Here is a 72,089-nt window from a genome sequence, read left to right as displayed (position 1 = left end):
ATTCGAAGGTGGGTCTGTGATGTTGAGAAGATTTAAGAACTTGGGTTTGTCTTTGATTCCAAGATGGCAGCAGATGGTCTCGAAATTGTGATGTGAGTTCAACACAGGAAGATGCAGAAATTGGTTGGTCGATTCAGAAGTTTGACATTGGTTTCGTCGTCGTATGTGAAGTTATCAATAGAAGGTTTAAGAGATGGAAGTTTTGGACGATGGAGATAAGGAAGAAAACGAGTTGCTGCCATCGATTTGGGTGAGTAATGGAGGAGGTTAAGACAAGGAATGTGAAGCGAAGAAGAAAATGAAGATGTGTTTTTATCGAATTTGGCTTCACAACACGGATTGATAGTGAACAGTTTCAGAAGTTATATCAGCCAGGGAAGAGAGGCAAGTTGTTGTTGTTATTAACTTCAGTGAATAAAGTGCATTTTGATGAATGTCTGAGGTTTATGTGAATGTTTAGGACAGTGGGTTTGTCTCTAATCCACATTTTTTCGTAAGAAATTGGTTCTGGTAGTTTCCAAGATGCATCCATTACACAATCCGTCACCAACTCAAAACTGCACACAAGTTGCTTGGATAAATGCCTGAATGACCGGACAGTTCTTGTTGCCACCTTTTAACTATAGAGTGGTGAGTCTTTGCACAGGTTTTGGAGAGGATTTAAAGTGGTGTCTGAGTCCGTTTAGAAGATTACCAGTTGAGATGGATTCAAGAACAAGTTGCTTATGAATACATGAGTATTTGGCTCTGGTATTTGACGAGAAAACAAGTAAGAAAGGTGGGTCAGTTTGCCATATTTTCTTGACCCTGTAACAAAGGTTTGCTGCCGGTTTCAATGGGTTCATTGGTTAAGGGGCAGTGGAAAATAGTTGTTGTGGATGCTTTTGTTTTGTTGCTTTTTTCAGAATTGTTATGGTACTTTATAGTTTTAGTCGTTTTTGAGAGGTGTTGGTGTTGTTGGTTGGGAAGCCACATATGTATTTGGTCATATTGGTGTTGATGTTTGGTCATAATGGTTGAATAATTTGTTATGCAACTATGAAAATGGTTGCATAACCTGTTATGCATCTACAAAAGTTGTTGCATAACTTGTTATGCAGTCCAGAAAACGGTTGCATAACACGTTATGCAGCTACTTTTTTCTTAGTATTGAAACCAACAAAAAATAAGGTTGCATAACTTGTCATGCACCTACAATAATATCTACATAACATGTTATGCAGTCGTGAAAATAGATGCATAACCTGTTATGCATCCGAAAATATGACTGCATAATGCATTATGCATCGATAAAATTGTTGCACAATCTTTTATGCATCAAGAAAATAAATGCATAATCTTATATGCATCCGTAAATATGGATGCACACTGCATTATGCATCAATTTTTTTTTATGTACGCACTAAAATCAACCAAAACAATGCATAACTTTGTTATCCAAATGCATAATTTGTTATGCAGTGGAGAAAATGGTTGCATAATACGTTATGCACATGCAGAATGTGTTATGCATCTTTTTTGGTGGCTGCATAATGGTTATGTATCAAGTTTTCGAAAATGTTGCCTAAAATGATGATCACCTCTGATTTTTTTCGTGATTTTTTTTTTGATATTCTTGTTTGTACTCGTTGTGTAGCTCTCTTAAAAAGATTTCCAACGATATAAAATTTGTAAAATTCCAAGGCGCGGATTTTTAGATATGTTGTATCCAAGTTGCATTGCCAATTATACCCCTGATGCATAACCTGTCATGCGGATGCATAATCCCTGATGCGTACATTTTTAACAATTTCTTATAATTATGGGTGTCACGGAAATAATTATGGGTGTCACATACCTAAAATTAATTGTGGGCTTGACAATGAGAATATTATTTTTTTGGGTCTCCCACTAATTTTCCCTTAACAGAAAGCACGATGGCTTGGTTAGTAAATAATTTGAAGTCTAAAATAAGTTTGGTCATTTCCATATTTAACTAACTTTCATAACTGTCAAGACGATCAATGACGGTCATGTGACCCAAACTCTTTAAAATTTCGAGGTGACCCAAACGCAACTCTGGTCACTTTTTTGTGACCTAAAATCAAAATATTCCATTTTTTTCCCTAAGAAAATGGGTCAAATGCTGAGAAATTCTTATAATCTGGTTCAAGAGGGAGTAAATTAGTGGGCTGGTGAAATGGATGAGTCTCACGTGATTTTAAATTAGACAATTATTCCCCCGTTACAAAAACAATTTCTCTAAAAATTTTTATCTTCCAAAAACTGATTCACTTAGTGTAAACATTGATTTTCTCCTTCCTTTACCATCTCCATTACCACAAACACCAAACGCCAGCATCGACAATAACGTCTTCCTCTACTACCATTATCAACACCACCAAGATCATCTCCACCACCACCGCCATCAACAATATCATCTTCCTCTACCACCACCAGCTACACCACCACCACCACCATATCAACTAAAACAAACACCACCACCACCATCAAAAACATCATCTTTCTACAGCATCATCAAGGGCACCAGCACCACCGCCATGAACAGTGAACTTTCTAATGCCCTAATTTAATTGAATTTCTCAAATTCATACGTTAAAAATTAGGATTTTGTGCTAAATCAATTTCACGTGATGAGAAATGAAGAACATGCACAAACTGGTTAGTTTCTAAACCATAATTTCACTTTTGATTAAATTGAGTTCAAATTGGTTGTATTTTAGTTAAAAATTAATGTGTATGTACATATTTTTTAGATTTGATTATGAATATGAATTTGCAATTGTTTTAAAAGATATTTTTATGTTTATTTTGATCGGTAGGTTGGACATGATTTCATTCAGTTTTATATCAGGATGAAATTGATTTCATCTTGTTTAAAATGTGTATATTGATTTATATTTGTTTTGGAAATGATATAGGTTGTTTCTTCTTACATAAGAGTTTTTGTTCAGTCTAAAACATGAGGAAACTGGTTCACCTATGTTTAAACTAAAATGAAACTGGTTCATCATGTTTTTGATTGGATTGAAACTGGTTTCACCATATTTAAACCGGGATGAAATTGGTTTCATCTTGTTTTAGATCGAGTCGAAAATGGTTTCACCATATTTAAACTGGGATGAAAATGGTTTCATCCTGTTTTAGATTGGGTTGAAACAGGTTTCATTCTATTTAAACTAGTTTATGTTTGATATTCATTGTCTTATATAGCTGAAGTTATTTCATACTCCCTTAAACTATTAATTTTAATATCAAAATGTATGTGTTGGTTAGTTCATGGTTTATTCGTAATAATGTTAGTGTACTTTACATTTTATCAATGTCATGGACATTGGGACCGACATATTCACACAATGTAATTTCTCAGTCCAGCTGCACTTTTGTATCGTTATCCATCAAAATTGTTATTTATTTTGACCAATGCTTGGATAATAATTAACTATATTGCAACCGGTATGTAATGTAAACTTTTCCAAAATGTTGTACTAGTAGGCCTACATACACACATGTACCAAACTATGAAACAAAAATGACTACCAAATTTTCCAGCTGCTAAATCAAGCCAAGTTTTCTTTCTTCTTTCCGTCTTTTTATGGTCATCCTATGTTTAAATTAGGATGAAACCAGTTTCTTATTGTTTTAAACTGAGTTGAATTTGGTTGCTATCGTATTTAAACTTGGATGAAACTGGTTTCATTCTGTTTTAGATGGGGTTAAAGCTGGTCGCATCCTTCTTATCCTAGTTTATTAGTACAATCGATTAGGTTCGCCATAAACTAAACTAATATCCAGAGCCAAATAGCATGTACCATACTGTTAGAGCATAGCTCGGTTGAACCCACCAAGCGTTGGTATGTCAAATTTGGTTGTCATATTTTAGTGAATCGCAACTTATCTAAGAGTCGCTTGATTATGTACTAGAGACAACTTCGTATAGGTTAGACTAGAAAGTCTAGGATTATGAGACATACAAGTATTACTCGAAGACCTGAAGAATGTGAAGAAGTAACGAGCTACAACGACGACATCATGCTTCCTATTGAGATTAGTAATATTTGACTTGAATTGTTTCATTCATAACGTATCTTTCAAGTCGTGCTATATTGAAAACATAACTGCGAAGCTGTGAATGATTATACTCTAGTAGTAAGACATGATCACATTATCATAGTGTTAAGGAATTAGGATACGAAGTATAACGCTTATCTTTTGAACTTCGTATATATGACACGACATAATCGTATGAATCCTATTGTGATTATGTGTATGGGTAAAGGTGAAGATTTCGTCCTAGGAAACAATGTTTGCATTTGTTTAAAGGAAGTACATTCATGAACTTGTTTTATGAATCGAAAGGGAAATCTCTGGGCTTATTGGTATTGTTATTCATTGCATATCTTTGGATTACCAATATGTGTGAGTTAGTAGAACCGATCATAATTTGTTATGTATCTTGGTATAACTAATCACAGTGCCTGACTTATGATTTGGTATGACTTTTATTGGTGTAACCGATTGTAAGTAATCACCTGATGGTATGATCGATATTTGTAATTGGTGTGACCGATCCTAGTAATTGGTGTGACCGATCACAAAAGAGTTGTGTAATCGATTCTTGTAATTGGTGTAACCGGTCCTAGTAATTGGTGTAACCGATCCTAGTGACTTGTGTAACCGATCACAAGTAATACCATGAGAATATGGTAACCGGTCCTGGTAATTGATGTAACCGATCCTGGTAACTGATGTAACCGGTACCAGTAACCATATTGAGGTAGAACCAATCCTTGTGTTTGGTAAAACCGTAAACCCATGATTAGGGAATCGATATTTGATCAATCACATAGTTGTCTTGGAATACAGATGAACCAATTCTAAATTCATTTGGAAGTATGGTATAATCGATTCCAATATTGTAAATATGAAAGAGGATTTACAAAGAAAAGATATCGACATACTTGAACATGATCAGTAACTCTTATTTTTTATTGTTCAAAGATATTCCTTAATAGCTCAAGGAGATCCCGCTCCGAAATAAATTAAGAATCTTTTAATTAAGGTTGTTAGTTTTATATGCTTTAATTACCAGCAGTTAAATGCGTATCTCTAGAAAATAAAATTAGTAATGTGCATTTACTAATTAGAGATTTTCTATTGAGAGATTTCAGAAATATTGGACAATGCATTTCCAGGAATTATGAAAACCGATTTTGGGCATTTATTGCATATCTTGAGAATATTCGGTTTTGGAAATTCCTTGGTGTCCAAACATCCTTGGTCTATAAATACCTAAGTTCGCATCTCTTGCAAACTATCCTAAGAGCCATGCAAACTTCATCTTTTTGTTGTTTCTGGTGGAGTCGTCTATCCGGAAAGGAAAATACCCTAATTAGTCGAAATCTCTTACACCGCTCGTTTAAAGACTTCTATGGGATCAAGAAGCTCTACGAGTACTGTTGATGGGAAACTAGATAACTGCAGTTTATTTTAGTTTTCGATTGATTTGATTGACCAACGGTTGTTGAACTTTGATTGCACCTAGTTTGTTTATTCTTGAGACTTCTCTTCTGATATAAGATTCACTCAAACTGGATCGAAGTATCGACGGGATCTTTAAAACTGTTTGTAGATCTAAAGACGTCTTGTGGTAATCCATCGTTAACAGACGTTGTTCTGTGCGTGATTGATCAGAAGAGATTCAAGTGGTGTTGTGCAGGTGTTTATTGAAGATTAAAGAAGATTTGAAGACGAAGAAGATTTCTTATTTGGTTTCTATATCTTTGGGTGTGCACAAACCTTGATCGGTTGAGATCCAATTAGAATCGTATTTATTCGATTGATTAGTTGCGTAAGATCAACATCACCTTATAGTTTCTTGTTTGAATCTATATTGATTGATTGCAAATCTAAACTCTGCTACTTCGGTAGTTGTTGGATAGATTGATCTAACCAAGCAAAAGAGTTTATTGGTTAAACGTAAGAGCCTTTGCATATGACTTGAGATATCTTCATCTGAAAGAATCAAGAGAGTTGTTACCAAACAGATTTGTTGCTCCTTTACTGTTTGACATACGATCCAAAGGAATTGTTCAAGTGCGTGGACTTATTGAATGTCGGAAGCGCATGGATACTGAAGAAACTAAGTGAACTAGGTTTAGATTTTGTATAACGGCTTAATTCTGATAGTATTCAATTCTGGACTTGCGGGGAGACCGTTCACAAAATCTTGCTATGTCTTTTACTTTTCTGTTTCCAAAATTATAATTGTTTATTATAATTAAAAGTAAAATACACAAACGTTAACTTCGTATTACTTGATAGTGATCCTATAGAGTTTGGTTAAGTCCGGACTTATTATCAAGTAATCACACTTTGATTGTTGTATTGTCTCGATCTCGTATCCATAGACGATCACACAAATGTGAATACCGATTTGTAATATTATCTCGACTTTGTCCGTAAACAATCACTTTCGATAAAAGGACTTATAGGTGGATAATTTAAAGATTGTGGTGCTATTTGGGTATCTCATCTTTTCACGTACCCCTGGTTTAGTCATTGTATACAAATCAACCAGGTTTATGGAAGAGATGGAGTGATCACGTAAACCAACTGTTAAGGTAGTTATTATTGTTGATGCTCCTAATGTGATTAAGCTGGTCATGGATTGCCTAATTAAGTCATAGTTTATTCACAAAGGACAACAACTAACATCAACGTGGCATAAATGGATGATCGCTGGTGTTCCTTTGTATTGCAATTACCACTACTTTGTACGTCAAATCAACACTTGTCTATTATATTCACTCCAAGTTGGGTTGTGAAATTTTTTTTTGTTTCAACTTATGGAATTTTTTCTTTTTGCCGTTAACAACTTCATACTGATGGAAACTTTCTTTATATATGTCTAAATGCAGGTTACATACCAATTTATCCACCACCAGCAATCCAGCATCATACTCCACAACACATGGATATCAAGAATACTTCAACTAGGTATCGTCCCGGCCTACGACAGAGACTCAACCTTTTATTAAATAGAGTTCCATTACCTTTTCTTTTTCCATCACATAATTTCCTTTCTTCATTTTGAAGCATTTTCAAAATGTTTAAACTTTTATTATAATGATCAGTAGTGGATATTACTGTTGCATTGCAATCACTCCAAATCAACGTACCCAATGGTAGTGGCAAAAGATGCTACATTGTTGCTACATGTTTTTAAGTTATAAGCAGTCCTGTAAACATGGCCTCACAGTTTAACAATCAATGAACGAATGAATATATATGTTGCAGAATGTCGACAATTTTTTCTGACTTCAAATTATCTAGACGTATTTGTATTTTTATTCCCAAAGTTGGATTTCGAACGTACTTGCAGGATTTGCTGCAAGTGACGTAACACAAAATTCACCTACTTAAGTTGGGTCCAATGCAATGATTTTTGAAACTTAAGGGTCATAACTTGATTTTCAGGTACTTAGATTTATTCAGTTGCAATTAAAACGTCCAAGGATGTATCATGTATCTCCTACTTCTTTCTAAAGGGCAGTCTCCAACTTAGACATACAGATCACCAGATCACTCAAAATAGTACTTGGCTAATTTTATTTTATTTTACCGATCAAAAAAAAAATCTTCGTACCCACATCTATAATAAATTATGTAATTTTACTATTTTAGGACACCTTTGTAGTCTAAAATAATTAAGGTTCTATTGAAAGTAAAAAAAAGGAGACCTTGAATGCTCGAATGTTTTTTATCCTGGCGTTTTTAGGGGCCACTCAAAAGGATTTAGGGGCCAACAATAAAACAAAAAAGGTCACCCAAAGGGAAAATGTAGCCAGCCCTTATCTCGCGTAATTCGTAATGGCGAAATTACCCTTATATATTCGGAGGATATGATAACATTGTTACCCTCCGAATGCAATCGGAGGCCAAAATATTTGCCAGACGTCCGATTATACGAGGTGCAGTATTTCTTAGTTCGTGTTTTGGATTCAGCGTTAATCGGGAGTTAAATATATTACAAAACCTATCGATTATAAGTTGCCGCAAATTCAAATTTTGAAAGCTACCATAATCGGTAGATATGCTAAATCCAATACCTACCGATTATTGGTTTCTCCACATTCAACTTTCGTCAAATTAGCCGTTGGAGTTTTTGGGAAAAACAAAAAGAGCCGTTGGACCCTAAACCTATATAAAGAAACTCATATCTATCACCCCAATTGCACCAAACTCTTTCCTCTCTTCAGTTTTAATTTTCATAACAAAAAACATGGATATTGCTTTTGCCGAAGAAGAAGATTGTGCTATTTATAGAGCGTGGGTTGTGGTAACTACTCATGATCGTGTTCACAAGCTCCACAAATCGGAATCCGAAGAGCAGATATGGAACCGTATCTTAATGGTATTTGAGGCCTTAGATGGTAATCGAATTCGAAGATCATCCAATGACATTAAGATGAGAAAGAATGCGCTAGATAAGGAGATTGACAAACTTGAAGATGAGGAACGGTTTGTTAGGAACGCTTTTCCTTGGTGGACGTATGAAAAACGAGTAAGTATCTCTGTAATTCCAATTCACATTAACAAAAGTTAGTACTAACTTGTTACTCATTCGTAATTTCAGAGAATCTTGCGGATCGCCGGTATGTGGACCTCTACGGGAAACGATTTGAACATGAAGGATGCTACAAAATCAAGAAGGACAATTTCTATGGTCACTGGAAGTTATGATCTGTTTTAGTACTTTTATGGTCAATTAGGAGTATGGATTTAGGTGCTTTTGACGAAATTGTAAGGTTAAGGCCGTTTGAACTTTATGTAATGGATGTAGAGTATTATTAATATAAAAACTAGCCGATTATACGAAATCGATAGATTATTTTGTTAAACAACCTACCGATTGTAATATTTGGTTATTTTATGAGTCAACTTTCTTTCCGATTATGGTGTTGTTTGGTTCCAGGAAACAGTTTTTTTTTAACTTGTAATATTCGGAGGATAATGTTTTTGTAAAGTTCCGAATGTACGATGGCCCAAAAATCAGAATTTGGAAAAACTTATACTTTTCAAATTTTGTCTTTGAAATAATCGGACGTTAAATTAGTTACCAAAACTTCCGAATATGGGATGTCTAACCTTCAATATGGGCCCTTGGAACCACCTGGAGCCATGGCGTGGTTTGTTTTGAACTTGTGATATTCGGAGGATAGGTTTTTTATAAAGTTCTGAATGTACGATGGCCCAAAAATCAGAATTTGGAAAAACTTATACTTTTCAAATTTTGTCTTTGAAATAATCGGAAGTTAAATTAGTTACCAAAACTTCCGAATTTGGGCTGTCTAACCTTCAATATGGGCCCTTGGAACCACCTGGAGCCATGGCGTGGTTTGTTTTGAACTTGTGAAATTCGGAGGATAGGTTTTTTATAAAGTTCTGAATGTACGATGGCCCAAAAATCAGAATTTGGAAAAACTTATACTTTTCAAATTTTGTCTTTGAAATAATCGGACGTTAAATTATTTACCAAAACTTCCGAATATGGGATGTCTAACCTTCAATATTGGCCCTTGGAACCACCTGGAGCCATGGCGTGGTTTGTTTTGAACTTGTGATATTCGGAGGATAGGTTTTTTATAAAGTTCCGAATGTACGATGGCCCAAAAATCAGAATTTGGAAAAACTTATACTTTTCAAATTTTGTCTTTGAAATAATCGGAAGTTAAATTAGTTACCAAAACTTCTGAATATGGGATGTCTAACCTTCAATATTGGCCCTTGGAACCACCTGGAGCCATGGCGTGGTTTGTTTTGAACTTGTGATATTCGGAGGATAGGTTTTTTATAAAGTTCCGAATGTACGATGGCCCAAAAATCAGAATTTGGAAAAACTTATACTTTTCAAATTTTGTCTTTGAAATAATCGGAAGTTAAATTAGTTACCAAAACTTCCGAATTTGGGCTGTCTAACCTTCAATATGGGCCCTTGGAACCACCTGGAGCCATGGCGTGGTTTGTTTTGAACTTGTGATATTCGGAGGATAGATTTTTTATAAAGTTCCGAATGTACGATGGCCCAAAAATCAGAATTTGGAAAAACTTATACTTTTCAAATTTTGTCTTTGAAATAATCGGAAGTTAAATTAGTTACCAAAACTTCCGAATTTGGGCTGTCTAACCTTCAATATGGGCCCTTGGAACCACCTGGAGCCATGGCGTGGTTTGTTTTGAACTTGTGATATTCGGAGGATAGATTTTTTATAAAGTTCTGAATGTACGATGGCCCAAAAATCAGAATTTGGAAAAACTTATACTTTTCAAATTTTGTCTTTGAAATAATCGGAAGTTAAATTAGTTACCAAAACTTCCGAATATACCACACAAATCATTGTCATTTGAACTTGTCTAACTTAGTTACCCAAACAAATTTCCGAATGTACAACAAAAATCATTGTCATTTATCTGCTCTTCTTTACTTTACGACCGTGACTACCTCCCAGTCCTGCACGACCACGGGTTTGAGCACCTTCAGTTTGAGCACCTTCAGTTGGAGCAGCTTCAGTTGGAGCAGCTTCAGCGCTCGATGAAGCTCGAGTTCTTTTACCCGTCTTTGATACTGCCACCTTGGGCTGATGCCTCTTCGTGACTTTCTCCCCAAACTGGGCAGCATAATCTTCGTTATCCATATTATCAACTAGATCTCTAGCCTCTTTGATCTTCTCAGCTGGCATGGGATCTCCGCTCTTCAAGCATGCAGTTAACATTTTGGAAACACGCTTGAATCTATTCACCTGTTTTTTATACGTAATGACATAACATCAAACGGTAATTACCTAAGATTTATAGGAATAATATAAAATGAACAAAAATATAAGAACACGCACCAGTCTATCATAACCAGCTGGTTTGTCTAAACAACAAAGAAAGGAACAATATTTACAAACTATACAATCGGAAGACAAAGTATGGAAATATAACCCGAATGTACACATTCGGATGTAAGAAGACACATATTGTTCCCGAATACAAAACAATCGGAAGCTAACTAAACATATTTGCAACCGAATATACATCAATTGGAGTTCAGAAGCTGTAAATTTTTCATCCTACACAATCGGAAGAAAAAGTGCACCTCTATAACCCGAATGTACAAATTCGGAAGTAAGAAGACACATATTTTTTCCGAATGAAAAACAATCGGAATATAACTAAACACGTTTACAACCGAATATTCATCAACTGGAGTTCAGAAACTCTAAAATTTTATCCTACACAATCGGAGGTATAAAACATTATATTGTCTTCCGAATAAATACTGGCCCCAAAATGGGATTTTTCCTATATCATAAATTTTGAGATTTTTTCAATATATACATTCGGTAGTGAGTGTTCTTCCGAATACTTTGTGTCTACTTAAATATATTCGGTAGCCAAAAAATTCATTAAACTACCGATTATTAGCAGTTTGTATCCAGGAAGATATGGCCACCAATATTCGGCAGATAATCATCAAATCTTTCTCCTGAATACTGTCGATGTTCTTGAAAAATGAAGAACACGACTACATTCGGAAGTAAATGAGCATGCATATCGTCCGAATCTGGATAAATAACCGAAAACCCTATAAATTTTTTTTCTCGATTCGACGAATTAAAGCGAAATAAACCCCAAAAATGATAGATTCTTACCTAATTGGGGCCATTTGAAGTTGACGAAGTGTTTGAGTCTCGGAATCGCCACCACCGACTACATTGCCGGGTACTTGTTCTTCGCGTTCTTCTTCATTTGCAGCAAGAATTTCTTTATTTCTTGCTAAAATTCCAATGTTTGGATCGATACCCCGAGCAACATTTTTGGTTCTAGGTCTGTGGGTTTCATTTCTCTTATCCATTGTTTTATAATCGAATCGACGATGTTTTGATTTTACGATTCACGGTGATGTTTCGGTTGAACGAGGAATTTTTTTTTTTTCTTCCACAATCGGAAGATAATATGAAACTGGAAGAAGAAGAGTTGAAATGAGTAGAATTGTTTTTGATTTGGTTTTTATACAGTTTTACCAGAAGGGCATTTATGTAACTTCAATATCATATAGGATACCCCTTAACTAGAGTCTTTGGCTGGGTATAAATTGATGGCCCCTAAATCCTTTTGAGTGTCCCCTAAAAACGCCAGGTTTTTATACTTAGATCTTCATAAACATCTTGTTGTTATCAGTCACCAAGAGGAGACGAAGTACAAAATCACACAAAATTGAACTAAATACCATTTGTGCAGTTAGCTGAAATGGTACAGGGTTCCCGCCTTCCCGTTTATGTCCATTCATTACTTTGTGGAACATGTGAAATGGTACAGGGTTGCTACCAATGAAAATCTTTAGATTCTTGCTTTTCAAAGCTTCGAAGTGTACCTCTTTCTTTCTGCACTCGCATCCAAACCTAGAATGAACGACAGGTTCAAAATATTCTGGCTGAAATACCACAAAACCATCTTATCTTATATCTTTGTCTATATATATAAGCAAATTCTGTTATCGAAATTCTTGTTGTTCCCAACACCCTAATCATACGAACTTGCCAGGGTTCTTGGGTGTGCTTCTTCTTACCTGCATATTTGTGTACTCCCTCCACCTCTTTTGCTTCCAGTGATACTATGATCACTATCCTCTAATTCCATCTAGTCTTTGATTTCTTTGTTGTTGCTCTAAAATATCCCCATCGGTGCATCCACAGAAGCTATATTCGATTTATTTCAATTTTTATCTTCATCCCATGGGCACAGAGAATTAATTTATAAAGAGATGCAGATACGAAATCGGATGTTTCTCGATTCGGAATGAGGTTCAGATAAAGAATCTGTTTAAATTAGGATAGTGTTGTTGTTGATCGACTCGGTGTGAGATTTTTATTCGGGCACGACAATGGTTGGTTGTTTTGAATAAGTCGCTTGGGCCGCTACATAATCCTCTCCGGTCCAAAATATTGACATAACAGGCTATCCCGACCGCATGATGCTTTAAATCAATGGCCATCTTTGACTTAAAATCAAACCTTCAACAATCAATCGACACCGTAGGATGATCGAAATCAATGGTCTTAATTGACCCATAGACATACACCCTTCTTCGTAGGTATCAGGCCGGCCTGCGGCCGACGCTCAACCTCTTGTCAATTTTTGTTGGTTGTTTGGTGGAACGATCAGTATTTACTTAGTCTGTCGATGGTAGTCGGGAGCATATTTAGTTAGTTGGGTCGTAGCAGAACGGTCTCAATATCTAGTTAGTCGTGTCATTTTATAGTATGTTAGTTAGTCGGGTCACAGTAGGATGTTTACTTAGTTGGACCATATTAGCCGGATAGCCGGGACCTACGGTCCAGGCGGTGGACAAAATTTACAGGCAGATGTAGAGCCCACATTAAAATTAATGTGTTAGTTGGTCCTGTCTGTAATAGTCGGGAACATAATTTGTTAGTCGGGTCATAGCAGACCGGTCCCAATATTTAATTGGTCGTGTCATATTATAGTGTGATAGTTAGTCGGATCACAGTATTGTGTTTAATTAGTTGGATTATATTAGCCGGATAGCCGGGACCTACGGTCCCGGCGGTGGAGAAAATTTAGAGGCAGATGTAGTGCCCACATTAAAATTAGTGTGTTAGTTGGTCCTGTCTATAATAGTCCAGAACATATTTAGTTAGTCGGGTCATAGCAAAACGGTCCCAATATTTAATTGGTCGTGTCATATTATAGTGTGCTAGTCAGGTCACAGTAGCGTGTTTAATTAGTTGGACCATAGAAGCTGGATAAGGCCGGGGCCTACGGCCCTGGCGGTGGAGAAAATTTAAAGGCAGGTGTAGTGCCCATACTAAAATTAGTGTGTTAGTTGGTCTTGTCTATAATAGTCGGGGCATATTTAGTTAGTCGGGTCATAGCAAAACGGTCCCAATATTTAGTTGGTCGTATCATACTATAGTATGTTAGTTAGTCGGGTCACAATAGCGTGTTTCATTAGTTGGATCAAAACAGCCGGATAGGGTCTGGGCCTACAGCCCCGGCAGTGGAGAAAATTTAAAGGCAGATGTAGTGTCCATATCAAAATAAGTGTGTTAATTGGTCCTGTTTATTATAGTCGGGAGCATATTTAGTTAGTTGGGTTATAGCAGAACGGTTTCAATATTTAGTTGATCGTGTCATGTTATAACGTGTTAGTTGTTCGGGTCACAATAATGTGTTTAATTTGTTGGATCATAATAGCGGGATAGGACCAAATTTGAAAGCAAAGAGATAGGAAACCAAATTCGTACCTGGTTAGATTCTCGTTTTTGTAACTGTTAACAAATCTTGTACCTGTTAACAAATCAATAAAATACGATGAGAGAGAAAGAAATTGAGAACACAGGGAAAGAGAAAGCTATAAGATGTTAACGAAAGATAAACAAATACCAACGATTGGTCGTATGATTATAAGGAAACCCATAATATTTTCCCCTTTTTTTTTTATTTGAAATTCTAAGTTACGGAAGCCTAGCCAAATTTGGAAAACAGAAGACCGACCTTTTTTATTTTTTATTTCGTTTGGAAATTCGAAGTTTTTGGAAGCCTAGCCAGATCCGAAAACCCAAATCCGACGGACGGCCATATAAATCTTTTTTTTTTGGTAATGGTAGCATGCCTAGGTTATGAAATGTCACATATGATACTAACTTTAACGTTCATCCAAGTAACTATCATCTTTATGCATTGCAAAAGCATCGCCAGTGAAAAGAATTGAACTATCATCTTTATGTGTTTATTATTGATCATGTGCCCAGTACTAAAGACATATAAATATCAGCAAATGTAGTACATCCAAATCAATATACTTGAAAGAAGATATCAAAATAACTCTCAACCTTACTTTCGGCCTTGACCTGAGACGTTGGGACCTTCAATCCAAGATGTTGTCGATGCATATATGGATTATGTAAAAAGATGTATATTTTTCCAACGCATACCTTGCGACATCCATATGACTGGCAACGCTGCATTGTTGGATCGTATCCATGATCCACATCTAGAATTACACCTTTGGTAAAGCCAGCCTGCTAAATAAAGACTAAACGACTGGAAATGGATAAAGAACAACATAACACGACTTTCAAGCAAAGAAAGCGAAATATGCCAAACATTGATCGTCTTTCCAACATATTTTATAAGTTCACTTGGCATCCTAGGCTGAGGATGGCTCAAATGATGAAGACCTAATGGTGATCTTTTGATAACAGAGTAATCATCGGTTTTGCCAGTGCTATTTGTTCTTCCTTATGTAAAATTTCCCAAACAATTGGAAATACCAAAACCCATAAGAGGTAAGCAACATTTGCATCTATATGAGAAGGAACAGTGAGATCAGCAACCTGAAGATAAAACATGTTCACACTTTAAGTTAATTTGCCGCATTAAATACATTGAGAGGTATCCCAGTAGGTCGATCACTAATAAGAGCCGGGGAACATCAACTGCAAAGGCTCTTCCATATTCAGACTAAACATGTATCTTGTACAACAATTAATTTACTCATTCAGATGATACCTAAAAATACCTAACCTATTCTTATTGCAGTTCTGATAGTTGGAGCCATGTCTATGGATTAAAGGGAGGAATCAAAAAGAAGTATATACAAAGGCACACTCTAAATAGTTTTATACATGTTCTTTTATTCACTGGCCGCTCTTGGAGTTTCTGGTACCACGTCTGCAAACAGTCAACACTCCATCCAATGAATAGCGGCATAAGTCCCATGATGAGACCGTCCTTCCTTTCTCCATCCTCTGCCAAGAACTGCTGCCAGTCCAGAGAAGAAGACCCACATCTAACTCATGAATACCACTGGGACGGACACCACTACCAACCGTACAATTAGAAGAAGCAACTTCTGAATTGCGATATTTCAGGTGATCGTAAATTTCCAGTAAGCCTAATTGACAACGATAGCAAGTGCGAGTAAATTCACGAAGAAGGATGAGATTTTTCCAAGCTTTTGTGTGTACCCCAAGACATATAAAGGAAATACCAAACAAATGTACTTGTTTTTTGTGCACCCCAAGACAAAAATCCTGAATCTAACCCTTACCGTAGCAAGAGAATCGCAACGCCAATGGTAGAAACCACCTGCAAAAAACAACTTTAGCTGCTTTTCGAAGGAGTTAACAACATGATTATCTATGAATCCAACCTTATTAACTTAAAGCAACAAAGACTAACGAAACATCCATACCTTCTTTCAGAACATTATTCTTTAGAAACACAAATATATCAGCTGAGGAATGAATGGATGAATATAATATCCCTTCCTGCTTGTCCCTAAAAGAACACACCAGTACTGTGTTCTTTTTTCAATCGATAGCTGCTTGTAAGAGGAAGAAGAAGACATGCTTGAAATTAATTAATCAAATTACAAACGGAAAAACTAACAAATCCCCTAGACACCTGAATGGAGGCATCATGAAGGAACTGCAGATTCCCAGTTCATAGTTAATCAAACCTCAAAATTAATCTGTTCATAGTTCATAGAATCTGACCATATAAAGAAATCTGTGCTGGCAGTTCAATTGGTTCTACCCAAACTGCTCTACTTGCAGACCGGGATGTGCTGAATTACAATACCCACCTTTCATGTTTCTATTCGTCTTTTCTAACTGGTACGTCTGCTTTTAAAAAAATTGTTAATAGATGCAATAGAGAAATTAGTGTGATCGTATATACCGTATCATTGCTCTACTTCCAGCCTTTTTGTTAGTTGTGATTAATCTTCTGCATTCAATATCAATGACAGGTTGATTTCTCGGCAAGCCATTTATAATTTGAACCCATGTGTCTAATCCTATGTTAATCCATTAGCACCGTGAATTGATATCATATAATCATCCCATCAACCCAAATCAGCAAATACTACTCGATTTTCAGTCCTTCTCCACTTCAAATTCTTTAACCCATGGCAGCCACACGGTGGAACTAAGCTGGTGATCGTTCATGCGTTATTTTGAACACTTTTGTGCCTCTTTCAACTGGTGGTCTTGTTGTTCTCTTTCAACAAAGAATTCTGAATGCTCGATATCTCATTCATCAATCACGTAAAAAGACAGCAGCGAGATCACATTTCTTCCCTATTCTCTCGGTCAAAGAATAACCCAGAATTCTTCAAACTCGTGTTACCTATTCCATGCTTGTCCTAACCTCTGAAATTTTCTCCTAATTATTGTCACATACCACCAAAACCGATGGTAGCCAACAACTACAACAAACCATGAGTTTTGCATGAAAGAGGAGTACCATTGGGAACCCAAGAGGAAGGAAAATTATATCTCTCGAATCATATCTTTTGTTTTTAATGGTAGATGCCATTATTTGAAAAGAATGTTTAAACGAAAAGAAGAGAAATCAATCAAAAAAATATCAATACGTACCTCATATTGGTAAACCGATAAGCCAATCTTCCTCGAAAAAATCTATAATACGTGAATCAATAAAAAAATCGAACGCAGAAGAGATGTCGCAAAGTTAAGAGTTAGGACACACTGTATTTACAAAAACAGAGTTAGAAGAAGAAATCGTTTCATACACAATTAGTGTCAGCGTTAGGAAACCAATTATTAACGGGACGGTAACTATATCCCAAGTAGCTTTGAACAAATCATGGAATACAGTGAAAATAAAATAACGAACACAGTGAAATGAAAATCTACTACCTTACTTAAGATACACATCAAGGAACATAGGTGTTATGGATGCACTCAACATGAGCTTCTATACTTGTTTAGCTTCCAAATCCTATAACCCGTTTCTTACACCATGTTATCACTTATATTCACTCCACTCAACAGGAGCTCGCAGATGGTCTCTCGAGTAACACTTTCTACAGTTTCAAAATATGATTTTCTGATTTTCCTTTCTCGGCAGGGATCATTATCCTAACTTTGTAGTTAAGGTTAACAGGTACGGATAGGCTTTCGTACCATTAGTGGAAGACAGGGAGTACTTCCTCGCCATTTTTTTTATCAAGATTAGTATCTGCTTGATATCAACCTAGCACGGATAAGAAAAAATTTAACCCACGACAATCCATTAGTTACCTTGGTATTTCTTTACGAAGTTAGAGCACATTGTGACTACGTACAACTGTTGAATGTTCTGCAACATTACTACCGACTTGCAAAAAACAGTCACCAGACGGATATTATCAGTTTGTCTCCACTGCAAATAATTATAAACATGGATTAGCATTTGCCAATATTAGTGAGCATATGGTGCGACAGAGTTGAGGCTCTGTGCATTAGTTACGCTAGGTATTAGTTCATTGGTATCACATGATATCTATTGATACGAAGAGAGAAAATATGTTTAATCAATTATCATTTCAAAGGCCAAATCAGTGTATTGAGGTGTCCTGAATTTTCCCCAGTTGTTTAGGTTATGAATATCAAGGCCAAGTGAGTTCTTCATCGCTGAAATCACAAAAACAATACCAACTCAGAAAGAAAAATATATTAAGTATCATCATAGCAATACAAAGCAGAACACGCAAAAACAAACAAAAGACCTTACTAAGAAAGGAGTACAAATAGTTTGATAAGAATATGCAGCAAAAATTCGTTTGGATACATAAAATACACAAATTATAAGACAGGCAAACGATATAAGGCAGACAAACGATAAGAGATTTTTTTCCAGTATTTATGAAATAACAATGCACATAGATTCCATGCAAATTCAAAGCTCAACAAAATAACAATTGAGCGTAGATTCCTTATAAATTTAAGGCTTCAGATAGCACATCCAGAAATATAAACATAATAAATTTGAGGAAGTTGTTACCTTCTAAATATAAACATACTAAATTTGAGGAAGCTGTTACCTTGTAAAAGTTGGGAGAAAAAAAAATTCAAAGTTGAATAGTTACTCATCGAACTCGAAATGGACTGAAATTTTAAATATATTTATATATACCTTGATCATGAGGGAATTCGGTACACAATGAGTGATCACCAGAGAGCAGAAAAACTCAATCCAGTGGGCCAATTGACGGTACCTATGAAAGCAAATCAATATTAATATACATCTTACAATTTCACAATTAGCATATTTCCATTGCAAAAACATGTCGCATGTATTTTAATATGCACCAATTAAATCCTAAGAACAATCACTAATCAAGAGTTGAGAAGATTTTAATCACATATAAAAGTTACCAGGTTGATTCAAGTCTCCTTCATTAATGTGTTATGTTAGATCAATCCATTAAGCCAGTTCATGGATTCGAAGTTGCAACAGGTGTCCTCGACTGTAATGCTCAGCAACACTTCATCCAGGGACTTATGAGGCTCGAAGGTCCCAAACTTATAAGGACAGATATGTAAGCTCTGCCAAGAGAGCAGCATCAGTTTGAGCTAATGAGATAATTAAAAAAACTGGAGATAAATCAGTTGAAACCATAAATCTATACGCATCCAAAATCTTAATATGAAATTTAGAAAGTACAGAACACTATTAGCACTTCTGAATTATAGATTTACAATATAATAAGATATGAACTTCGAATCCGAAAACTTGACATAACAAAGTACGGGACCCAAATTCAATGGCCTAGTCAAAATTTGGAAACCTTATAAGTAACAAAAAAAGCAAAATAGCTAGAATTCCAATGCAAACAAAGAATGGTTGCATGATCAAGCCCAGCTAAAACCATACTAAGACGCGAGCTGAAGCTGTTCTGTTTATGTGAGCAACTCATCAAGTATATGTCCTTAACTTCTTTTGTTTTCCATCAAATCGACACATAACCATGTGATAATACAGTTGTAGAATACGGTATTGATTTGAGATACCTCTATTTAACTATATCAGAAAGAAGAATCAAAACCAAAAAAAAAAAAAACTATAAAATACAGTTGTAGTTAGGGTTTTTATTTATGTGTATACCTTCTTTTATTCCTCTTCATCATCTTCTTCTTCCCGATTCTGCTTTGCCTCCAAAAGCACAAACTAAAACACTACAAAAAATCAATAAACTTTCGTTAGAAATTACAATCTACAACAGATAAGCAAAGAAGAACCGCAAAAAAAAAAAAAAAAAAACCAAATCAAAATAATTCAAATCCTCAAATTAAAGCCAGACCTAATTATCAAAATCAATTGAACTTTCGACCTCATAAATATATATCTTGTAAATCAAACCTACAAAACAACACCAAATCAATTGAAGCCCAAGTAACTAATAAAAGAGGAATCATTCCGAATCAGAGAATTCAGATAATAGAACCACGAAAATTAGAACCATGAAAATTAGAAAAACAAAGAATTTTGATTTCGTTTAAGGATTAGGGTTTCAGGGTAAACATTGTTTTTACCTGAGACCCTTTTCTTTCTCATGGCAAACTAAATAAGAGAAAATACCTCTAGTAGATGAAACCCTTGGTTTCAAATTCCGAATTCATTACAAAATCAATCACCAAAATCTCTCCTTGCCAATGATAGGTATCTGAACACGGATTGCACAAACGAAATCGTGATTGATCCAATATAAACAATTAAAACAAAATGAACAAAAGAAACCATGATTGAACAATGAAAACAAAATCAAATAACGATTTCAGATTCGTTGTTGTTAACCATCTCAAAACATTAACCCATTCTATCCAATTGATTGGTACTGATGATCGCTACAAATTCAAGTAAAACCCCTCCCAAATCTCTAATCGAACTCAATTTCAGTTCCAAGGAAGAACACCAAAATCTGTTGCCTTCACTGATTTCCTCCATCTTCTACTACGTCTTCTTAATACTGCACCACCAACCCTGAATTCAAAAATACTATCTTTCTTCTCCCTGTGTTCACATCCAAGACCAACAGCTCTTCTTCAATCGTATAGCTCATGGGGATATTCGAGCTCAACCCAATTTCAGCAGCTTCAATAAACCCCAATTACATCTTTCAATTACAGAGAATCGGCACAATCGGCACTAATTTCTTCCTTAATTTTAGTCAACAGTTCACTACCATCTCTAATAGAATCCAAGGACCCGAATCACTCTAACCAAGGCCCAGAACAACTCCCGATAGAAAATAAAAAATAAAAAAATCCGACGGTCACGAATTACTCTCCAAATCCAACGGTGGTCTTTATCCATCTCCGAATTACTCATCGAGCTCGAAATGGACTGAAATTTTAAATATATTTATATATACCTCGATCATGAGGGAATTCGGTACACAATGAGTGATCACAAGAGAGCAGAAAAACTCAATCCAATGGGCCAATTGACGGTACCTATGAAAGCAAATCAATATTAATATACATCTTACAATTTCACAATTAGCATATTTCCATTGCAAAAACATGTCGCATGTATTTCAATATGCATCAATTAAATCCTAAGAACAATCACTAATCAAGAGTTGAGAAGATTTTAATCACATATAAAAGTTACCAGGTTGATTCAAGTCTCCTTCTTTAATGTGTTATGTGAGATCAATCCATTAAGCCAGTTCATGGATTCGAAGTTGCAACAGGTGTCCCCGACTGTAATGCTCAGCAACACTTCATCCAGGGACTTATGAGGCTCGAAGGTCCCAAACTCATAAGGACAGATATGTAAGCTCTGCCAAGATAACAGCATCAGTTTGAGTTAATGAGATAATTAAAAAACTGGAGATAAATCAGTGAAACCATAAATCTATACGCATCCAAAATCTTAATATGAAATTTAGAAAGTACAGAACACTATTAGCACTTCTGAATTATAGATTTACAATCTAAGAAGATATGAATTTCGAATCCGAAACCTTGACATAACAAAGTACGGTACCCAAATCCAATGGCCTAGTCAAAATTTGGAAATCTTATAAGTAACAAAAAAAGCAAAATAGCTAGAATTCCAATGCAAACAAAGAATGGTTGCATGATCAAGCCCAGCTAAAACCATACTAAGACGCGAGCTGAAGCTGTTCTGTTTATGTGAGCAACTCATCAAGTATATGTCCTTAACTTCTTTTGTTTTCCATCAAATCGATACATAACCATGTGATAATACAGTTGTAGAACACGGTATTGATTTGAGATACCTCTATTTAACTATATCAGAAAGAAGAATCAAAACCAAAAAAAAAAAAACTATAGAATACAGTTGTAGTTAGGGTTTTTATTTATGTGTATACCTTCTTTTATTCCTCTTCATCATCTTCTTCTTCCCGATTCTGCTTTGCCTCCAAAAGCACAAACTAAAACACTACAAAAAATCAACAAACTTTCGTTAGAAATTACAATCTACAACAGATAAGCAAATAAGAACCGCAAAAAAAAAAAAAAAAAACGACCAAATCAAAATAATTCAAATCCTCAAATTAAAGCCTGACCTAATTATCAAAATCAATTGAACTTTCGACCTCATAAATATATATCCTGTAAATCAAACCTACAAAACAACACCAAATCAATTGAAGCACAAATAACTAATAAAAGAGGAATCATTCCGAATCAGAGAATTCAGATAATAGAACCATGAAAATTAGAAAACAAAGAATTTTGATTTCGTTTAAGGATTAGGGTTTCAGGGTAAACATCGTTTTTACCTGAGACCCTTTTCTTTCTCATGGCAAACTACATAAGAGAAAATACCTCTATTAGATGAAACCCTTGGTTTCAAATTCCGAATTCATTACAAAATCAATCACCAAAATTTCTCCTTGCCAATGATAGGTATCTGAACACGGATTGAACAAACGAAATCGTGATTGATCCAGTATAAACAATGAAAACAAAATTAACAAAAGAAATCATGATTGAACAATGAAAGCAAAATCAAATAACGATTTCAGATTCGTTGTTGTTAATTTTACCATCTCAAAACATTAGCCCATTCTATCCAATTGATTGGTACTGATGATCGTTACAAATTCAAGTAAAACCCCTCCCAAATGTCTAATCGAACTCAATTTCAGTTCCAAGGAAGTCTCCCTGTGTTCACATCCAAGACCAACAACTTTAATTCAATCGTATAGCTCATGGGGATATTCGAGCTCAACCCAATTTCAGCAGCTTCAATAAACCCCAATTACATCGTTCAATTACAGAGAATCGGCACAATCGGCACTAATTTCTTCCTTAATTTTAGTCAACAGTTCACTACCATCTCTAATAGAATCCACGGACCCGAATCACGCTAACCAAGCCCCAGAACAACTCCCGATAGAAAAAAATAAGAATAAAATCCGACGGTCACGAATTACTCTCCAAATCCAACGGTGATCTTTATCCACGACATAACCACCATATTTCTTAATGGAGAGGCTAGGTATCACGCCGGCGTGCGGCCGGCGCTCAACAAGTGGTCGATTTTTTTCAAATCGAATATGAAGATTTACTTAAATTTTGTTTATTGTTCATTTATTTGGTCGGCCGATCAATATCTTTTCATGCAATTTTAGTCTGTGGTCATCATTGAACGGTTCCAATATTTAACTGGTTAGTGTCATATTATAGTGTGTTAGTTAGTCGGCTCACAGTAGAGTGTTTAATTAGTTGGATTAGAGTAGCCGTAAGCCGAGACCTACGGCCCCGACGGTGGAGAAAATTATAGTGCCAAAATATTTAGTTGGTTGTGTCATACTACCTCCGTCTCACTATTAAGTGACCTACCTTATAACTAAATTTAATTATAAGGTAGGTCACTTAATAGTGGGACGGATGGAGTATTATATTGTGTTAGTTAGTCGACTCACGATAGAGTGTTCAATTAGTTGGATCATAGAAAATTTAAAAGCAGATACAGTCCTAAATATTTAGCTGGTCGTGTCATATTATAGTGTGTTAGTTAGTCGGCTCACAGTAGTGTTTAATTAGTTGGATCATAGTAGCTGGAAAGCCGGGGACCTACGGTTCCGGCGGTGGAGAATATTTAAAAGAATATATAGTGCCAAATATTTAGCTGGTCGTGTCATGTTATATTGTGTTCATTAGTCAGCTCACAATAGAGTGTTTAATTAGTTGGATCATAGTAGCCAGAGAGCCGGGACTGTGGAGAAAATTTAAAAGCAGATATAGTGTCCAAATATTTAGTTTGACGTGTCATATTATATTGTGTTAGTTAGTCGGCTCATAATATAGTATTTAATTAGTTGGATCATAGTAGCCGGAGAACCGGGACCTACGGCCCCCACGGTGGAGAAAATTTAAAAGCTGATATAGTGCCCAAATATTTAGTTGGTCGTATCATATTGTAGTGTGTTAGTTAGTCGGTTCACAATAGATTGTTTAATTAGTTGGATAATAATAGCCAGAAAGCCGGGACCCACGGCCCCGCGATGGAGAATATTTAAAAACAGATAGTCTTAAATATTTAGTTGGTCGTGTCATCTTATAGTGTGTTAGTCAGTCGGCTCACAGTAGAATGTTTAATTAGTTGGATCATAGTAGCCGGAAAGTCGGAACCTACGGCCCCGGCGGTGGAGAAAAGTTAAAAACAGATAGTCTTAAATATTTAGTTGGTCGTGTCATATTATATCGTGTTCAATAGTCGGCTCCCAATAGAGTGTTTAATTAGTTGGATCATAGTAGCCGGAAAGCCGATATCTACAGCCCTGGCGGTGGAGAAAATTTATAGGCATATATAGTGCCAAAATATTTAGTTGATCGTGTCATATAATATTGTGTTAGTTAGTCGGCTCCCAATGGAGTGTTTAATTAGTTGGATCATAGTAACCGGAAAGCCGACACCTACGACCCCGGCGATGGAGAAAATTAAGAAGCAGATATAATGCCCAAATATTTAGTTGGTCGAATCATATTATAGTGTGTTAGTTAGTCGGTTCCCAATAGAGTGTTTAATTATTTGGATCATAGTAGCCGGAATACCGGGACATACGGCCCCGGCGGTCGAGAAAATATAGCAGCAGATACAGTGCCCAAATATTTAGTTGGTCGAGTCATATTATAGTGTGTTAGTTAGTCGGCTCACAGTAGAGTGTTTAATTAGTTGGATCATAGTAGCCGGGACCTATGACCCCGGCGGTCGAGAAAATTTAAAAGCAGATACAATCATAAATATTTAGTTGGTCGTGTCATATTATAGTGTGTTAGTTAGTCGGCTCACAATAGAGTTTTTAATTAGTTGGATCATAGTAGCCGGAATGCCGGGACCTACGGCCCCGACGGTGGAGAAAATTTAAAAGAAGATATAGTGCCCAAATATTTAGTTGGTTGGTCATATTATATTGTATTCATTAGTCGGCTCACAATAGAGTATTTAATTAGTTGGATCAAAGTAGCCGGAACGCCGGGACCTATGGTCCCGACGGTGGAAAAAATTTAAAAGCAGATATAGTGACCAAATATTTAGTTGTTCGTGTCATATTATATTGTGTTAGTTAGTCGGCTCACAATAGAGTGTTTAATTATTTGGATCATAGTAGCCGGAAATCCAGGACCTACGGCCCCAGCAGTGGTGAAAATTTAAAAGCAGTGCCCAAATATTTAGTTGGTCATATCATATTATAGTTTGTTAGTTAGTCGGCTCACAGTAGAGTGTTTAATTAGTTGGATCATAGTAGCCGGAAAGCCGTGACCTACGGCCCCGGTGGTCGAGAAAATTTAAAAGCAGATATGGTCCTAAATATTTAGTTGGTCGCGTCATATTATAGTGTGTTATTAGTCGCCTCACAGTACAATGTTGAATTAGTTGGATCATAGTAGCAGGAAAGCCGGGACCTACGGCTCCGGCGGTCGAGAAAATTTAAAAGCAGATATGGTCCTAAATATTTAGTTGGTCGTGTCATATTATAGTGTGTTAATTTGTCGGCTCACAGTAGAGTGTTTAATTAGTTGGATCATAATAGCCGGAAAGCCGGGACCTACGACCCCGACAGTGGAGAAAATTTAAAAGAAGTTATAGTGCCCAAATATTTAGTTGGCCATGTCATATGATATTGTGGTCATTAAGTCGGCTCACAATAAAGTGTTTAATTAGTTGGATCATAGTAGCCGGAAAGACGGGACCTATTCCCCCGGTGGTGGAGAAAATTTACAGGTAAATGTTGTGCCCACATCAAATTAAGGTGTTAGTTCATCCTGTGCGTAATAGTCGAGAGCATATTTTGTCTGTCCTTTGGCCGGTTATCAATCTCTGGTCGATTTTTGAAAAATTGTTATAACCTATTATCGATTTTCCATGTTCCGTCGAGGTTTAATTTTTTTAGATTTTTGTTTATTGTTTGGTCGGTCGATCAGTATATTCTCATAGAATTTTAGTCTGTCTATAATATTCGGGAGCATACTTAGTCAGTCGGGTAATAACAAAACGTGGCCTAATATTTATTTGGTCGTGTCATATTATAGTGTGTTAGTTAGTCGGGTCACTGTAGCGTGTTTAATTAGTTGGATCATAGTATCAGGAGGGACCGGGTCATAAGACCCCGGCGGTCGAGAAAATTTAAAGGCAGATGTTGTGGCCACATTTAAATTAATGTGTTAGTTGGTCCTGTCTATAATAGTCGGGAGAATATTTAGTTAGTCGGGTCATTGTAGCGTGTTTAATTAGTTGGATCATAGTAGTCGGAGGGGCCAGGTCCTACGGTCCCGGAGGTCGATAAAATTTTAAGGAAGATGTAGTGGCCACGTTTAAAAAAGTGTGTTAGTTGGTCATGTCTATAATAATCAGAAGCATATTTTAGTTAGTTGGGTCATAGTTGAACGGTCCCAATATTTTGTTGGTCGTGTCATATTATAGTGTGTTAGTTAGTTGGGGCACTGTACTGTGTTTAATTAGTTGGTTCATAGTAGCCGGAGGGGGCGGGTCCAAAGGCTTTGGCGGTCGAGAAAATTTAAAGTTAGATGTAGTGGTCACGTTTAAATTAGTGTGTTAGTTGGTCATGTCTATGATAATGGGGAACATATTTGGTTAGTCGGGTCATAGTTGAACGGTCCCAAAATATTTTGTTGGTCGTGTCATATTATACTGTGTTAGGTAGTCGGGCCACTGTAGCGTATTTAATTAATTGGATCATAGTAGCCTGAGGGGCCGAGTCCTACGGCCCTGACGGTCGAGAAAATTTAAGGCAGATGTAATGGACAGATTTAAATTAGTGTGTTAGTTGATCCTGTCTTTAATAATCGGGAGCATATTTAGTTAGTCGGGTCATAGTGGAACGGTCACAATATTTATTGGTCGTGTCATATTATAGTGTGTTAGTTAGTCGCGGCACCGTGCCGTGTTTAATTAGTTGGATCATAGTAGCAGGAGGGGGTCGGGTCCTACGGCCCCGACGATCGAGAAAATTCAAAGACAAATGTAGTGCTCACATATAAAATTAGTGTGTTAGTTGGTCCTGTCTATAATAGTCGAGGGCGTATTTATTTAGTCGGGTCATAGTTGAACGGTCCAAATATTTTGTTGGTCTGTCATATTATAGTATGTTAGTTAGTTAGGTCAGTGTATCATGTTTAATTAGTTGGATCATACTCGCTTGAGAGGCCCGATCTTACGATCCCGGCGGTCGAGAAACTTAAAAGCAGATGTAGTGGCCACATTTAAATTAGTGTGTTAGTTGGTCATGTCTATAATAATCGGGAGCATATTTAGTTAGTCGGGTCATAGTTGAACGGTCCCAATACTTTGTTGGTCGTGTCATATTATAGTGTGTTAGTTTGTCGGGCCACTGTAGCGTGTTTAATTAGTTGGATCATAGTCGCCGGAAGTGTCGGGTCCTACGGCCCCGGCGGTCGAGAAAATTTAAAGGAAAATGTAGTTACATTTAAATTAATGTGCCAGTTGGTCCTATCTATAATAGTCAGGAGCATATTTAGTTAGTCGTGTCATTGCAGAACGTTATCAATATTTAGTTTGTCGTGTCATAATATAGTGTGTTAGGTAGTCGGGTCACTGTAGCGTGTTTAATTAGTTGGATCATAGTAGTCGGAGGGGCCGGGTCCTATGGCCCCGACGGTCGAGAAAATCTAAAGGAAGATATAGTGCCCATATTTAAATTATTGTGTTAGTTGGTCCTATCCATAATAGTCAAGAGGATATTTAGTTAGTCGGGTCACAGTAAAACTGTCCCACTATCTATCTGGTCGTGTCATATTATAGTGTGTTAGTTAGTCGTGCCATAGTAGCATGTTTAATTAGTTGGATCATAGTAGGCGGAGGGGCCGAGTCATATGGCCCAGTGGTCGAGAAAATTTAAGGCAGATAGAGTGCATGCTTTAAATTAGTGTGTCAGTTGGTCCTGTCTATAATAGTCAGGAGCATATTTAGTTAGTCGGGTCATTACAAAACGGTCCCAATATTTAGTTGGTCATGTCATAATTTAGTGTGTCAGTTTGTCGTATCACTGTAGCGTATTTAATTAGTTGGATCATAATCGCCGGAGGGAGCCGAGTCCTACGGCCTAGGATCCGGCAGTGAAGAAAATTTAAAGAAAGATGTAGTGCCCACATTTAAATTAGTGTGTTAGTTGGTCCCTTCCATAATAGTCGGGAGCATATTTAGTTAGTCAGGTCATAATAGAACGATCCTAATTTTTAGTTGGTCATGTCATATTTTACCGTGCTAGTTAGTCGGGTAACAAAAAAAAGGTCCCAATATTTAGTTGGTTGTATAATATTATAGTGTCCTAGTTAGTCGGATCACGGTAGCGTGTTTAATTAGTTGGATCATATTAGTCGGAGGGGCCCCGTCCTACGGTCTTGGCGGTCGAGAAAATTTAAAGGCAGATGTAATGGCCACATTTAAATTAGTGTGTTAGTTGGTCCTCTCTATAATAATCGAGAAAATATTTAGTTCGTCGGGTCATAGTAAAACAATACAAAAATTTATTTGGTCGTGTCATATTATAGTGTGTTAGTTAGTCGGGTCACTATAGCATGTTTAATTAATTGGATTATAATACCGAAGGGGAAGGATCCTACGGCCCCGACGGTCGAGAAAATTTAAAGACAGATGTAATGCCCACATTTGAATTAGTGTGTTAGTTGGTCATGTCTATAATAATCGAGAGCATATTTAGTTAGTCGAGTCATAGTTGAACAATACTATTATTTTATTAGTCGTCTCATATTATAGTGTGTTAGTTAGTCGGGTCATTGTAGCGTGTTTGATTAGTTGGATCATAGTAACCAGAGAGGTCGAGAAATTTTAAAGGCAGATGTAGTGCCCATATTTAAATTAGTGTTTTAGTTGGTCCTGTATATAATAATCAGGTGCATATTTAGTTAGTCGGGTCGTAGTAGAACGGTCCAAATATTTAGTTGGTTGTGTCATATTATAGCGTGTTAGTTAGTCGGGTCATTGTAGCGTGTTTAATTAGTTGGATCATAGTAACTTGAGGAGGCCGGATCATACGGCCCCGGCGGTCGAGAAAATTTAAAGACAGATGTAGTGCCACATTTATATTAGTGTGTTAGTTGGTCCTGTCTATAATTTTCCGGAGCATATTTAGTTAGTCGGGTCATAATAAGACAGTCCAAATAATTAGTTGGTCGTGTCATATTATAGTATGTTAGTTGGTCGGGGTCACTGTAGCGTGTTTAATTAGTTGGATCATAGTAGCCGGAAGAGGCCGGATCCTACGGCCCCGACGGTCGAGTAAATTCAAAGGAAGATGTAGTGCCCACATTTAAATTAGTGTGTTAGTTGGTCCTTTCTATAATAACCGGGAGCATATTTAGTTAGTCGATTCATAGCAGAACGGTCCCAATATTTAGTAGGTTGTGTCATATTATAGTGTGCTAGTTAGTCGAGTCACTGTAGCGTGTTTAATTAGTTGGATCATAGTAGCCGGAGGGGACTGGGTTCTACGGTCCTGGTGGTCGAGAAAATTTAAAGGCAAATGTAGTGCCCATATTTAAATTAGTGCATTAGTTAGTCCTGTCTATAAAATCCAGGAGTATATTTAGTTAGTCGGTTCATAGCAGAACGGCCTCAATATTTAGTTGGTCGTGCCGTATTATAGTGTGTTGGTTAGTCGGGACACTGTAGCGTATTTTATTAGTTGGATCAGAATAGCCGTAGGGGGCCGGTTCCTACGACCTCGGCGGTCGAGAAAATTTAAAGGAAGATGTAGTGCCCACATTTAGATTAGTGTGTTAGTTGGTCCCGTCCATAATAGACGGAGCATATTTAGTTAGTCAGATCAAAATAGAACGATCCTAATTTTTAGTTGGTCATGTCATATTATACCGTGCTAGTTAGTCGGGTAACAAAAGAAAGGTCCCAATATTTAGTTGGTTGTATAATATTATAGTGTCCTAGTTAGTCGTTTCATGGTAGCGTGTTTAATTAGTTGGATCATATTAGCCGGAGGGTCCGCGTCCTACGGTCCCGGCAGTCGAGAAAATTTAAAGGCAGATGTAGTGGCCACATTTAAATTAGTGTGTTAGTTGGTCCTCGAGTAAATATTTAGTTAGTCGGGTCATAGTAAAACAATACAAATATTTATTTGGTCGTGTCATATTATAGTGTGTTAGTTAGTCGGGTCAATGTAGCATGTTTAATTAATTGGATCATAATACCGGAGGGGCCGGGTCCTACGGCCCTGACGGTCGAGAAAATTTAAAGACAGATGTAGTGCCCACATTTGAATTAGTGTGTGAGTTGGTCATGTCTATAATAATCGAGAGCATATTTAGTTAGTCGGGTCATAGTTGAACAATACTATTACTATTTTGTTAGTCGTCTCATATTATAGTGTGCTAGTTAGTCGGGTCACTGTAGCGTGTTTAATTAGTTGGATCATAGTAGCCGGAGGGGACTGGGTTCTACGATCCTGGCGGTCGAGAAAATTTAAAAGCAAATGTAGTGCCTATATTTAAATTAGTGCATTAGTTAATCCTGTCTGTAAAATCCAGGAGTATATTTAGTAAGTCGGGTCATAACAAAACGATCCCAATATTTAGTTGGTCGTGCCATAGTATAGTGTGTTGGTTAGTCGGGACATTGTAGCGTGTTCAATTAGCTAGATCATAATAGCCGGGAGGCGCGGTCGAGAAAATCTAAAAGCAGATGTAATGCCCACATTTAAATTAGTGTGTTAGTTGGTCCTTTCTATATCATGAGCATATTTAGTTAGTTGAGTCATAGCAGAACGGTCCAAATATTTAGTAGGTCGTGTCATATTATAGTGTGCTAGTTAGTCGGGTCACAGTAGCGTGTTTAATTAGTTGGATCAGAGTAGCCGGATAAGGCTGGGGCTTATCGCCTCGGCGGTGGATAAAATTTAAAGGCAGGTGTAATGCCCATATTAAAATTTGTTTGTTAGTTGTTCCTGTCTATAAAAGTCGGGAGCATATTTAGTTAGTCGGGTCATAACAGAACGGTCCCAATATTTTGTTGGTCGTGTCACATTATAATGTGCTAGTTAGTCGGGTCACAGTAGCATGTTTAAAAGCCCCGGCGGTCGAGAAAATTTAAAGGCAAATATAGTGTCCACGTTTAAATTAGTGTGTTAGTTGGTCGTGTCTATAATAGTCGGGAGCATATTTAGTTAGTCTGATCATAGCAGAACGGTCCCAATATTTAGTTGATTGTATCATATTATAGTGTGGTGGTTAGTCGGGACACTGTAGCGTGTTTAATTAGTTGGATCATAATAGCCGGAGGGGGCCGGGTCCTACGACCCCGACAGTCGAGAGATTTAGAGGCAGATATAGTGCCCACATTTAAGTTAGTGCATTAGTTGATCCTATCTATAATAGTCGAGAGCATATTTAGTTATTCGGATCACGGTAACGTGTTTAAGAGCATATTTAGTTATTCGGATCACGGTAACGTGTTTAATTAGTTGGATCAGAATATAATAGTCGAGAGCATATTTAGTTATTCGGATCACGGTAACGTGTTTAATTAGTTGGATCAGAATAGCCGGATCATATTTGGTCAACCGGTCAGTATATACGCATAAAATTTAGTCGTCCAGTAATGAATGAGGCGATTAATTTGACCCGACCCGTAAAACATCAAGACGGCAAGATTAAATTTAATAAGATTGTATTGTTCATTGAATTTTATATACCAAAAAGTTTGTACCAACTCTATATTGTTCCATGAGACTGTATACAATTAATTAAACTGTTGCGCATCGTACATTCCATGAACCATAAACCTAGTAGAATATTATAAACAAAAAAGTGTATAGGGAAAGTATCATCAATGTTATTAAAAAGGACCCTAATATTTAGGATTCACAACTTCCTGGAAGAATCAAGTCTTTCTGTCGTATTAAGTTTCAGCCATTAAAAAAAACACCAATTTCAATAATTTACTTTAAAACGTAAACACCATGTCCAAACAGGTGAGCATCCATCAAGAGCACGACGAAATGGTAAAAGGCATTTGGAGAACGGCTCATCTGGAGAATGGGGAATAAATGAGCGAGTATAAGCTGAACCGAAAACGGATGAGCATCCAGCTGGGGAACGATGAACGTTTGAACTACCAGCAGGGGAACGGGCACGACGAACAGGTGAGCGACGAATTGGTGAACAACCACTGGTGATCGAGCAGTATATCACTCATGGTCAGGGCTTCAATCCTTGTTGCTCGATGGTCCCTTATCTGTCATAAACTTGAATGTTTTCCACTCCATTATCCGGACTCGGTCTACTTCTTCGATGCCCTGGACTTCTACTTCTAGATCAACTATATTCCCTTCCTCTTCTAAGAATATCATCCCTACCACCTTGCTAGCTTTCATACTGAGGTCACATTCAACAGAGACACCCTGCCAACATCTTACTATAATAAACCACAAATGAACAAATCAACTATCCAGTAGCGAGATATATAGAACCAACTTACCTAAGAATTATAACATGCGATACCTTACCATAGGGCTCAAAATGCTTTTCAATGTCACATGCTCAATTGAAACAAACGGAAAAGTCCCACAATTCAATCCTGCGAAGCAGACCCAAGAAATTTAGCTGAGATAAGCATACACATTACAAAGAAAACACACAATTTCATACTTTAAACCAATGAAGAAAAAAAATGTTCCTTCTCAAGTATTAAGTTCAGCAGAGAATAGCTTCCTAGATGGGAATTACATGTTCCACCGTTAAACAAAGGATTTCCCAAAGAAATACTTTAAGATAATGAAAAACATGATTAGATGTTAATCCGAACGAAGAACAGAGCTTAACCGTACTAAAGAAATATAGTATAAAATTAGAAGATAGCCAATTAGCACTTCTGAATCACAAATTTACAATCTGAAAAGACATGAACTTGAAATCCAAAACCTTAAACTAACGAAGGACGGAAATTATAATCACCATAAACATATACCTCAAGCCCACGATTGTCAGTTATGAATTCTGACACTCCTTCCAGTTAGGCCTATTTGTAACTTGCACATTTGTCAAGCTTCTCTGAATCAACATGAATAAGGGGATTAGATGACATACATGGTATTCTGAATCAAACAATATATTTCCAATCTGATTGCTGAGTTCGTGGTATTCTAAGAATGTGAAACCTGCTTACTAAAAAAAAAGAAAAAAAAAAGGAAAAGCTTTTTGGGAAAGAGAAAAGCAAACACAATATCCCGGATAATTCGATGCTCAAACACCATAGTAGCCGAAGTATCTTTCTATATCCTATATTTAGAATTGTTACCTTCTTCTTCTCTGTGTGATTCTCTTATGTCATCGGTTAGCATGCAACAGATTTAGATAATGAAATTTCCTCTTCTCTATCTATAAACTTCCCACACCTATTATTATCCTTGACTAAGGCAGTGATACTATCCTGAGTTCTTACTATGTAAATTTACTTTAAATATTTTTTAGCAGCATTGGTCTGAATGTCAATTATGTTTAGAATGAACAGGTTCATTTCAGTGGAGCTTTGGGGAGATCACCGCGAACAGATTTAAGTTTATTGCAAAAGGTTCTGCTATTATGAGTTTTAATACATTAAACTTGCGGTGGAAATCATTTGCCTTTAGATAATTTCGTCTGAGATAGCACACACTAAGACTCAGGTCGTTCAGGTGTCAATTGTCTACATGTAGTGGCACAATGGAAAAGAAAAGCATAAAGAGAGAGATCTACTGATTTAGGAGATTGAGTTACCGTGTCATGTAGAATCATACTGATGATGTTTTTTTATCACTCCCACGTCAGTCCCGTTAAAGATATTCCCAACACAACTACTGTAGCAGAGTTCGTCTTTTAAAAATTCACGTGGATTGCAGCTCCCCTAAGATATGATTGCGTTCGATAAGTTCTCATATCCTGTAACCCCAAAAAAACACTTTTCCTTGCCTTCAAAGCTCAAATAACTACCTAAAAGTTCTCATATCCTGTAACCCCAAAAAAACACTTTTCCTTGCCTTCAAAGCTCAAATAACTACCTAAAAGGCTAAAACCCCAGCGAGAAACCAAACCAAGATAAAAACCCATACTTCATGAACTACCAAAAAGTGAATTTGCCATAATGAGAAAACAGTAGTAAAGTAGAAAACAGTAGTAACCTTACCGTGGTTCTAAGCTGAGATTAGATTCATTGTGTACATATTCTGCAATCAGAACACCCCAAACATCAGATAAAGAAAAAATATCAAGACGAAATCAAACTCGAATGAGAGTGAAGAGGAAAATTCAACAGAAAATGGAAAGAAATAGGCCAAAACAATGAAATCTGCAATCAAAATCAAATCAACAAACCAAATAATGAATAAGAAATGATTGAAACAGGTGCAGACCACAATCTGCAACTCCAGTCCCAACTGGAACCTACTTATTAATATAATGTGCATAAGTCCAAATTCCGAAAACATAATCACAGTTTGGAGTCCTTACATTTTTTTCAATGAAGAGCAAAGCTGCAGCTCAGGACCAACAATCCTCAGCAGATCCACAACTGCCTATTTCAAATCACCATTCCTGAATTTAACATAAGCAAGCAGAACCCATCACTCAATGACACCTATATGTTATAATCCACCAGAATCAAGACATCAACTGCAACTGTAATTATTCACCCAACAGCATGTCCACTAAAAAGCTTGAACTGAAAATCCTAGGCATTCATCTAAATCAACAAAACCCAGAAACCAATCCTTGCTTCAGTTCACCAACTCGTCAAAACCCAATTCTTATATTTCAACACAAACCATGAATATCAACTCATATCTATTCTCGATTGAAACCATGAACTATGAGCATCAGTTGCAAGCTCATCATCTGTAGATGTGAGTTATATTGTCCACCCATTCAATCATATCGATATTAGTAGCATAATGTCCTGAAAAACTTAAAGTTTGATAGCTTGTCATGACTGCCACATAAAAAACATGACTGTACCTTACTTGAAGATGGCCGAGCAACATCATAATATTAGTTTTCCTAGCTTGATTTGGTTAGCGTTGATACATCTAACATGATATGTTTTTCGATGCAAACAAACACAGATGTACGAATGCTAACCAAGTTCAGCTAGGAGCAGCAGTTTGCGTCAACACCAGTCAGGAAAAAAATGGAATTTCACTTTTGGTCCAATAAATGGATCGTGTACTTTATCCTACATATTGATTTTGCTACATCCAGAGACACACACAGTTCCCAATTAGAATATTCACGCACCTCATGTTATACACCATCCATAGCATTGATCTCGACGTGCACCTGAATTTGAAAGAAAAATATCTTTAAAAATAAATAAGTACTTTGAAGTAATAATCTAAATAAAAATAACAAAAAAAAAAAGCATTACTATTGCGCAACTACATGTGTGAACACTCCGCAGCAAAATTCTGGTGTCGTTATAAACACCCAAGACTATAAAATTGCATGTCTTTCCTTTAGTTAGAAAAGATTGCTCTGGACATGTTTCAACAACTCCATGTCGTATCTACGCGTTTAAACAAAGCTAATTATTTAATCCATACAATAAACCTGTTACTATTCCACAATTCACAAACCACAATAATTGTTTGATACACAAACAGGGATTTCCAATCCTGAAAAAGTTGCACAGAATGACTAACGTACCAGCTCTCTTTCTGCATAGATTTTTTGGTGGCATCCATTGCAAGTCAGATTAAAACATCCCTTGCTCTCAACCAACCCAACGTTTATTTCCTTGCACATGGACGTCTTTCCTTGTTGTTACGTAAAAATCATCGAACATAGTACAATATGTACACCATTAAGTTCTTAAAGCATGTGAGACGATATGAATTACTTTGTTATGTGGGTCTCTTAACATATTGGTCGCATCAAATACTGAAGTCTTGCGTCCTGTGTGATTCAAGGAGATCAATGATTAGGATGGAAACATTCTTAGAGTAAAACAATGAAGATACCTCACCTTGCACCAATTATAGCAGTGAGATCATCTCCCGTTCAAATAATAGTGGCAGTAAAATCAAACTCCGTCAGCAAACAAAGTCATCAATGAACTCCGTTATGAGTTTTCTCTATCAGCCACCAGTTACCGTCATCAATACCTCATACCAAATTCGAGCAGCAAACAATTATTCTTCACTGAACTCTCGGCATAAAACAACCTCACAGACTCATTTAATCCATTCGACCACAGAATCATCAATAGCCATCACAGGCACATTCTACATCATACCAATTGAATTGAATTTAATCACAGCTCTTACCTATGTCCAGTGCTTCATTGAATTGAATTTAATCAAAACTAATAAGATTTAAGGCAACTGGAGGAGGCATTGACATTGGTACACTTGAAAGTGTTTTTCCGGCAGCAGCATTCTTTTCTATCTGCAAGATGATAATTAGGACAACAATACTCTTTGAAATGACAGAAAACAAAGATAACCACAAAAAAATTATGCATACCTCAGCTAACCCTTCTTCTATGTATGTTCGGAATGCATTGCTCGCATTCTGAAGTTGGGAAATTATATCAAAACCTGGCATGGTCTTAAAAAGTGAGAATTAAGCTACAAAATTCCGATGATCAAAAAGATAAAAAAAGCTTACGCCAGCAGCCTGCCAGTGATGACCCAGTGTAACTCCTGTAGTGTACGACGGGGTATAGTTGAGTAATCCGGTATAATGTTGCAACGATACGGATACGGTATCCGATACAGGATACCAATACGTTACTAGGATACACCAACAAAAAAATGGTAATACGGCGATACGGAATACTCAATATTAATCTGTAGTCTTAAAATATATATATATCATATATGAGATAGAAACATAACAAAATACATACATCTGTTTGCATGATCAAAACATATATAAGTTAGTAAACTTAGCAAAATACATGCATAGTTGTATAGGCAGTACAAAAAGTCAAAAAATCACTGCATATACTTCAACTGTCCACTTATCTTTTTGGTCTCACTGAAATGTAGCTATAGTTTCAGACCTGTAGCTCAAATGTCCTCTGAATCACCACTTGGTGGCAGAGTGTAACTAGGTTTATCAAGGCTTAAGTTTGCTAATTCTTGTTCGGTAGGTGCTCTCAGACTAGATTCATCATTTTGAACATCCCAATATTGAGTTGGCCCTTTGGTATATCTATCCTCTTTTCTAGATAACAATCTCAGACTACTATGAACATACACCAGATCTTCTGCTCTTTCTGGATCAAGCTTGTTGCGCTTTGCATTTTGAATTTACGAATACGTTGACCAATTTCTCTCAGCACTAGAAGCGGTGCATGGTTGGTTCATCAACCTGTCAGCCAACTTAGCTAGCAAAGGTGCAGAAGATCCATAGTTGTTCCACCATGATGCAGCATCTTCTGTATTACTATCTCTTTGAGAGATCCAACTAGAGAAGCCCAGACTGCATCCAGAAAATGCACCATACTGATCTGTAATTGCTTTTCTATCTTCCGAGCTAGTAAACAATCTCTCAAAGCAAGTGTTTCTACCATTTGATAACTCCTCATCACGATGTGGATGAACACGATTCAACCCACCTTCAATCCATTCATCACTGTAGAATTTTGGATTTAAACAATGAGCCAAACATATTAGCGGATTGTTGCTCTTGTTCATCTTCGCACAAGAACGTCATGTACTTGATCATAAAAAGAAGATGATCCTGTTTCAAGATTTTTATCCTCATGTTCATATATCACTAGCCTTACCCTTTCAATCATGGTATCCCACATATCATACACTTTGTGCAAAGATGGTTTGTCAGTGTCGGTGAACCTCAAGAAATCAACAATTGGTGCAGTGAGATTGATCAAGTAACATACCTTTTCCCACCAATCATCATCACAAATCCTATTCTTAATCAGTAGTGCCTTAGCAACGTCTTCCCCTTTGTAATCTTTCCAATCTTTGTCCATCACCATAGCCGACAAAGCTAATTTAACTTCAACCAAACGGAGCAACATAATCAGGATAGTAGCAAACCTTGTTTCACCATAGCTCAGCAACTTTAGTGTAGCATATTTCTTGTAAATTGTTAAAGCTTTTGAGTGATTCGTAATAAATATTTTTACTGCTCTTCCTTCTGTAACCAGGTCTTGCATCCACTGAAACTCTTCAAATCTTCCTTGGTGTTTGGTTGTCGGCTTGCACTAGCACAGATCTTTCAAGGCCAAGTTCAGTGTGTGTGCTACACATGGAGTCCAAAAGATATGCTTGAAAGTGTTCTCCACTTGCATAGCAGCTGCCTTGCACACAGGTGCATTGTCGGTAATCAATTGTACAACATTCTTAACCCCAACTTCTTCAATGGTGTTCTTAAACAAACTAGCCAAGTAGGCAGCATCCTTATAGTTTCCTGAAGTATCAACTGCCTTCAAAAACACAGGACCACTACTAGAGACTCCCATGAAATTTATTAGAGGTCTACTATTATTGTCAGACCATCCATCACTCACAATCGAAACACCATTCCTTTTCCATCCACTCTTGATAGGTATTAACATCTTGTCTACATTCCTTTTCTCTTCTTCCAGGAGTTTAGTGCTCAATCTCTGTGCACTAGGTGGAATATAACCTACAATGTTACTATTTGCTGCACATTGGATCATATCTCTGAATAATGGAGAACGGATATTATTAAAAGCTATACCACAACCAAAGAAAAACCTCCCAATTGTATGATCCAGCTTATCTCTAGCACTCGCATTAAACAAATTTCCGTAAGCCTTATCACCTTTTCTTGCCACAGTTCCATAATTTTCAACACCTGGTAATGGAATAAGACTACCTGTTTTTGTATGTTGGCTTCTCATGTCAGCATCTTCTGATAACTTCTTCAATTCCTCAAAACTACCAGGATCTATGCCCTCACATATCTTAACACCTTGTCCTTCTATACGAAGAAGATGGGCTTTCACCCGAGTATAAGAACCAAAGAATATATAGTTACATATTGTGCACTGGATTTTATTGTTTCCACCACCTTCGTCACTTTTTCCTTGTTTTTCAACATAATTCCAAAGGGGGGTGTTGAGATTTGCGTCTTTTCTTTTCTTGCTCATAGTTGTATATCAGTATCTGGGATAAATAGGGTTTGGGTATTCTACTGGTTTTGGAGGAGATAAAACAGAGAGAGTTAGAGGTAATCAGATAAGTGTTGAGATTAAGAGGAGGAGGAGAAAGTTTGGGATAAGTATTGACTGGAGGGGGTGATGACAGCTGGTGATAAATATCTAACTTTTATTAGTATTAAAGAAATATATGGACAGTTGTTGCTTCTTATCCAACTTTTGGTATTTTAACTTAAAAAAAGGATTATACAGTTGGTATTGGCTGTATTGGACGTATTGGATACACGTATCCATACAATACGTATTGATACGCCAAAAAAAGAAGTTTTGACGTATTGTTGCAACACATGGTATAATCCATACAAACCAGTAGTGCAGGTCTGCTTGTCTCCAATCTTCTTAAATATTGCGGCAAGTTTTAACGTCAAATAACAAAAATTATCAGTAACATAGAAGAAAGTTATATCAAAAACAAATTAATCACGAAGAAGATACAAAATTAACAAAACCTTAAGCTGTGCATCAGAAGAATTTGTAGCAGGTGACAGACTATTGTTCATAGAATTACCCACAGAATTTTGGCCAACAGAACTGACGTTTTGTTAACATCCTGTCTGCAGCAAGAGTCTGGTAGAGTAACAATACTTTGAGGTAAACACCCTAGTTCAGGTATAGCTCTATAGTAAACAATAATAGAATTGTCGATTAAGGTCAATCTAAGCAAGAACGATGGGTTGGGGTTCCATGTCGATTGCAACCATAGAAAGATGACTTTTTAAGTTTTGATATTAACCTTATATATTTTTCTATCGCTACAATTAACCACAGATGATTAAACCTTACTTTGCTTGTGCAACCGAGGTTTGACCAGTGGTGTCGAGGCCGAAACACCAGATCTTCTTTGCAAGATGATCTTTCTAGGACAGTCACACGGAATGAAACAGCAGGGTCAGACTTCACAATTCGCGCACCTCCCATGAAATCGTCCTCATGCAAGTTCTGCAAACAGATTTCAAGATGGAGTTCTCCAGCACCTGCAACAATGTGCTCGCCCGAGTCCTCAACTGTACAAACTACCATAAGATCAGAGTTTGACAGACACTTAAGCCCTTCCACCAGCTTGGGAAGGTCAGAGGCAACATTACACTGCACAGCAACATGGACGAAGGGAGAGATGGAAACTTCATCGCTCTGATAGGATAATCATCACCTTCCTTTTCGTTTGTGAGGGTTGCATTCTTGGTGATAAATTACACTACGACTCATACCAACCAAAAACCTGTAAACACCAACTAACAAACCCATAATCAAAATCAAAAATCAACCCAAAAAATAAATAACGAATAAACTAAAAGCAAAGAACCAAAGAATATAATTTTTGGGTTTATATATGTATACCTTTTTCAGTTCTTCTTTTATTCCTCTTCATCATCATCTTCTTTCTGATTCTACTTAGCGTCCTAAAAATTAAATCGCCTGATAAAATATCAATAAACTGTAGTCAGGGATCAACGAAGCCCAAGATTACAAATCTCAGAGATTTACATGATATATATATATATATATATATATATATATATATATATTGCAGTAGGATGGTTTTAGCAATTACCTGCTTTTCATCTTATTCATTGGCCGCTCTTAGAGGTTCTGGTACACATCAGCTGATGGATTGTAGGTTTGCATACAGTCAATGATAAATACCTGGCAAGCTGTATGAATTTAGCTCCGGATGAAGCTAAATCACTTAAGAAAGAAACTGTAGCAAAACTTGGCAGCAGTAATGAGACTTCATATACATTTTTTTCGGTCTGTTTATACTTCTCTTTCAGTCAGTATAAATATTCGGGTCACTGATATATTGTACATACCTTTGCTAAGTTCCTGCATCCTGAATTTCAATTAACCCACAAAATATCAGTTCCTGTATCAATATGTACATGGAACTATTTGTCAGAACCTAATCCCAGTCACGAATTGTATATATATCCTCAAAAATTTGCCAAGTCAAACTCATTGAAAACTCATACAATACACAAAATCAATAACAAAACCCATAACTGATTTACACAATTCATGATACACTTCAAGAACAAATATATCATCACCAATTCAATATTGCACGTACTCTCACCAACGACATAAATCCCAGTAAAAGATCACCAAGAAAATCACAAAAATCACTAAAACCATACTAAACACATCTTCTTCTCCACCAACAAAAAAAATTCAGGACCTAATTAAGAATTTCTCAAATTATATCACCAAAATAATAATAATCAGGATTTAAAAGTTCTAAACATGGTTTTATCCCGAGACCCTTTTCTTTCTCATGGCAAACTAAATCAGAGAAAACCGAAAAGAAAAAAATTGAATGGTTACATGAAACCCTAGATTTCAAATTCTGAATTCATTACAAAATCAATCACCAAAATCTCTCCTTGGCAGTGATAGAAACTAATTAAACAGACCTAATTCAATGCTTACCTCATTAGCAGCTGCTATTTTTACAGAGTTTGAGATTGACGCAGGGTTAAAGAGAAAAGAGGAGAAAAAGATTAGGGGTAGGTTTCTCAATAAGGATTAGAATAACAATATTAGGGCTAGGTTTCTTCAGAGAGACGAACATACACGTTCGGCAGGAATTGTTGTTGCTGAGATTCGGTGAAGGAGACGAAGAAATAATTCGCAATCAGAAGATAGAGCTGAGGAAACAATGAGTTTATTTTCGTTTCTTTTTATTCGCGTGATGGTCATGGTCTTGATTAACAAATAAAATTCACCGATCCGGATTACTCTAACCACGGCCCAGAACTACTCCCGATAAAAAGAAAAATAAACAAAATCTGACGGGTACGAATTACTCTTCGAATCCTACGGTCGTCTTTATCCACGACATAACCCCATATACTAGGTATCACGCCGGCCTACGGCCGGCGCTCAATCGCTGGTCGATTTTTTCAAATCGAATATGAAGATTTACTTAAGTTTTGTTTATTGTTCATTTATTTGGTCGGTCAATCAGTATCTTCTCATGCAATTTTAGTTTGTGGTCATAACAGAACAATTCTAATATTTAATTGGTTAGTGTCATATTATAGTGTGTTAGTTAGTCGGCTCACAGTAGAGTGTTTAATTGGTTGGATCAGAGTAGCCGTAAGCCGGGACCTATGGCCCCGGCGGTGGAGAAAATTATAGTGCCAAAATATTTAGTTGGTTGTGTCATATTATATTGTGTTAGTTAGTCGATTCACAATAGAGTGTTCAATTAGTTGGATCATAGTAGCCGGAAAGCCGGGAACTACTGCCCCGGCGGTCGAGAAAATTTAAAAGCAGATATAGTCCTAAATATTTAGCTGGTTGTGTCATATTATAGTGTGTTAGTTAGTCGGCTCACAGTAGAGTGTTTAATTAGTTGGATCATAGTAGCCGGAAAGCCGAAGGCCTACGGCCCCGGCGATGGAGAAAATTTAAAAGAATATATAGTGCCAAATATTTAGTTGGTCGTGTCATATTATATTGTGTTCATTAGTCGGCTCACAATATAGTGTTTAATTAGTTGGATCATAGTAGCCAGAGAGCCGGGACCTACGGCCCCGGCGGTGGAGAAAAATTAAAAGCAGATATAATGTCCAAATATTTAGTTGGACGTGTCATATTATATTGTGTTAGTTAGTCGATTCACAATATAGTGTTTAATTAGTTGGATCATAGTAGCCGGAGAACCGGGACCTACGGCCCCAATGGTGGAGAAAATTTAAAAGCTGATATAGTGCCCAAATATTATAGTGTGTTAGTTAGTCGGCTCACAATAGATTGTTTAATTAGTTGGATAATAATAACCAGAAAGACGGGACCTACGGCCCCGCAGTGGAGAATATTTAAAAATAGATAGTCTTAAATATTTAGTTGGTCGTGTCATATTATAGTGTGTTAGTTAGTCGGCTCACAGTAGAATCTTTAATTAGTTGGATCATAGTAGCCGGAAAGTCGGGACCTACGGCCCCGGCGGTGGAGAAAATTTAAAAACAGATAGTCATAAATATTTAGTTGGTCTTGTCATATTATATTGTGTTCATTAGTCGACTCCCAATAGAGTGTTTAATTAGTTGGATCATAGTAGACGGAAAGCCGGGACCTACACCCCTGGCGGTGGAGAAAATTTAAAGGCATATATAGTGCCCAAATCTTTAGTTGGTCGTGTCATATTATATTGTGTTAGTTAGTCGGCTCCCAATAGAGTGTTTAATTAGTTGGATCATAGTAACCGGAAAGCTGAAACCTACGGTCCCGGCGGTGGAGAAAATTTAGAAGCAGATATAGTGCCCAAATATTTAGTTAGTCGAATCATATTATAGTGTGTTAGTTAGTCGGTTCCCAATAGAGTGTTTAATTAGTTGGATCATAGTAGCCGGAATGGCAGTACATACGGCCCCGGCGGTCGAGAAAATTTAGAAGCAGATACAGTGCCCAAATATTTAGTTGGTCGAGTCATATTATAGTGTGTTAGTTAGTCGGCTCACAGTAAAGTGTTTAATTAGTTGGATCATAATAGCCGGGACCTATGGCCCCAGCGGTCGATAAAATTTAAATGCAGATACTGTCATAAATATTTAGTTGGTCGTGTCATATTATAGTGTGTTAGTTAGTCGGCTCACAGTAGAGTGTTTAATTAGTTGGATCATAGTAGCCGGAATGCCGGGACATACGGCCCCGGCGGTGGAGAAAATTTAAAAGAAAGTATAGTGCCCAAATATTTAGTTGGTCGTGTCATATTATATTGTATTCATTAGTCGGCTCACAATAGAGTATTTAATTAGTTGGATCATAGTAGCCGGAACGCCGGGACCGGGTGGAGAAAATTTAAAAGCAGATATAGTGACCAAATATTTAGTTGGTCGTGTCATATTATATTGTGTTAGTTAGTCGGCTCACAATAGAGTGTTTAATTAGTTGGATCATAGTAGCCAGAAAGCCGGGACCTATGGCCCCGACGGTGGTGAAAATTTAAAAGCAGTGCCCAAATATTTAGTTGGTCGTATAATGTTATAGTTTGTTAGTTAGTCGGCTCACAATAGAGTGTTTAATTAGTTGGATCATAGTAGTCGGAAAGCCGGGACCTACAGCCCCGGTGGTCGAGAAAATTTAAAAGTAGATATGGTCCTAAATATTTAGTTGGTCGGGTCATATTATAGTGTGTTATTAGTCGCCTCACAGTACAGTGTTGAATTAGTTGGGTCATAGTAGCGGGAAAGCCGGGACCTACGGCCCCGGCGGTCGAGAAAATTTAAAAGCAGATATGGTCCTAAATATTTAGTTGGTCGTGTCATATTATAACGTGTTAGTTTGTCGGCTCACAGTAGAGTGTTTAATTAGTTGGATCATAATAGCCGGAAAGCCGGGACCTACGGCCTCGACAGTGGAGAAAATTTAAAAGAACATATAGTGCCCAAATATTTAGTTGTCCATGTCATATTATATCGTGGTCATTAAGTCTGCTCACAATAAAATGTTTAATTAGTTGGATCATAGTAGCCGGAAAGTCGGGACCTACGTCTCCGGTGGTGGAGAAAACTTACAGGTAAATGTTGTGCCCACATAAAATTAATGTGTTAGTTCATCCTGTGCGTAATAGTCGAGAGCATATTTAGTTAGCCGGGTCATAACAAAACGGTCCCAATATTTAGTTGATCGTGTCATATTATAGTGTGTTAGTTAGTCGGGTCACAGTCGTGTTTAATCAGTTGGATCACACACAACCAACATATTTGCAAGTGTTGCCAGAAACATGGGACATGAATTTATTATAAGTGTCTACCTTAAAATTTTAGTATTGAATGTCACTATTAAACCAACTGAACATGAAGATAACCTGTAACCCACATGACAATTCCGCTCCCACTGAACTTGCAGATATTACAAACATTACCATTACCTCCCTTTTTAGTTGTCAATATATACCACACCAACATTCCTCTGTGGATCCTTCACAAATCTTAGTGTTGTGTTTCTCTCCATCGTAATGCAAAATAGAAACCTCATACGGGTGAAATAAAAATCAACCAAAATTATACCTTTTCTGCAACCAAAGAAGCAGACAACTTCTTTATAGGCAATCTAGATTCTCGTTCAATGTTGCGAGGATCTACAACAACTTACATACGAAGTACCCAGATAACAAACTAAATGGTGAGTATCTCAACCAAAACAGAAACAACACTTTTAACTATTCATAGGACTTTAACTATTCGTAGGACACGGTTGAATATCGACAATTAGACCTAACGTGAATCAACCACGTACCCTTCTGACATGAAGTCAGATGCGCTACCATTGCGCCACAGGTCCTTGATTTAGTTTGTGTACAAAATTGTAGTAGCTACAACATTATCATGGTAGTTCTTACCATAAATCCCCACTACCATCGGCTTCAATTCCTACTACAGACGTTTTGTGTGAACATATACATGTTCTCCAGGTATGCGGGCTTCCTGGATAATCTGCATGCAATAAGGCTTAACGATGAGATATAATTGAACATAATCCATAATCAGAAACAACAAATAACAGTCTTATCATTAGGAAGATAGAAGTTAAAACTGTATAAAAACTGATACAATATTAGGGGAAGATAAGCCATACCCTGAATTAGTTATTCAAATGTGTTGTTGCTTGTCTGAAGTGTATTTCTGCTGATGTTAGGGTTACCTTTGGTTGCTGTTTGTTCAGCCCTGAAGTTAAGCACATCAAAACCCATACATGTAAGCTTACAATTTAAAAATTCACATGGAATCAAGAACCCTTACATGTTAGTGTTACCTTTAGTTGCTGTTTGTTGAGCCTTGAAGTTAAGTGCATCCACTTCTTCATGTAGAGACACTGAGACACAGTTTCGAAAAGGAAGACATGTAGCATTAGCCCATAAAAAGCATCTACATTAAACGAATTACTCCACCGTACGACTTGCTTAAAGTATAGGAAAGATAAACACTTATGAGAAAGACGTGAATCTCAACCAAAACATAAAATAACACTTCAACTTTCTGTAGGACAGGGCACATTTAAATACCGAAAATTGGACCTGACATGAATCGAACACGTACCCTTCTGACCTGGTGTCAGATGCGCTACCATTGCGCCACAGGTCCATAATTTAAAATACTTGTCTTATTAAGAGATAGAAGCAGCTGGAAAAGTGTCACTAAATGAACTGCATATGACCTGTCCAAACACCAGAAGCCAGAAAGTACTTCCCGTTGACTTCCTCTCCCACCTGTTCTTATACACCACCAGCTCTTGGACCTCTTAAATCATCTGGACGTCCAACACCACCTAATATCAATTTACTGTCACCAGCTACACAACCTGAACACTACCACCAGAAACCTTAGCATCAAATTGCATCTCTTAGCGAATAATTTCCTTCAATGAGTCTAGGATGTTGAATACTCAGTATAATCAATTATTAACTATTTAATTTGTGGCAACTTGTTTAGAGATTTGTAAAATATCAATAAACTGTAGTCAGGGATCAACGAAGTAAATATCCTATGATAAAGGTCTTCTTTCTTATGATAAAATATCAATAGAACATGTCATCGTAACAGCTAATCACATCTAGAAAACTTAATTAGCACATTAATATAAGAAAAAAACCCAACAGGTTACCTCTAAATTCAAAGCTAGGGTTTGTATTAAAATTTCATGTTAATTTCAAATTCAGTAATCAGATCCATACAAAAAAGAAGGAACAAACGAACCTCTTTAGCATGATGAAGACACTCGGGATAATCTTCTCTAAGAAGAGCAAAATCTTCAGGTTCTCTACAATTGGACATACATTCACTGAAATCTGTCCAGAAATCATAACACCTTCCTTTGTTCCTTGTGATTCCTCATCCTGATGCCATATCGATAAAAAATCTCTCTCTCTGGAGATTGATCGAATAAATCTTCTCGGTGATGTCAATGGCTACTTCATAAAAGATCAAATCCCCAGGATGCAAATATCGATGCTCATAAACATAGGGTATAGATATGAATGAAATTCATTAGATCACTGAATTTGGTAGGAAGTAATAATTAAAACCAAATGGCCTGCCTATATGGGTTGCTGTGGATATCAGCTCCCCGATATCCTGCAAAACCTTAGTTCGAAAGCTTGTCACAAAATAGTACTTTCACAACGACGAAAGTGCCGAGAAGAAGAAACCATTGCATACATCGATTCACGAAAGAAAAATACTTCACACAGAGATTTTTTTAGCACGAAGTTGAAGACATTGGGACAATAAGTAACACCAAGTGAGTGAGCAAATCATATAAACAAATTCTACAATCCAAAATTATTCTCTGAAAACCAAATCCATATTCCCATGAGAACGTACCGTACTTAGATCTGGATTGGCAAAAACCAAAATTCACATTCCCATGAGAACATACCGTACTTAGATTTTGAATTGGCAAGCCTGGTACACAAACATTTCATCAAGAGGCTCAAGTACTTATTATTCAAGCAATATGAGCAACCAAGAAGCAATGTGATACGAGAAACTATAATGCACTGGTGGTCACATCCCACACTCGAGTTTTCAGAATCACATCATATCTTGATTCTCACCCTCAAATCCTGGTCCCGAACACAATGTGGTTACTTTCCCTGGCAACTATGCCAACTCTAATGTCCATGAACAACTAAGAATTAGGCACAATGTGTCTTCTACTGATATAATTTGATCCACACAACTGACCTACAAAACATAGAAACACACAAACGATAAGAACATGGATAAAAGAATAAACAAAATGAAGTGTTTCAAACCAAACACTCAATTTTTTTTAACTCCTCAGGCTTCTACCACTAAAATAATGCAGATTCAGAGACATGAGATAATTTCTGGAATTTAGAGGTGCAAAACCATATCAAAGAACTTTAATTTGAAAGACAAAAATGAATATCACAAAATAGAAAGGCTTAATGCTGCTAATTATAGGAAATTGACATTGAAAGTTCAAAGACTACATGAAGGGAATATCAGTAGCCTTATTTCCCTTAATGCCAGTAATACCTCCGACTCCAGACATAAACGATTGATATAATTCATTATACTAAACCTATGCTGATACATAAAAGGTAACAACCACGTGCAAGCCAGCGGCTAGCATCTAACGCATTATATAGCCATTTTACGGACTCGTTCGGATTGATGGGATCGGCTGCAAATACAAAATCAGTGATCATACAAAAGTGATAATCCTAATCAATGTTTATTACCTATATTTCCGCCTTTGAAGCTGACCCAATCAAAAATCTCTTATCTCCTCCACAGTTATTATCAACCTGCAAATTCATCAACAAATAATCAAAATCAGATGAACCTAATAGGATCTCTTCAAAGAAGACATAACTAAGACCATTGGTTAAGCCGTGAAATTGGGCCTTTTCTAAAATTTAAGCTTCTAATTCTTCTATCGTAACAGAGATTAACAAAAAAAATCCTAATCAAAATTTAGCCAAAAAAAACAAATACAAAATTGAGATACAAACCACTTCAATCGCAGGTACTCAAATGCAGCTGCAATACATTGAGCATCACCGCCTATTCCTCATTCCTGCATCACCTGCAATTTCTCAATTCTAGCACAACAAACCTATTTCTATCTCACATGTCTTCCCTGCCAACACAAACCAAATCAGACTCCAAAAACCCTTGGAAATCACCTCCTATACAAAATCAATACTCATCAGCTCCCATTGCCGCGGCCATTAGCACATCAACCTCACTTTCTATCATTATCTGTGGTCCCATATAACTGCCGTTGTTGAGGCTTCACGGATTATGGATTGGCTGCAAACAGTGCAGTGATACGATAAATACTTCTTTATCATATAATTGCCGCTGTTGAGGCTTCACAGATTATTGCGATTGAACCTGCCAGGAGACGTAATTGAGTTACTACAATATTATATTTAACGTACCTAACTATGCAGGGGACATTATAGCACAAAGGAGCACATGCCATTTTCGAATATCAAAAAATTAAGTGAACAGAATTGCAAGTGCATCATATAACAACGAATTTGAACTTTGGAAGAGAATCAAAAGAAGAGAAAATGTTCAGGCACATAATTTATCCCTCAGTCACCTTAAAACTCATTGATTAACTGGTTTTTTATTCTCCTTCTGGTGCTCCATGAACCTGACAAAGAACCAAATAGAATAGTAAATATAGTTTTCTAAGTTGATTCAAATATCCTTGTACCCATTAAGCCAGTTCATGGATTCAAAGTTGCATCAGGTGTCCCCAACTGTAATGCTCAGCAACACGTCTCCTTGTACAGCTAATGGGAATATAAAAAAAACTGGAGATAAATAAGATGAAACCATAAATCTGTACACATCCAATATCTTAATATGAAATTTAAAAATAACATAACACTATTAGCACTTCCGAATCACCTCTATTTAAAGATACAACGATATTGATTTGAGATACACTGCCGATATAGTTTAATCAAAAAGAAGAATCAAAACCAAAAAAGAACTTGATAATACAGTTGTAGTTAGGGTTTTTATTTATGTGCATACCTTCTTATTTTATTCCTCTGCATCGTCTTCTTTCTTTTCCTCCAAAAGCACAAACTAAAACACTGCAAAAAATCAACAAACTTTCGCCAGGAGCTACAATCTACAACAGATAAGCAAGGAAGAACCGCAAAAAAGAAGGAGCATTATTCCCCTATAAACAAACAATTATATAAAGTTTAAATGAACTGATCTACGACATTAGCAATGCAGACTGTCCTAAATTACTATACATATACATGAACGGATGAAATGATGGCTGTGGCGCTTCTCCATTGAGCAGTCTAACATCCAAATCAAGCAGTATATCCAAAAAAAAATTAAGGGATTAAAAAAAAACACATAAAGATGGTGTAGGAATTTAAATTACAAAGAACGGATGCAGGTTTTGCTGATGGAGTTCTCTTACAGGGAAGAAAGAGAGACTCAGGGGAATGAATAATCAAACAACATCAGATACTAATGTATTCCCCCGAGTAGAACATGTCAAAAAAGAAAACATCAGAGGATACTAATGTACTGCTCCATAATAAGACAAATACTGGCATATCTCAAAGTCTACTGGGACCAATTGAAACTTCATATTTTGGTTCAAAGAAAAAGATTCTAAAGTCGAGTAGGAAATATTCAAGCAAATTAAAGTTGTTAGAACACCAAAATTAAAGTGAATACCTACCCAACCTTCAGTTCCATATCCACTTCAAATTCTACCTCTAACTAAACAGACAATGTACCCATGACAACTACGCAATGGAAATAAGCTGGTAATAGTTCAGGCTTTCTTTCAAACACTTTGTGTCTTTCAACTGGTGGTATTGTTTTTACGATTAGTTACTTTAAATTGATTTCCCTGCAACGAATTCGCATCCAAAGCAAGCCCCCCATATCTCTTGAGCATATATATGGACTCTGACTTGAAAAGACGGCAGCAAGATCATATTTCTACAATGTTCTATTTCTTGCTCCGAATTGATTTTCCTATAAAGAATTCGATCCCAAAACAAACCCATCGTCATCAGCAAGATCATTAGGATTGATAACAACAGTATATAACAATAACAACAGTCAAGTGAAAAAATATTCTTGAATTAATCAATATCAACTGGAAATAAATATGAACATCAAGATTTTCTCTAACAACCCAATCTGATTCCAATCAATCTGTAATAAAAAATAAAAAAAATTATAGATTTAAAAATTCTAGGGTTTCCACATGTTTACCTTGTACTTCCTTTCCTCTGCATCGTCTTCGTGATTAAACTCTGCCTCCTAAATTTCTCTTCAACTGAATACCCAATCTTTTATAATTCTGGAAAAAATATAATTCTTTTGTAAAAAAACCTAAAAACAAAATTTGATTTCTTCCGCAACGATTAAATAGAAACTATCCAGAAAACCCAAGATTTAATTGATAGTAAAGTGGAGAACCTACGAAATTGAAGACTTCGGATCCAAATTTGAGAGCTGGCTTTACCCTAGAAACCAAAATCTGATGAAACCCACTGTTTCTCACAGCACAAATCAAATCTGATGAAACACCCATTGTAATAAAAATTAAACAATTAAACCAAACAGGAAAGTAAGGATCCAGGGTTTGTGTGAAGAGGGGAAACATAATCGATCAGTGAATCAATCAAAAAATCTTGCGCAGGAAATCTTTTTTCATATGAACAAAAAACGAACGAAGCAAAATATTTCTACATCTTATTGTTGTTAGAATTAGGATACCTCGTTATTGACGGGAGCGTGCAACAGAATCAACGGCCCCGAATCACTCCAGACGATCTGGACGGATGATAGACACATTTTTGTGTCCGATTTGTCTCGATTCTATATATTGTTAGGGCTCATTTTTGTATTTATTATGTTGTTTTATTTATTTGTAGGTATTTTTGGCCAATAAACATTTTTGAAAAAAATTGGCTCGAAAAGTTGTCGGAAAGCACCCGGAGGACATTTGCTATTCGGACTCTCACTTTGGATAAGGGGTAACCTAATTACTAAGGGGCATCCTATTTCCAGGCAGCTGCTAATCGCACCCCTACCCTGGATAAGTGGCAACCATCTTCAACATTTAAAATTCAAAAGGCGGGAAAGTAGATACAGTTCTGGCAGATTTAGGGTTCTTGAATTGAAGGAGTTTGAGGTCGATTAAACCTCTGATTTTCATAGGATAGACTCCTTATGGGTCTAGGAATCTGATATGGGTGTTGAAATCGATTAGACTGGGCTCAATCGACGGAATTTTATCACAACAGAAAATATGGAAAGTCACGTGTGTGACCTGTTTTAGGGAATTTTAAAGAGATTAAAGTGTTGTAAACCTTCCCAAAGATTTGTATCTATCTAAGGAAGAGTTTAGAATAAAAAGGAAAGCTCAGAAACGCGTAGAAATTCTAAAACAAGAAATTGCCGCAACTTTGCCGTGAAGAGAAGGAAAGAGATTTTGGAAGATTTGGGAGAGATTTAATCGGTATTTCTGATATAAATAGATTGTTTGGGTCATATATAAAGTGTGTCGAGAGTTTGGGGACCTGAGGAGATTCAGAGAAGAAGAAATCAGAGTTTTATCAAACTCTGTTTCTGCTGCTGCTGAAGAGGAAGAACGGGAAGAACATTGACGCACGGGGAACAGTCGCAGAACAGTGTCGTTGTTTAACAGCTGAAGAACATTAAGTTGTGCAGGACAGTCGTGTTCTAGGGTCTTAAATTTTTGATCCTCTAACAGTTGATTAGTAACGTATATCTTCAGTATTGCAACACCAACTGTAAAGGTGACTTCTGTCACATCTATACACTGTTGCAGATCTGCTGTTTTATATATTCTCTTCAATAAAACCACCTTTTGAGCCATGATTTATTATTTTGAACCTGTTTTTGATATGAGGAGCTAAACCCCATTGCTGAGGCGATAGAGGAAGCTATTTTTCCAACAAAAAGCGGTACAATCTATTTAATTTAATTTATTGCAATTATTATTATGATTATTTGCCTTGGTTTATTATTGAATATGATTTTTATTTGAGTGATTGTGATCTATTTTGATGGAGAATGCTTAGTTTATAGACCCTTGATGCTTCATGCTTGGTATTTACAATTATTGCTTTTGAAAATCTACTTGTTGCAATAGTAAGAATCAAATTGAACAAGAAAATTGCATGAATATAAATATTGGATTAAATCACTTTGAATTTGGAAAATAGTGGAATATTAGCCTCAGTGTTCTTTTACTATTGATATCAACTTTAATTGTGTTTGCTATAATTTTTAGTGAGTTTTCTATTTTAATACTAGAATTTAAGTCTAATTAATATCCTTCACAAGTCTGAGAATCGAACCACTTTTACCACTATCTACAAATCACATCAATTTTTGGCGCCGCCGGTGCGGACTTGTTTTTAGGGTTTTAGATTTATTTTATTTATTTATTTATTATTTTTGTCTTTTTTTTATGTTTTTGGGTATTTATCTTGTGTCTACAGGTTCTGGATCATAAAGAAAATTGAGCCAAAGAGTTTGGTGATTTCATAAAGACTTGGAGCTAAAGATTAAAGAAAAAAGAACAGAAAAGAAGACAATTTTATTTTAGACAATTTTAGTTTAGGGTTTGTTTATTTTCTTTTTTTAAAAAAAAACTCTATTAGGGTTTATTATTTTTGTAATTTTTCTTTATTTTTTTTTTGGACTTTGGGACATTATTATTATTATTATATTATTTTATTGTTATTACCCTACGGAGGGGTACTTTAAATATAAACTGTTTGCAGAGAAGGAGGACAATTACGATATTGTCTCTGCACCTTGGGTTCGTACACTAGACATCGGAGTTAGTGGCCCGAGTCGACTACAACTGATTCATCCCCCGTCTGGAACGGGAGGTAAGATTTTAAACACTCGCGAATCCCCTGTCAGCGAGTTACTGGACTCCTTCGTATGCATATATGTTGAGGACTGAATACGGACATTTATTTTTCTAGTAAAGGGCAAGGCCTGAGCATACAAGATAAGGGTTCGGATTTCATCACCGTTCTCTTCTTGCCCGCTTTAGGAACACGTAACCTACGCGAACCTAAGCCTAAAATTTTGACTAGAACGAGACCGATAGGGTAACAAGCTTAACAGGAAAGTCATTCGAAAAATATTGGTTACTCTTTTAAGCATACTTCGAAGTTCTTGACGGTTTCTGTAAGTTGAATGCGTGACTGCGCCGCCTTGTAATACCGGTGAGGCCTTGGGTATCAAAGCTCCACCGAGCTTCCCTCGCCTCTATTCAACTTACGTTAACTAGGATTGATTCCAGAGGGGTTTGCTTAAATTGTAACGAATTCCCGTTCGAAGGATTAGAAGCTGGTCTAGACAATCTAAGTGGAGCCATCATGCTTTTTGTTTGCTAGAAATCAATAGGTTTGATTTGGTTGAGTCGGCCTTGATCTGTGTTTGCTTACCCTTCCAATTTAGAAAATTCTATTGTATGCCTGAACGTAAAAGAGACGCACTAGGTAGATTTGTTAAAGAGAAACCTAGTAGTTTGAAGCGTCTCGATTACCTTAATCTAGAAAGTCCGACTTTTGAAGAGTCTGTTTTTGAACGTCTTTGACTGAGGAGAGAATCCTGTTGCTCCGATAGCGCCAGAAATGGCAACTTTGAAAGCTTTGTTGAATCCAACTAGGACTACCCGTCCTTCGTGTATTAAGTTAGCTGAAACGGAGGCACCCTATGAACTGAAACCTGGACCTTACAGATGCTCCCAATCTTTTTAGGGAAAGAAAATGAAAACCCTTATTACCATGTTAGGGATTTTGAGGAAATTTGTAGTACTCTAAGAATTAGAGGCTTAGATGATGATGCTTTGAAACTTAGGTTATTCCCATTTTCCCTGAAAGATAAGGCCAAGTCGTGGTGTATAGTTTGGACTCCGAGTCAATTGAGACATATGAACAACTTACATCTGCCTTTTTCAATAAGTTTTTCCCTAGGCACAAAACATCGTCTATTAGGACGCAAATATGCACATTTTCACAACAAGAGGGAGAATCTTTATATAGGTATTTGGAAAGGTTCAATGATTTATTATCCCAGTGTCCTCATCATGGTTTAGAAAAGGTTAGGCTAGTTCAGATCCTTTATGAGGGTTTAGATTATTCCACAACGACCATGGTTGAGTCTCTATGCACTGGTGGATTTGAAAACCAAACTGTTGATGCGGCGATGGAATTTTTTAATGAAATCGCCGAAAAAACCCAGCAATGGGAAAATAGTAGGGCACCCCAGAAAAAATTCTTTTAAGTAGAGGAAACGTTAATAGGGTAGAAGGAGGCTATGAATCAGATGCCAAAATTGCTGCTATAGCAAAAAGGTTAGAAGCCTTAGAAGTGGGCCAGACTAGTGGTAGAGTGGAGCCTTTTTGGGAAGGCCAGAATATTGAAGAGCAGGCCAATGCTCTTTATAATAACACTAGATTTGATAACCGTCAAAATTGACCCATATTCAGAAACCTATAATCCTGGTTGGAGAAACCATCCGAACCTTTCGTGGTCTAAGGGCCAAAGTCAAGGTCAGTTTAGTAATTCTAATGCTCCCCCAGGTTTTGGCTATACTAAGAATCCTTCAGGACTAGCTCAGTTTCAGAATCAGTCAGATAAGAAAATCCTAAGTTTAGAGGAATCTCTCGCCTTGTTAACTCAGCAAACTGCAAAATTCAGTTATCCGTAGAACAGAGTCTACAAGCTAGTAACAGGATAGGACAAGAAAATAGTCAGGCTATTTCCGAGTTAAAAACCCAGGTTGGTCTGATAAGTGATTCTTTGAGAGAAAAAGGTAAGTTTCCTAGTCAAACACAACCCAACCCTAGAGGAGTTCATGAATTAGGTGCAAAACCATCGAATCAATTGAATGCTGTTAGAACCCTTAGAAGTGGTAGAGTTGTAGACAATAAGGTAACCATGCCCGATAGTGAACATACTGTAGTTCACCCCTCAGGATCTCACCTCTCAGGACCAGTAGCTGAAGAGACTGATAAAGTTTCTGATGATGTGAATTCGGTTCCTGAAAGGTCTGATTTTAGGCCTAGAGCCCCATTTCCTCAGCTATTAGTACCAACAAAGAAGGAATCGAACTTTAATGACATAGTGGAGGTTTTTAAGCAAGTTACCATAAACCTTCCCTTATTAGATGCAATTAGGCAAATTCCTGCTTATGCCAAGTTCCTTAAGGATATGTGTACGCGAAAGCGAAAACTTAGCGTCCATAAGAAAGCCTTTTTAGCTAGTCACGTAAGTTCAATCATTCAGAACACCACAACTCCAAAGTACAAAGACCCAGGTTCTCCTACCATTGCTTGCACAATAGGTAACTTCCGGGTAGAAAAAGCTTTACTTGACTTAGGAGCCAGTGTGAACTTACTGCCATTCCATGTATACTTACAGCTAGGACTTGGTGAAATGAAACCTACTCAGATGACACTGCAGTTAGCTGATAGGTCTGTTAAAATCCCTCGAGGTGTTATCGAGGATGTTCTTATTGAGGTCGACAAGTTTATTTATCCAGTGGATTTCGTGGTCCTAGATACCCAACCTGTCCCCCCAGAGAACCAGATACCTGTGATTTTAGGTCGCCCATTTTTAGCTACGTCTAATGCGATCATTAACTGTCGAAATGGTGTGATGAGTTTATCTTTTGGTAATATGACTATGGAGATGAACATTTTTAATGTCAGTAAGCAACCTCATGAGCTAGATGACACATGTGTTGAGGAGGTGAACATGATAGAAGCCTTAGTTCAGGAGTCATTACCAAACATCTTGTCTGAAGACCCATTAGAAAGTTGTCTATCCCATTTTGGTTTAGATTTTGACGACGATAGCACTATTGAACAGGTGAATGCTCTATTAGATTCTACCCCTGTGTTAGACACTGATAGATGGAAAGCTAGGTTCGAACCGTTACCAGTTTCTGAGACTACCCTAATTCCTTCTTTAGAAGAGCCCCCAAAGTTGGACCTTAAACCACTACCCGATACTCTAAAGTATGTGTTTTTAGGCCCATCTGAGACTTTACCTGTGATTGTAGCTTCCATTTGGATAGTGATCAGGAAAGTAGGCTAGTAAATGTACTTCAAGACAATAAGGAAGCTTTAGGGTGGACTATAGCAGACATTAAGGGTATAAGTCCTACTGTGTGTATGCATCAGATTCATTTAGAGGAAGACTCCAAACCTTCTAGGGAGATGCAACGTCGACTGAACCCTAACATGAAAGAGGTAGTTCGAAAAGAGGTGCTTAAGTTGTTAGATGCGGGTATTATTTACCCAATTTCAGACAGTAAGTGGGTCAGCCCTGTTCAGGTTGTCCCCAAGAAATCAGGTATCACTGTAGTCCAGAATGATAATAATGAATTAATCCCAACCCGAGTGACCACGGGATGGCGTGTGTGTATTGACTATAGGAAATTGAACAAGGTCACAAGGAAGGATCACTTTCCCCCTTCCTTTTATCGACCAAATGCTAGAGCGATTAGCTGGACATAGTCACTATTGCTTCTTAGATGGCTACTCCGGTTATAATCAGATCGTTATTGCCCCAGAAGACCAAGAGAAAACCACTTTTACCTGTCCCTTTGGTACCTTTGCGTATAGACGCATGCCTTTCGGGCTATGTAATGCCCCTGCAACTTTTCAGCGTTGTATGATGAGCATATTTTCTGATATGGTAGAACGGTTCTTAGAGGTCTTTATGGATGATTTTTCAGTGTTTGGTTCATCTTTCGATGAGTGCTTGCATCATTTGACATTAGTGTTGACTAGGTGTAAGGAAAAAAATTTAGTGCTTAATTGGGAAAAATGCCATTTCATGGTTAAATCAGGAATTGTGTTAGGGCACATCGTCTCTTCAAAGGGTATAGAGGTAGACAAAGCCAAAGTTGACCTTATTAAGACTTTACAGGTCCCAAAAACCGTCGAAGATATTAGGTCATTCCTAGGGCATGCAGGTTTTTACCGTCGATTCATTAAGGATTTTAGCTTGATTTCTAGACCTCTTTGCAATTTGCTTGCAAAAGATGTTAAGTTTGTCTTTGATGATGCTTGTTTAGAGGCTTTTGAGAAGCTTAAAACTTTACTCACTACTGCCCCGATAGTCCAGGCACCTAACTGGAACCTACCCTTTGAGATTATGTGTGATTCTTCAGATTATGCTATAGGCGTCGTTTTAGGACAACGAGAAAACAAATTACTTCATGTGATTTATTATGCTAGCAAAACTCTGAATGATGCCCAAATGAACTACACAACTACCGAGAAGGAACTTTTAGCCATCGTGTTTGCCTTGGATAAGTTTAGGTCCTACCTATTAGGTTCTAAGATCATAATCTATACAGATCATGCTGCTTTGAAATACCTTTTATCTAAGAAGGATACCAAACCTAGATTGATTAGATGGATCCTATTGTTACAGGAATTTTCCCCAGACATTAGAGACAAAAAGGGTGCAGAAAATGTAGTAGCAGACCACTTGTCTAGGCTAGTTGTTAGTTCCCCTAGTGATTCCCTTCCTATAAGGGATAGCTTTCCTGATGAAAATTTTTTCTCTGTTTCCCAATCACCTTGGTATGCAAATATAGTGAATTATCTTGTTACTGGTCGAACCCCTCAACATTGGGGTAAGCAAGATCGTTCTAGGTTTTTAGCCGAGGTTAAGCATTTCTTTTGGGACGATCCTTATCTGTTTAAGTATTGTCCGGACCAGATTATTAGGAGATGTGTATCTGAGAGTGACCAGTCTAGTATTATCTCCTTTTGTCATGAACATGCATGTGGGGGTCATTTTAGTGCTAAGAAGACTGCTGCTAAGATTTTGCAGTGTGGATTTTACTGGCCTTCGTTGTTTAAAGATTCCCATAGTCATTGTGTTTCTTGTGAGCGTTGCCAGAAGTTAGGAACCATTTCCCGTAGAAATATGATGCCTTTGAACCCTATTTTAGTGATTGAGGTCTTTGATGTGTGGGGCATTGATTTTATGGGTCCATTTCCTATTTCGTTTGGTTATCTTTACATACTTGTCGCTGTAGACTATGTGTCTAAGTGGGTTGAGGCGGTTCCGTGTAAAACGAATGACCACAGGGTCGTATCCAGTTTTTGAAAGAGAATATACTTACACGTTTTGGTACGCCGCGAGCTATAATTAGTGATGGAGGTTCACACTTTTGTAATAGACCGTTTGCTCTTTTAATGAAACAATACGGTATTACCCATAAAGTAGCAACCCCATATCACCCTCAGACTAGTGGTCAGGTAGAGGTTTCCAATAGGGAAATTAAACGTATTCTAGAGAAAACAGTTAATCCAAATAGGAAAGGCTGGTCGTCGAGGCTTACTGATGCCTTATGGGCTTACCGTACTGCGTTTAAGACACCCATTGGAATGTCACCTTATCGTTTAGTGTTTGGCAAGGAATTTCACCTTCCTGTTGAGTTAGAGCATCGAGCCTATTAGGCTATTAAGAACTTAAACTTTTCACTTGACAAGGCAGGAGCTCAAAGAAAGCTCCAGCTCAATGAGTTGGACGAGATTCGTAGAGATGCATACGATAGTGCCAAGGAGTATAAGAACAAAATGAAACTTGTGCATGATAGGAATATTTTACGAAAGTCATTTTCTCCAGGTCAAAAAGTTCTTCTGTATGACACTTGTTTGCATCTATTCCCCGGGAAGTTGCGCTCTCGGTGGACCGGTCCTTTTGTGGTCCATACTGTTTTTCCTCATGGCGTTGTTGAGATTGAGACACCAGATGGTAGTAGTTCTTCGAAGGTTAACGGTCAGCGATTGAAGCCCTTTTTAGAGCCTTTTCCTACAGATGATGTTGAGGAGGTCCCTCTGGAGGACCCTGTTTACCTTGATTGACCATCGAGGCGATTTTGTATGTTGTATAATATTTTTGTAGTTTTTGGTTACACTTCACCCAGGTACTATCTTTCCGACTTCTCTCTTTACTATTTCCTCATGTTACTTATATTTTTGGTGCTGTTCTTTGATTAGAAACATTGAGGACAATGTTAGATTTAAGTTTGGGGGTGGGGTAGAACTTTTTGTTACCTTTTCGTTGCAATAAATAAACTCCAGAGCCTAGAAATTTATCCCTATTAAGGATGGCACTAACCAATCTAAGTGGATGGAAGCATTTTGGTTGTAGGAGTTGAGGAACCAATATGACTAGATGGGAACATCTAAAGAGTCTATTCAAAAAAGCATAGAGCTCAGGTGTTAGAAATAACATGATAGTTTCACCATATCTCGTTGAGTCCTTTTCACTTCTGTGTTTATTTTGTTTTGTTTTTAAACTATGTTTCTCTAAGTGATTAGGTGGGGCTCACGATTCAAGTTGTTACTAAAAAAAAAAAAAAAGAATGAAAAAGAGACCAAACCATCAGACCAACTGGAATAAATTCAATAAAGTCGACCACTGGAACCCTTGTATATGCCAGTTGTGTTGACCTAGAGTTAGGATTATCGACCACTGGTACCCTTGTATATGCCAGTATGTTGATATTAGTCAGACCGATATCTCAATCCATTAGGATAGGTTCATTTTGGCGGAGGCCTTCAGACAGATATGAGAAACACCATTCACCTAGTAAACATCAAAACCATCTATGTTTTTCTCTATACCCATCTTCTTGATTTATCCATGTGATTAGTTTCGACTCCGGATATTGATGTCCATAGTGCAACTATCTGAGTAGAGCTCTGTCACTTATATATGAATTTTAGTATGCTTGAGTGCAAACTCGTGTACAACAATTGGAATTTCGCATCAGGGTACTTCCTCCTGTAGTCAATAAGTATGCCAACCAAGGAGATTCTTTAGTGCCTTCCAAGGTTCTGTGTAGATAGATAGGGTCTGGAATATAAAGGTTTTGTGGGTATACCTCTGGTAAGCCCTCCGGGGACAACACTCCGCCACTAGGGACACCTAGGGGTTTAAAGGCTTATTGCATACGCTAAATACATTCGACGATGCCTGCGACAGTGAGTTAAGATTTTATTTCTATTTTATTTTTTCTCGAGGACTAGAAAATAATAGGTTTGGGGGTATTTGATAGACACATTTTTGTGTCCGATTTGTCTCGATTCTATATATTGTTAGGGCTCATTTTTGTACTTATTATGGTGTTTTATTTATCTGTAGATATTTTTGGCCAATAAACATTTTTGGAAAAAGTTGTCGGAAAGCACCCGGAGGACATTTGTTATTCGGACTCTCAGTTTGGATAAAGGGTAACCTAATTACTAAGGGGCATCCTATTTCCAGGCAGCTGCTAATTGCACCCCTACCCTGGATAAGGGGCAACCATCTTCAACAATTGTAATTCAAAAGGCGGGAAAGTAGATACAGTTCTGGCAGATTTAGGGTTCTTGATTTGAAGGAGTTTGAGGTCGATTAAACCTCTGATTTTCATAGGATAGACTCCCTATGGGTCTAGGAATCTGATATGGGTGTTGAAATCGATTAGACTAGGCTCAATCGACGGATTTTTATCACAACAGAAAATATGAAAAGTCACGTGTGTGACCTGTTTTAGGGAATTTTAGAGAGATTAAAGTGTTGTAAACCTTCCCAAAGATTTGTATCTATCTAAGGAAGAGTTTAGAATAAAAAGGAAAGCTCAGAAACGCGTAGAAGTTCTAAAACAAGAAATTGCCGCAACTTTGCCGTGAAGAGAAGGAAAGAGATTTTGGAAGATTTGGGAGAGATTTAATTGGTATTTTTGATATAAATAGATTGTGTGTGTCATATAGAAGGTGTGTCGAGAGTTTGGGGACCTGAGGAGAGCCAGAGAAGAAGAAATCAGAGTTTTATCAAACTCTGTTTCTGCTGCTGCTGCTGCTGAAGAGGAAGAACGCGAAGAACATTGACGCACGGGGAACAGCCGCAGAACAGTGTCGTTGTTTAACAGCTGAAGAACATTAAGCTGTGCAGGACAGTCTAGGGTCTTCAATTTCTGATCCTCTAACAGTTGATTAGTAACGTATATCTTCAGTATTGCAACACCAACTGTAACGGTGACTTCTATAACATCTATACACCGTTGCAGATCTGATGTTTTATATATTCTCTTCAATAAAACCACCTTTTGAGCCATGATTTAATATTTTGAACCTGTTTTTGATATGAGGAGCTAAACCCCATTGCTGAGGCGATAGATGAAGCTATTTTTCCAACAAAAAGCGGTACAATCTATTTAATTTAATTTATTGAAATTATTATTATGATTATTTGCCTTGGATTATTATTGAATATGATTTTTATTTGAGTGATTGTGATCTATTTTGATGGAGTATGCTTAGTTTATAGACCCTTGATGCTTCATGCTTGGTATTTACAATTATTGCTTTTGAAAATCTACTTGTTGCAATAGTAAGAATCAAATTGAACAAGAAAATTGCATGAATATAAATAATGGATTAAATCACTTTGAATTTGGAAAATAGTGGAATCTTAGCCTCAGTGTTCATTTACTATTGATATCAACTTTGATTGAGTTTACTATAATTTTTAGTGAGTTTTCTGTTTTAATATTAGAATTTAAGTCTAATTAATATCCTTCACAAGTCTGAGAATCGAACCACTTTTACCACTATCTACAAATCACATCAACGGACCCGAATTACTCTCGCCCACAATATATCCTGGCCACATGATCTAATCTTAACGGCCACGAATTACTCCACCCGCCGTTTTTTTTCCAGGCCACAAGATCTCGAATCCTACGGTCGTCTTTATCCACGACATAACCACCATATTTCCTTAAAAAGAGACTAGTTATCACGTCGGCCGCCCTCTCGTCGATTTTCGAAAAATTGTTCTAGGCTTATATAGCTAAAACTATAATATAATCCAACGAAAAAAATATAATATAATCCAACGGAAAAGATATAATATGGATATTTATTTAATTATTCAGTATCTAAATTTTATATTAATTAAAGATTTAATACCTAAATAATAATATAATTGAATATTAACCGAAAATACTAAGATAAATCCCTCAACTTTTTTAGAGTTTTGTTTATTGTTCATTTTTTTAATAAATCACAACAAAACATCCTGGAAGACAACATTAGTTGCCTTTAAACCGTTTGATTTATCTTCGGGTAACACAATTATTCGTCTTGCAGCAGTGCACCTTGACAAAGCAACGTAGAGTTGGCCGTGACAAAATACAGGTGTCTTCAAGTCAATGCCAACGTGTTGCACCGACTGTCCTTGAGATTTGTTGATCGTCATTGCATACGCCAATCGAATCGAAAACTGGCGTCTCAGCATATTTATGTTCAACTCTGAAATATTGGGCTGGAATGATATCCTAGGCAACATCATTTTTTCTCCGATCTTGCTCTTCATTCCCGTCAGAATTTTTGCTTGTATAAGATATTTCCCGCAATGTGTCGCCAACAACCTTGTTCCATTGCAAACCTTGAGAAATCAAAGATTGAGTGAATTATAAATAAAGATTAAAGAAAATAAATAAATTACCAATTATTCATGCGTAAATAACTTCCTCCGTTACCTTGGTTACGCGAGAATTAGCTCATCATAGTGGAAATACACTCAAAATATGAATTCATTGCTCAAAAGGTGTTCACAAATAATGAAAAGGGAGAAAAATTGGTTAAAACCGGGTTTGCAACGCTTATATTTGTTGCAAATGAACTATTACAAAGAACCTTACAAATGATCTATCAAAGAATTAGTGACTGTCTTCAGCAACACTTGTTCTTCGTGTTCTTCCTCTTTATGCAGCAACAAAAAATATTCTCTGCAGTTCTAATTATCGCATTGTTCTTCTCCAAACTCTCTCTAATCCCTCTATGATTTCATCCCTTCCTATTTAAACCAAACAGCTCCAAAAATATCGATAGAATCTTTTCATTAACTTTGTTTATTTTCTTCGACTAAAATTCACGATGAAATCTCTGCTGGCTTCCTAATGCGTTTCAATTCCTTCCAAACTTCTCTGTGTTCGATAGATAGGCTTTGCAAGAAGATATACCTCCTTAATTACAGGATATCTTTCCAACTTTATGAGATTAACTCTCGTATATAAACTTTTCCCCTGTTTCGCGATAACTACCAAATATAAGGATATTGAACCTTGTTTTAGATCCCCATACACGTCACTATCTCCGTTGTTATGGTAAAGAGTTATTCTCGTTGTAAATTCTTCCAAAACTATTCCAAGATAACACCAACAGAACCCGATAACTTTCCTTCTCTGTTTTTATCTCCAAACCCATGATCTGGTCCAAGTTCTTCCAATCGAACACCCATACAATCGCTCTTTAGCCCAAACAAATTTATCCAAAGAAAAAGCAGTGATTGAATCTCCCTAGAACTGTCCCAAAACGCTAATTATCTTTTGTTAGTGAATAGCTCGGTTGAACCCACCAAGCGTTGGTAAGACAAGTTTGGTTGTCATATTTTAGTATCAAAACTCATCTAGAGTTGCTTGATTATTTACTAGAGTCAATAGAAAGTCTAGGAATGTTGAGACTTACAAGTATTACTCTGAAGACTTGAAAAAAGTGAAGAAGTAACGACTGCAACGAAGACATCATCCTTCCACTTGAGGTTAGTAATACTGACTTGACTTGTTTCCATTCCTAACGTATCTTTCAAGTCGCTTTATATTGAAAACATAACATGCGAACTTACATTTATGACATTATAGTGATTAGACTTGGTCATATCATTATAATCAAAGTGTCATAGAATTATATTATGAAGTATAATGCTTATCTTTTGAACTTCGTAAATATGACATCAACGTAATCTATGTATTTAGTTACTTGATTATGTGTGGGATATATGTGTGATTGCATCCTAGAAAACTATGTATTATTATATTGGTCTAAGGAAGTAGATGTATGAACTTGTTTCATCGAAAGGGAAATAATAAGTGTGTTGGTCCAGTTCTTTATTGAATATCATTTGGATGACAAATACAAGATGACAAGGTATAACCGATCTTGACTTCTGTTGAGAATCAAGGTATAATCGGTCATATCCTACATTGTGTGACAAGGTGTAACCGATCCTAACTAGTTTTGGGAAGCAAGGTGTAACCGGTCACAAGCCACATTGGGAAGCAAGGTGTAACCGGTCACAAGCTACATTGGGAAGCAAGGTGTAATCGGTCACAAGATATATTGGGAAGCAAGGTGTAATCGATCACAAGCTACAGTGGGAAGCATGGTGTAACAGATCACAACCTATCTTGGGAAGTATGGTATAACCGGTCATAACTTACATCATGAGTCATGGTATAACCGGTTCCAAGTGCAAAACCGAGTTTCCAAAGTTCACACATTTCTTCACGGTTGTGTGTGAATTAGGAGTTAGGGTTTGCTAAGATGAGAAGCTTCTAGATGTCAGCATTATTTGAACATGTACATAACTCTTATCATTAATTGTTCAAAGATATTCCTTGATGCTCAAGGTGACCGCAAACTGAAATATTGAAAAGCATTTAATTATCATTTTCAAATATATATGTTTTAATTACCAGCAATTAAAGCATATCCTCTGTAAAAGGTTTATTAGTTAACGTGCAAAACTAAAAATAGAAGTTTCATAATAGAGATTTTAGAAATGTAGTTTGGAATTTAATTGGAAATAGGAAAATCTAAATTAGGTACTTTAATGAATATCTTGAATATATATTCAATTTTGGAATTTCCTTGTTGTCCAAACAACCTTGGTCTATAAATACTTGAGTTTGCATTTCTTGCAAACCATCCTAAGAGCCAGGCAAACTTCATTCGTGTTGTTTCTGGTGGACCCGTCTATCCGGAGAGGAAAGTATCCTAATTAGGTGAAATCTCTTACGACCGATTATTTAAAGACCTATGTGGGATCAAGAAGCTCTATGAGTACCATTGGTGGGAAACTACATAATTGCATTGTTATTTTAGTTTTCGATTATTGATTTGATTGACTAACGGTTGTTGAAATTTTCATTGCACCTAGTTTGATTATTCTTGAGAGCATTCTCTTCTGACATAAGGGTACTAAAACTAGATCAAAGTATCGACGGGGTCTTTAAAACCATTTGTTGATCTAGAGACATCTTGTGATAATCCAGTATTAACACACTCCGTTCCGTGTGTGACTGATCACAAGAGGATTCAAGTTTGTGTTGTGCAGGTTATTGAGAAGGAAATTAAAGATTTGAAGATGAAAAATATTTTCTTATTATTTTTCGTATCTTGTGAATTTATGCACACACCTTGATCGGTTGGGATCCAACTAGATATTGTTTATCTTTGATAGACTTGTCATTATCTAGTTGATAAGATCGACATCACTTTATAGTTACTCTTTGAGTTATATATTGATTTATTGCGACTTTGGAAATTGGTTATTTAGGTAATCAAGTTTTAGTTTGATCTAACCATACAAAGGAGTTTATTAGTTTAAACGGAAGAGCCTTTGTCAACAACTCAAACATATCTTTTACCAAATATTAAATAGAGTGGTTACCAAACAGATTCATTCCTTTATTGTTTGGAATACGATCAAAAGGAGTGGTGATTCACGTGCGTGACTCTAGAAGTCGAAGACGCGGGGATACAGAGGAAACTAAGTAGCTATGGGGTAGTCTATTTGGTCTCAACTATACGAAGTTGGCATTAGATTTTATATAGCGGCTTAAATATGAGTGTATTCAAAACTGGACTAAGTCCCGGGGTTTTTCTGCATTTGCAGTTTCCTTGTTAACAAAATCTTGTGTTGTGCTATTTCCTTTACTTCCGCATTACAATTGTTTAGTATTATAATAAAGTAAATACATTTGTGTGTTAATCCTAATCACTTGATATTGATCCTATAGTAAATCGGTTTCAGACAGTAACTATTATCAAGTGAATATCAAGTTGTCGTACTGTCTCAACTTTGTCCATAGACGATCACACTTGGTATCGGACTTATAGGTTGATATTTAAAAGATTACGGTGTATTTGGGCACCCTCGTCTTTTCAATTGGTATCAGAGCAGGCAAACACAAAAAGATCTAACAATCTGTGTTTGGTGCGATCCAACCTACAATATTTGAATCTATGGATGATTCAGTTAACGTATCATCAAGATATGATGACTCAAATTTGTTTGAAATAAAAACAGATAATGAAATTATTGAGTCTCTATGATCCAAAGAAATTTGGACCGTTGATGATTGCCAGTTATATCTCAGACTTGCTGAAGATCCCGCAATCAAAATAAGTCGCAAAATTGCTGAGTTTGCTGATATTGAAAAACAAATCAGTGATTTGACTCTAGAACTTGAACTGTACGAACTAAAGGAAGACGAGTCTCTGAAAAAGACTTGTAATGTTCTTAGTGACAGTCAACAGTTACAAGATGAAGTGGATAAATTTCTTGCGGAACTTGATCAAGTCAAACAAGCTCTTAAAGAACCAAAATATGAAAGAAGTCAGTTTCTTCGTGATTATTGCATGAATTTCTCTCTAGACAAAAAAAATAGTTTTTGAGTCTAGTATATCTGATTATCTCTCTAAAGATTTCAACTCTCATATCAGAACAACCTTCTGTAAAAAAAAAAAAAATTGCTAATTGTAGAAATGGTGAGTAGAGAAAACAAACTGACTGAATCTGGTAATGACAAATTACATAGTATATTCTCAGAATATCCTGTATATTCATCATTTTTAACTCATCCCAAAAAGAGTCAATTGTATTTTCAATATGGTGTCATTCCATACTACACTGATTCAAATTATGTAACAATTACTCCACTTCAAAAATAGGTTTCGAATCCATGGACTAGATCTAGAACCGATTTACATAAAACCGATCCAGAACCGAAGCAAGGCTCGGTGATAAAAACAAAGAATAGTTCTTTTCATATTCTTTTTGTTTCGAACCGCTTGAAAAAGAAAGAAAACTCTCTCAAAAAGTCTAAGTTCGATCATACTTTTGACCATATTTTCTTCTCAACATCAAATCTTGACTCTAATTTAATCAAGAAGCAAAGGGTAAGCATTGATTTATTACAAATCTCTTCAAAGAATGATATTTGAAACCCAACAGGTGATTTCGGTTGTAAGTTCTTCATACTCTTTTTCGATACTATGGGTTCTTATAGAAATCATAGTAACATGCATAATATGAACGTTGTTAAACGAGAAGGTTCAAGTCAAATCCCTAGAAGAGATGTACCGAATTTTTCTTTCTTTGATATGAGCATCGATTCACTTTCAACTCTTATTTTTGACAGAAATACCGAACTTTATTTTGTGAATCAAAATTGTCTTGACAAGTATGAAACGATACACAATAAAAAAATTATTGTGGAGAATAAATATGTTTTTGTGAAAATTACAGATTATGTGAGTTTGATTAATAGTCACAAGTGGTGTTATATCCATGACAGTAGTTATCATGGCTCTCAAAGTCTTGCTAAAATTTTATGCTAATATGCACTGTATGAATGCTAGTAAGTGCAAGTTCTTTACTATGGTTTAAAGGAGATATTTCGAAGTTAACATGGAGGTTATTGCTTATCTTCTCATATGCAATCAAGAAAACACTTTTTTACCTCAGTATGATAACATTAGTAACACCCACAAGGTTCAAACCGCTGAAATTATTGGTAGAGGAACTTGGGAAGGAAATAGTCTTTGCATCAAGTAACTTCCAGAATATCTCAAGTTTTTTGGAAAACTTGCGGTACCAACTCTAGCACCTATCAATATGCACAAATTCAAGTGGAGTCAAGATATGGTAAAACTAGCTTATCATATGCTAATCGGCACGGCTAACTTAGATTTCTATGGTTTCATTATCAGACAGATGATACGTATCTGGAAGAATGGAAAAAGTATGGGTTTTCCCTGTCTTATTACCAGAATTTGTAGCACATTTGAAATTGCTGTCAATGATCCACATATATTAGTGCGCAATCCTCATAATTGTTCAATCATGAACAGGATGAGAGGTCAAGGAAAATCTTGAACAAATGTGAATACTAGTGCTGGCAATCCTACACAAGATCTAGATATTGAGACCTTTTATCGCAGACTTAACAGAAAGGATGAGCGTCTTGATTATCAACTTGAATATGCCTCAAATAAGTTTCTATAAATTTCTAGAGGACTTGCAAGGATAGCTCGGAATTACAAGGACACTGATTCCAAAGAAGAGTTCGATTTGAGTGACTCCAGCTCCAGTTCTAACTCTTAGTTCATTTTCTTCAAAAATAATGTTCTATTTCCTTTATGAATGTTCTTGTTGTAGAATTAACTCAGTACCGTTCTAATTGTTGGTTGCTTTAAACTTACTTATGTTAATTTTTATGACATAAATACCTTGCCATACTTTTATGAAGTTTATCTTTGTTAAAGGTTTATGAGATGCTAGTTTCGTTTTTTTGTTAAAACCTAATTTTCGATCTCATACTGTGATATCCTTTATGGTTTGTGTGGCTTTTTGATTTAGCGGGATTAAGTTCTAGACTTTTTAGGTAGGATTTATCAAAGGATTATAAGGTGATACGAATAAAACTCATGTGTGAAAAGTCACAATTTTCTTGATATCAATTTATGTTTACATAAATTGTGTTTAGCATAAAATATGAGTTTTGGGTTTAAACTTTTGTTATTGGCACGCACTGGTTAAAACCGATTCAACCTTTCTCTAGTAAAGGTTGCTCTTGCTGTTGTTTTTTTGTTCCTGCGAGAGGATGACAACAAACAAGGAGAGAGTTCTTATTGAACTTGCGCTGAAGTTATATATCTTTCCGGGGAGAACTGACTGCAGAAATCAAGGTAACAATTTTTGTTGTCAGTTAATCATTTTTCCTATTTAAGAAAAACTTGATATTATTGCGTATATTTTGCTTTTGCTTCACAAAATTCGGTACAATTGACACGTTCCATTATTATGTATGGATTGATTATTGTGAATAAATTGCTTCAGATTAAGAAAAACTGTGTCAATTCTTTTGACTTAATGATTTCGTATCTTCTTTATTGTTTGGTAGCAATTGTCTTTGCTTAATGAAATTCAATGCAATTGTTGTGTTTACATTGGATTATCTTTGTTTCAATTGTTTCTGGTTAGAAAAACTATGACAAGTCAATGATTTGGTTTGTATCTATTGTTTTTGCTTAACAAAAAATTACGGGGTCATTTATTTAGTCCATTTGATTATGGATAAGGGAAACTAAGTTAATGATCTTAGTTCGACTTATCAATTGTTGGATTCTGTTCTTCAAGTTTAATCGAAATCCTTAACAAGAAAAACTAGTTAACTAACCTAGTGTTTGTCTTGTCTAAATGGGAGGTCTAAGTTATTCATTGTAATAATTAGAGCCTGATAAGAGAAATGGAGTTAATTCTGATCTCTATTTGTGTCTTATCGAAATAAGCGATTTTACATACACAATCGGTCCGGTTAATAACTTAGTTATCTTAGTTGATTTATTGGACTCTTTGATAGACACATTTTTGTGTCTGATATAATCTCAGTTGTATGTATTATCAATGCTCGATTTTGTATTTATTACGTTATTTTATGTCTTTGTAGGTGTTTTTGAAGAAATAAGCTTTTGCTGAGAAATTGGCTCGAAAAGTGGTAACAGATAAAATTACTAAAGGCACCCCAAAGAAATGTTATTGGCACCCGGATGAAGTGTTAAACGCACAAAGGAAAAATGTTGAAAACACCCAGAAAAATTACTATTGCACCCAAATTTTGGATAAGGGGTACTTCAATTACTAAGGAGCACCTCATTTCTATTTATACCGAAGTGCTAAAGGCACTCCAGGAACATCTAGGGCACACCCTTTCATCACGTTTCAAAAGATGTTTTTGGCGGGAAAACAATTTTCCACCTGCGTAACTTTGTGAGAGTTTCTGGATTGGATTTTTACGAGTTTTACTCGGAATTTTGTCTAGCGTTGGACTAGGGTAAAAGAATTGGTCGCGAGAAAAAAGGAGTGTATCATGAATTCACGATAAAACAGTGATTTTAGGTCTCCCATTTTTAGCTATGTCTAATGCGATCATTAACTGTGGAAATGGTATCATGAAGCTATCTTTTGGTAATATGACTATTGAGATGAATATTTTTAATGTCAATAGGCAACATCTTGAGCTAGATGACACGTGCATTGAAGAGGTGAACATGATAGGAACCTTCATTCAGGAGTCATTACCAAACATCTCATCGGAAGTTCTTCCAGAGTTTGTCTATCCCATTTTAGTTTGGATTCGACGATGATAGCAATATTGAACAAGTAAATGCTCTGTTGGATTCCATCCCTGTGTTAGATACCGATCTATGGAAATATAGGTTTGAGCCATTACTAGATTCCGAGTCTACCTTAATCCCCTGTTTAGAAGACCCCTCTAAGTTGGACCCTAAATATGCACTTTTGGGCCCGTATGAGATTTTTCATGTGGCGATACTTCCGATTTGGATAACAATCAGGAGAATAGGCCAGTGACCGTGCTTCAAGAGAATAAGGAAGCTTTAGGGTGGACCATAGCGGATATCAAGGACATAAGTCCTTCAGTTTGTATGCATCAGATGCATTTAGAGGATGAACCACCTGATTATAACTTAGAGAAAACAATTGGTCCTTTTCAAGAACCTAATGGTCTAGAAATTAGGAATATTGTGACTAGTCTATTTAGAGACACCCAAAATTCTAAGTTTGGGGGTGGACTTGAAATATACACCTCTATCTTTTCACAAGAATATATTTATAAAGAAGTTCATTTGCTAGAAACCCATCCTATGGTTGATGTGGTTTACCCAGACAATCATGCCAAGGTTGAATTTGTTTTCCCTCCAAAAGCTTTTCTTCCAATTGTGGGAACTTATAAATTTCGAATGTGTCAGTTATTAAGTTCTGAGACTAAACCTAATTACTTTAGGAGAATAAAAACGACACATTTGCTTAAGAATAACCACCACTCTCATTGTGGTCAATGGTATGAGTC

At 36.6% G+C, this 72,089-nt stretch overlaps 1 protein-coding gene, 2 long non-coding RNA genes and 1 pseudogene across 48 annotated transcripts; all 4 read right to left on the bottom strand.

Moving 5' to 3' along the window:
• Positions 1 to 15,501: 15,501 nt before the first annotated feature.
• Positions 15,502 to 23,177, bottom strand: LOC113334749. Of its 10 annotated transcripts, none has more exons than XR_003352939.1 (13): positions 22,886 to 23,177; positions 22,665 to 22,749; positions 22,403 to 22,461; positions 22,205 to 22,275; positions 21,478 to 21,648; positions 21,236 to 21,317; positions 20,443 to 20,527; positions 20,165 to 20,223; positions 19,969 to 20,039; positions 19,239 to 19,409; positions 16,268 to 19,078; positions 16,124 to 16,161; positions 15,502 to 15,967 (listed from the first exon to the last, which is right to left on the bottom strand). It is a non-coding gene; the product is annotated as an uncharacterized LOC113334749 (long non-coding RNA). The 10 variants fall into 10 exon arrangements; XR_003352940.1 differs by having other exon boundaries at positions 15,502 to 16,161; positions 16,268 to 16,396; positions 16,572 to 19,078; XR_003352945.1 differs by having other exon boundaries at positions 15,502 to 16,161; positions 16,268 to 16,396; positions 16,756 to 19,078.
• Positions 23,178 to 32,080: 8,903 nt separating this feature from the next.
• LOC113334729 lies at positions 32,081 to 42,198 on the bottom strand. 28 transcript variants are annotated; one of them, XM_026580917.1, is made up of 13 exons: positions 41,971 to 42,198; positions 41,096 to 41,407; positions 40,882 to 40,959; positions 36,852 to 40,762; positions 36,352 to 36,773; positions 36,033 to 36,281; positions 35,755 to 35,892; positions 35,625 to 35,666; positions 34,842 to 34,925; positions 34,113 to 34,558; positions 33,325 to 33,407; positions 32,864 to 32,934; positions 32,081 to 32,772 (listed from the first exon to the last, which is right to left on the bottom strand). In XM_026580917.1, exon 4 carries the CDS (start codon positions 39,472 to 39,474, stop codon positions 38,563 to 38,565), a length of 912 nt encoding a protein of 303 aa, XP_026436702.1. In that variant the 5' UTR covers positions 39,475 to 40,762; positions 40,882 to 40,959; positions 41,096 to 41,407; positions 41,971 to 42,198; the 3' UTR covers positions 32,081 to 32,772; positions 32,864 to 32,934; positions 33,325 to 33,407; positions 34,113 to 34,558; positions 34,842 to 34,925; positions 35,625 to 35,666; positions 35,755 to 35,892; positions 36,033 to 36,281; positions 36,352 to 36,773; positions 36,852 to 38,562. The 28 variants fall into 28 exon arrangements, with proteins under 28 accessions (XP_026436702.1, XP_026436704.1, XP_026436705.1 ...); XM_026580919.1 differs by having other exon boundaries at positions 35,769 to 35,892; XM_026580920.1 differs by lacking the exon at positions 35,755 to 35,892 and having other exon boundaries at positions 34,113 to 34,401; positions 34,519 to 34,558.
• Positions 42,199 to 45,437: 3,239 nt separating this feature from the next.
• LOC113334722 lies at positions 45,438 to 51,761 on the bottom strand. 10 transcript variants are annotated; one of them, XR_003352908.1, is made up of 12 exons: positions 51,502 to 51,761; positions 51,291 to 51,378; positions 50,073 to 51,047; positions 49,630 to 49,683; positions 49,031 to 49,415; positions 48,758 to 48,823; positions 48,104 to 48,233; positions 47,244 to 47,951; positions 46,587 to 46,848; positions 46,303 to 46,362; positions 46,126 to 46,214; positions 45,438 to 45,983 (listed from the first exon to the last, which is right to left on the bottom strand). It is a non-coding gene; the product is annotated as an uncharacterized LOC113334722 (long non-coding RNA). The 10 variants fall into 10 exon arrangements; XR_003352914.1 differs by having other exon boundaries at positions 47,244 to 48,233; positions 49,031 to 49,095; positions 49,205 to 49,415; XR_003352912.1 differs by having other exon boundaries at positions 47,244 to 48,233; positions 49,630 to 49,825; positions 50,073 to 50,134; positions 50,742 to 51,047.
• Positions 51,762 to 55,065: 3,304 nt separating this feature from the next.
• LOC113335065 lies at positions 55,066 to 55,165 on the bottom strand (annotated as a pseudogene).
• Between the last annotated feature and the right edge of the window lie 16,924 nt (positions 55,166 to 72,089).

Source organism: Papaver somniferum, unplaced genomic scaffold (genome assembly GCF_003573695.1).
Source record: "Papaver somniferum cultivar HN1 unplaced genomic scaffold, ASM357369v1 unplaced-scaffold_137, whole genome shotgun sequence".
In the NCBI taxonomy this organism is placed as follows: Eukaryota; Viridiplantae; Streptophyta; class Magnoliopsida; order Ranunculales; family Papaveraceae; genus Papaver; species Papaver somniferum.
The sequence above is the reverse complement of the archived record's forward strand: the minus strand, read 5'-3'. Positions and strand labels throughout refer to the sequence as shown.

What these genes read in the sequence shown, in the direction of transcription:
- LOC113334729 (XM_026580940.1), bottom strand. Translation starts at nt 39,474, where the DNA reads ATGAGCAAGAAAAGAAAAGACGCAAATCTCAACACCCCCCTTTGGAAT.